This window comes from Trachypithecus francoisi, unplaced genomic scaffold, assembly GCF_009764315.1.
Source record: "Trachypithecus francoisi isolate TF-2019V2 unplaced genomic scaffold, Tfra_2.0 Lachesis_group20, whole genome shotgun sequence".
NCBI lineage: Eukaryota > Metazoa > Chordata > Mammalia > Primates > Cercopithecidae > Trachypithecus > Trachypithecus francoisi.
The window spans coordinates 20,536,740-20,594,921 of NW_022681466.1; the positions used below are offsets into that span (position 1 = coordinate 20,536,740).

At 53.7% G+C, this 58,182-nt stretch overlaps 3 protein-coding genes across 12 annotated transcripts; 1 reads left to right on the forward strand and 2 right to left on the reverse strand.

Moving 5' to 3' along the window:
- Nucleotides 1-336: 336 nt before the first annotated feature.
- On the reverse strand, nucleotides 337-10,434 carry GRB7 (growth factor receptor bound protein 7). Of its 7 annotated transcripts, none has more exons than XM_033183176.1 (16): nucleotides 9,754-10,434; nucleotides 7,726-8,796; nucleotides 5,115-5,274; nucleotides 4,855-5,005; nucleotides 4,517-4,673; nucleotides 4,270-4,391; nucleotides 4,102-4,179; nucleotides 3,382-3,519; nucleotides 2,926-3,036; nucleotides 2,609-2,707; nucleotides 2,271-2,351; nucleotides 2,056-2,172; nucleotides 1,809-1,869; nucleotides 1,597-1,684; nucleotides 1,397-1,490; nucleotides 337-855 (listed from the first exon to the last, which is right to left on the reverse strand). In XM_033183176.1, the coding sequence occupies exons 3-16, from the start codon at nucleotides 5,267-5,269 to the stop codon at nucleotides 709-711; spliced, it is 1,599 nt and encodes a 532-aa protein (XP_033039067.1). In that variant the 5' UTR covers nucleotides 5,270-5,274; nucleotides 7,726-8,796; nucleotides 9,754-10,434; the 3' UTR covers nucleotides 337-708. The 7 variants fall into 7 exon arrangements, with proteins under 7 accessions (XP_033039067.1, XP_033039064.1, XP_033039066.1 ...); XM_033183173.1 differs by lacking the exon at nucleotides 9,754-10,434 and adding an exon at nucleotides 9,495-9,546; XM_033183175.1 differs by lacking the exon at nucleotides 7,726-8,796.
- Nucleotides 10,435-18,694: 8,260 nt separating this feature from the next.
- On the forward strand, nucleotides 18,695-20,307 carry MIEN1 (migration and invasion enhancer 1). Of its 2 annotated transcripts, XM_033183196.1 has the most exons (4): nucleotides 18,695-19,060; nucleotides 19,174-19,271; nucleotides 19,692-19,768; nucleotides 19,855-20,307. In XM_033183196.1, the coding sequence occupies exons 1-4, from the start codon at nucleotides 18,972-18,974 to the stop codon at nucleotides 19,936-19,938; spliced, it is 348 nt and encodes a 115-aa protein (XP_033039087.1). In that variant the 5' UTR covers nucleotides 18,695-18,971; the 3' UTR covers nucleotides 19,939-20,307. The 2 variants fall into 2 exon arrangements, with proteins under 2 accessions (XP_033039087.1, XP_033039086.1); XM_033183195.1 differs by having other exon boundaries at nucleotides 18,903-19,060; nucleotides 19,692-20,307.
- A 492-nt stretch (nucleotides 20,308-20,799) lies between these two features.
- ERBB2 (erb-b2 receptor tyrosine kinase 2) lies at nucleotides 20,800-50,225 on the reverse strand. 3 transcript variants are annotated; one of them, XM_033183179.1, is made up of 27 exons: nucleotides 49,870-50,225; nucleotides 43,096-43,247; nucleotides 41,701-41,914; nucleotides 40,807-40,941; nucleotides 40,382-40,450; nucleotides 40,056-40,171; nucleotides 39,776-39,917; nucleotides 38,212-38,331; nucleotides 37,812-37,938; nucleotides 34,908-34,981; nucleotides 34,731-34,821; nucleotides 34,304-34,503; nucleotides 33,811-33,943; nucleotides 33,638-33,728; nucleotides 32,761-32,921; nucleotides 29,828-29,875; nucleotides 26,246-26,384; nucleotides 26,043-26,165; nucleotides 25,690-25,788; nucleotides 24,543-24,728; nucleotides 24,241-24,396; nucleotides 24,050-24,125; nucleotides 23,627-23,773; nucleotides 22,813-22,910; nucleotides 22,449-22,637; nucleotides 21,905-22,157; nucleotides 20,800-21,762 (listed from the first exon to the last, which is right to left on the reverse strand). In XM_033183179.1, exons 1-27 carry the CDS (start codon nucleotides 49,940-49,942, stop codon nucleotides 21,407-21,409), a joined length of 3,768 nt encoding a protein of 1,255 aa, XP_033039070.1. In that variant the 5' UTR covers nucleotides 49,943-50,225; the 3' UTR covers nucleotides 20,800-21,406. The 3 variants fall into 3 exon arrangements, with proteins under 3 accessions (XP_033039070.1, XP_033039069.1, XP_033039071.1); XM_033183178.1 differs by having other exon boundaries at nucleotides 40,807-41,016; XM_033183180.1 differs by lacking the exon at nucleotides 21,905-22,157 and having other exon boundaries at nucleotides 40,807-41,016.
- Between the last annotated feature and the right edge of the window lie 7,957 nt (nucleotides 50,226-58,182).

The following is a 58,182-nucleotide window of genomic DNA, read 5'->3' on the forward strand; positions in this document are numbered from 1 at the left end:
AGGGTCTCACTCTGTCACCCAGGCTGAGTGCAGTGGTGCAATCTCAGTTCACTGCAGCCTTGATATCCCAGGCTCAAGGGACAAGGGATCCTCCCACCTCAGCCTCCTGAGTAGCTGGGACGACAGGTGCACACCACCATGCCCGGCTCATTTTTTTATTTTTGTTGGGACAGGGTCTTGCCATGCTGCCCAGGCTGGTCTCAAACTCCTGGACTCAAGTGATCGTCCTACCTTGGCCTCCCAAAGTGCTGGGATTACAGGCATGAGCCACCACACCCAGCTCTGGTTCCCTTCTTGACTTCAGCCAGCCAGGCCTTGCTGGACAGAACTCATAGGTATATCAAAAAATAATCTTTATTGTCACTAGTATAAAACAGAGCAGATCAACTGGCCTCTCAGTCTGTACAGAGTGGGGGCATGAGACTGCCTGGGCTGCCCCCAATTCTCCCATAATGCCCTGCCCTAGAGCAGCAACTCCGGAGCTAGGAGAAGGGGAGGGGGCCACCCCAGGCCTTCCCTTGAGGAGAGGGGTCAGGAGGGAACTGGAGCTTTGAGGGAGGCAAAGAAGCAGAGGCGAAAACTGGAGTGGGGGAACCCTTCTGCTCCTCATCCCGTTCCCCGCTGCCACATCCCAGAGTCCACTGGATGGGTGGAGAGGCGGCAGGCAGCCTGAAGGCGGGCTGAGGCACGAGCCAGTCCATGGCCTGGTCAGAGGGCCACCCGCGTGCAGCAGTGGCGCAGCAAGCATGGCAGGATGCCGCGGTTCAGCTGGTGGAACTCCACGAGCTGCAGCAGGTCAGTGAAGCGGGTCTGGCCATCATCCATGCTGAAGTACAGGCGGCCCTCCTCCTCACTCTGGGGCACAGTAGAGGGGGTGGAAGGTCAGGGAGGGGCCCGAGGCTTAGGGAGCTCCCTCCTGGGCCAGGGCCCCACCCATTTCCTTTTATTCTTTTTTCTTTTCTTTTTTTTTTTTTTTTTTTTGACAGGGTTTTCTCACTCTGTCATCCAGGCTGGAGTGTGGTGGTGCCACCATGGCTCACTGCAGCCTTGACCCTCTGGGCTCAAGCAATGCTCCCACCTCAGCCTCCTGAGTAGCTGGGACTACAGGTGTGCACCACCATGCCTGGCTCATTTTTAAATTATTTGTAGAGATGGGGTCTCCCTGTGTTGCCCAGGCTGGTCTCGAACTCCTGGGCTCAAACCATTCTCCCACCTTGGCCTTCCCAAGTGCTAGGATTACAGGTGTGAGCCACCGCACTCAGCCTCCCACTTCTTGGGCAGGGAAAAGGGAGATGCACTAGGGGCCAGGGAGCCTCTGGAGGGGCCTGGTGAGGAGGACAGGTTGCTAGGAGTCCTGTGTCTCATTGCAGGACTCCAGGGACGCAGGGAAGCTCACCGGCAGGATGAGATAATGCTTCACTTTCTGCAGGTGGCACAAAGAGAGGACAAAGCCCTGGGGGTTCCGCTGACTCTCCCGGACCAGGAACAGGCTGCCAGAAGACAGGAGATAGGGCGGCATTACCCAAGGACCCACGGCTGCCACCTGGACCCCGGTCTCTCTTATCCCTGGGTCTGTTGCCCGGCCCTGCCCCTTACCCGTCTACCAAGCCCTGCTGTCCAATAAGCCGCTGGCTCTCCTCACGGGAAATGCGCCCGTGGAACCAGAGTTGGGTGCGGTGGATGGCTGCGGTGGGGAAGGACATGGGCGGTCACTTTGGGGAGGGGACCCCTATACCATCTGCTCCCCACTGAGAATGCAAAGAGAAGTCGAGGCAGCCCCCGCCCCAGGACTCAGGGCCGTCACACACCTGCACTGAGGCTCGTGCCGGAGGCCGGCGTGGGCAGGCTGAGGCGGTGGTTTGTCTTCTTCTGTGGAGCAGTGGGAGATATGGGAGAGTCGGGGTGTGCTTGCGGGCATTACCCAGCACCTCAGGAAGGTAGAGCACTTCTCCCCAGCCAGGGGGCCTCCCCCTGCCCCCTCTTCCTCCCTCCTATTTCAGGGATCCCACCCAGAGAGTGGGTCCCCAGCACAAACACACAGGCAGCAGGCCTCACCCTCCAGGCGTGGGCCTCCTCCAGAGCCACACTCAGAGCCTCCCGGGGGTTCTCAATGACGCGCCCAGCATGGCCAGAGAAGTCCATGGCCACCAGGGTATTATCTGAGACACTTCTCTGGAGATGGAAGGAGAGGGGAGAGGTCAGAACAGGGCCCAGGTACCCCTAAGACAGGGCCTGCGTGCCCACCCTTCCATCCCCTTGTGTGCACTCACCAAGGGTGGGGAACCCAAACAAGGCGGACGCAAATGGTGAGACTGTGCCTGCTGGTAATTCCTGTACAGCTGCACCCCGTACTGGGGGTGGGGAGAGAAAGAGCGCTTGAGGTTGAGAGGTCCTGGGGGCGTGGCTGTGACCCCCCTTCAAACCAGGACTTGCCCAGACTAGGGCTGTATTTCTGCCTTCAATGGGTGCTTCCTATAACTTCAGGCTTGGACTGAGGGTTATCAGAGAGCAAGGCTGTGATGCCCTCCTCATTCCTGAGACTTCCTGGGGGCAGAGCTGGGAATCCCTCTGGCCAGGTCAGCCCCCCATGCCACTGCCAGGGTCTCACCTTGAAGAGGCGGAAGGCAGCCAGCCAGCAGGTGCGGCTCTGCTCATCTTCACTGCAGAAGATCCGAAGCCCCTTGTGGCCATTTCGAAGCTTGTTGGGCTGTGGAGAGAGGAAACTGGCTGGTCCCGTATCTGCCTTTGGGACTACCTCTGTCCCTGCTCCACAGAGCAGAGCAGGATCCAGGGAGTTTCCAGCAGGCCAGGGTGCAGGGAGAGGAGTCTAGGCATCTGAATTGGGACTAAGCCCCAGGCAAGATCCAGGGGCCTGAGCAGTTCCTGCTTCCCCAGGCCAGGGGCCAGGCCTGGCCAGGTCTTCACCTTGACACAGAAGCCGAAGTCGGTGGGCATCCCGTAGAGCTTGCGGCCTTGCGTCACCACGTACACGTTGGACTCGTTCACATCTGCCACGTACTGCAGGTGCCTCGGATCCTGAGCAGCACAAGTGAGCAGGACTTGGTACAGGTGGACCCCGCCCGCTATGACCTCCCCCCACAAGCCAGGTGGGGAGATTTCAGGACCAGAGAGGGGCAAGGGAGTGCCCAGGGTCACATAGCAAATAGAAGTAGAGCCAGGACTTAAACTCAGGTCATCTTTTCTCCTGCTACCTCCCTGGGCAGGTGAGCTGGGCAAGGATGTAGGGAGAGATGGTAAACTGGAGGTGGTTGGCCTGGGGGGCACAGGGGGAGAAGGGCTCAGGGGTTCCAGCAGAGAAGGGGCAACTTCTAAAAGGACCAGGGACTGCAGAGGCTGGGGCTGGCACTCTCAAGACCTCACCTTAGAGGTGCCCTTGGTGGAGTAATAGAGGCCAGATCGGCGCAAGAAGCAGAAAAAGCGTTTCCAAAGCTTCCGTCCTGAACCCCGCAGCTGCAGAAAGCCCTGGATCTCAGGGAAGCTGCCAGCATTCAGGAAGTTCTGAACCAGAGAAGAGAAGAGAGTGGGAGGTCTGACCTCCTCCCTTCCCCTCTACCACCAGGATGTTTTCTTTTTCTTTTTGAGACGGGGTCTTATGCCAGTGCGGTGGCACGATCACAGCTCACTGCAACCTCCACCTCCCAAGCTCAAGTGATCCTCCCACCTCAGCCTCCCAAGCACCTGGGACCAGGCTCATGCCACCATTCTTGGCCTTTTTCTTTTTCTTTTTTTTTTTTTGGAGAGACAAGGTCTCACTATGTTGCCCAGGGTGGTCTCAAACTTCTGGGCTCAAGTAATCCTCCTGCCTCAACCTCCCAAAGTGCTGGGATTACAGGCATGAACCACCACACCCAGCCCACCCTCAGGTTTTTACAAGGAAATGCTCCACATGCATTTCTCGCCCCCATTTAACAGAAGAAACTGATGCTCAGGCAGGGAAAGTGACTTGTCCCCAGTCACACAGGACTGTGGTTTGGCTCTTTCTACCACATAGAGGGGAGGCACAGGACCTAAGGGCGGAGAAGCACTGGTCAGTTCTGGGGAATCGTGAATATGCAGTGAAATGGGGGGGGGTCTCCCTACCTGGATGAGGTCTTCATGGGATATACCAGTGTGTGCATCGAGACAGCTGGAGACCATTTTTTCTGGGAACAGGGAGTGCTGAGGGTAGAAAAGTGTCAGGGGTCAGGGCGCCAGTGTCCAGTTCAGGATCAGGGCATCCCAGTGCCCAGACAGCCCTCACACACTCACTGGGGAGCTCTTGAACAGTTCGTACTTGGCGAAGTTTTTCCGGAAGACGAAGCGGCTATCTCCGCCCACGGGCCAGGCAGCCTGTACTTCCACGACGGACTCGTGGTCCTCCAAACCCCGCTCTGGGGTCAAAGGCAAAAAGCAGGGGTTACTGGAGATCAACCAGATCTCCCAGATGAGTCACATGCCTAGCCCAAGATGCGAGGCATCACCTCCCGGCCTGGGTCGTTCCATGCACCCGACTTACCCAGTGCTAGGTGGGGGTGGCACTCCACCAGCCCCCAGGTCTCGTCGCTCAAAGCGTGAGCTCGCTGCACCAGCATTTCACACACATGGCGAGCTGTGGCACCTGCCGCCACCTCCACAGACCTGCAGGCCCCGTCCTCACTGTACACCTTTACCACCTGTGCCCCAGGAATTGCAGATGACTTGTGGGGAGGCAAAGGGTGATTCCTTCCCTTTCCACACCTGCTAGACCCTCAGGGACTCCTAACCAAGATCCCCCGCCTCCATGGAAGTGGCTGTGTATCTCCCACAGATCCAGAACTCCTGCATCCCTCCCTTCCCTTCTGAGGGACAACTCACATGGGGGCGGCTGGCATCGCGGGGGAGCAGCCCCCTTGCACTGGAGGGGCCCCCGAGAATAGGGCTCTGTGAGGGAGGACTGCAGAGCTCAGGGAAGGGGTTGGGGATGGAGGGGAGGGAGGTGGCACGCCGCTCCTCCTCTCGAAGTTTCCTGTGGCAAGAAGAAAAAGGGAGAGAGGTGTGGGGAAGGGAGCAGTGGCCTGCAAGCCTCTTTGTATTATCCAGCACTGACCTCCCCCAAGCCCCACATCCCATCGTACCTGCTGGTGGTTGGGATGAGGAGAGGCTGGGACCTCTTTACCTCCTCAGGCAGAGGGGTATCAGGGGGCCGGGGAGTCCCAGGAGGGGTCCCGGGGGCTGGGCAAAGGTCTTCCGGAGAGCTGCCAAGATGAGGTGGAGACAGATCCAGCTCCATGGTATCTGAGGGAGAGAGGGGCTGAATGGAACCAGTTGTGTCAGTTGTGTGCCCTTGTCCTGGGGAGAGGGGACTAGAGAAATCAGACCTCCTGACCTCACACGGTGGTTAGGGTGCCCCTCAGAGTTTACCTAGCACCTCACTGCTCTAACTGGAGTTTCCCTGAAGCCCTTGGGGAAGGATAGAATGAGCCTCATTTTATAAAAGGGGACACCGGCCGGGCGCGGTGGCTCAAGCCTGTAATCCCAGCACTTTGGGAGGCCGAGACGGGCGGATCACGAGGTCAGGAGATCGAGACCATCCTGGCTAACACGGTGAAACCCCGTCTCTACTAAAAAATACAAAAAACTAGCCGGGCAAGGTGGCGGGCGCCTGTGGTCCCAGCTACTTGGGAGGCTGAGGCAGGAGAATGGCGTGAACCCGGGAGGCAGAGCTTGCCGTGAGCTGAGATCCGGCCACTGCACTCCATCCTGGGTGACAGAGCGAGACTCCGTCTCAAAAAAAATAAAAAATAAAAAATAAAATAAAAGGGGACACTGAGTCTCTGAGAAGGAAGCATTCTTAGTCTCAGTCACAGGTGAGTTGGGAGTAGAACCTGGTGTTTAGACTCCAAGTCCAGTGCTCTTTCTGGGTTTTTTTTCTTTTTTCTTTTTTTTTTTTTTGCAGTGGCGCCATCTCAGCTCATTGCAACCTCTGCCTCCTGGGTTCAAGTGATTCTCTTGCCCAACCTCCCGAGTAACTGGGATTATAGGTGCATGCCACCATGGCCAGCTAATTTTTGTATTTTTAGTAGAGATAGGGTTTCACCATGTTGGCCAGGCTGGTCTTGAACTCCTGATCCATCCGCCTTGGCCTCCCAAAGTGCTGGGATTACAGGCGTGAGCCATTGCGCCCAGCTCCAGTGCTCTTTCTTTAGCACAAAGTTGCTCACAGGAAGAGCTGAGGGTCCACCCACCACAAGCCTGGTGGTCACAACAGATTTCACAACCCACACACTCTCAGGCTCAGCCCTCAGGGTCAGGGCAAAGGTCCACTCCTTTGCCTCTACGCGTGGGGCACTCACTGATCCGGGCTCTGCCCGGGCTTTTCCAGCACTGTGTTGCCAGACCCAGTTGCCAGAGCCTGTTCGTACTTGGTGAAGTTTGGCCTGCCCAAGTGATGAGTGATGCAGTGGGGAGAAGGAGGTGGGGAAGGATGGGAGCCAGAAAGGCAGGAGAGCCAGCTCCGCTTCAGTGCAAGGGGGAGAGCAGGCCAGGGGTAGGCGTCCTGGCCCCAGCAGCCCCTAAACCTTGCTTACCCTCCCCAGGCCATCCTCCTGCCCAACTCTTTCCTGAGGCTCCAATGCTAGAGCCACTTCCTCTGAGAAGCCTTCCTGGCTTTCCACATTCTGAGTGAAGGACTCCCTCTCAGCACTGTGCAGGGGCTACATCATCCATTACTGTGCACCTGTCCTATCCACTCATTTGTCCAAGGGCACCTGGTACCCCCAGGCAAGGCCAATCTCACCCACGTCTTATCACTTACAGGGGCTGCACAGACACTCAGGACAAGTAAAGACACGAGGGCGGGCGAAGACAAGCACTAGAGATGGAGGTGGGGCTGGCCCCTCCTCCTCAGGAACCAGGCAGACCCCTTTGGCTGGACTGAGACCTGGGAGAACCTGCAATCCCAGCCCCCAGCCTGTTCTCCGAACACTGGGCCAGTACTATGAGGCCACCTGGGGCACCTGGGATTGACCCCTCAGGAGGGCGCAGGCACCTGACCCTTCAGTGAGGGCATCAGGGGATTTGGGGGACAGGTGAGTCAGGGCAGGCGGGACAACACTGCCTAGGGCTCTCCATTCAACCTTGACTCATCCACACAACTTCCTGGCTTAGGAGAAACAAAAACAGCCCTGCCTCTACCCTCCCCCCAACTCCCCAACCCAAGGGTAGCCAGAGCCGAATGGGGGAGGCATGGGGCTGGGAACAGGATGGGGGAGGAAGATGTGGGGCCTGAGGCTCCTCTGACATCACCTCCTCCTCCCCACCCTCGGCCTAGCTCCAGGCCAGGTGGGACCTGTGATCTCTCGCCCCCAGTGCCAAACCACCGCCTTGCCAGGGAATCCCTCACCGGGGAAAGAGAGAGGCAATGTCCGGCCTGGATTCAGAGGCCCATTTGGAGAGAAGCCAGCGTCCCAGCGGTGCCCCTCCCTACCCAAAGCATCGCTCAGAGCCCCCGCCCCGTGTGGATGAGGTTCCTCCCCACACATTCTCCTGGGTGTCCCGGCCAGAGGGGTACCACAGGAGCAGGAGTGGAAAGGGAAAATACTCAAGAAGACAGACAGACAGGATGAAAGGCCAGGGAGGGGGCCCAGGATCCTGCCAGGAGGTGCAAGATATACCCGCCACCCGCTAGCAAGAGACGCCAGCACCTCAATACCAGAACACAATCCCCCACTCCCACCCCAGTCTAACCTCCAAACAGCCCCGGTCTCCAAACAGCCCCGGTGATTTCATTCCAGGTTGCAGGGGGCCAACACCTGCCTCCAAATCACAGACCAACAGTGGGGTGGGGAGAGGAGCAAAGAATTCAGGAGGGCAGCGCTTGGAAGGGGTTAGAAGTGGATTTGAATCACATCACAGCCTGGCCTCAGAGATCAGAGATGGCCAGCCCAAGGCTGGGGTTTGCCTTCAGATCCCCCCACCCGGGCCCTTCAGCCCCTTCTAAGGCTGGAGGCGGGTGGAATCCTTAAGACCAAAGGGGTGAGCAGGGAGGAGGAAGGGGTCCTGGCTGTAGGCCTGGCAGCTTAGAGATCTAGAGTTCTGAAACTGAGGCACCGGGAAAGCTTCGGTTGGAAAGACCGACCCCCAAAATCAGTTTGTCCCCTCAACGAGGCAACTCTGGCCGTGTCTTCCCAGCTGCCTGCTCCCCCAGTGGCTCCAGCCCCACCCGCGTTCCTGTCCTCCCAACCTCCTTGTTTACTTCCTGAATCACGCCCCACCTGGCTGGCCCTAAGGGCGGGTGGCGGGGCCCGGTGTTCAGGGCCAACAGAAAACAACTCTACTTCCCAGAGTAGGGGGAAGGGCTTGCGGGACTGAGGCCTGGGCCAGGGGCCTGGATGTGGCGGGAGCGCCCCTGTCCGCCCAGTACTCCACGCCCCGCCCCCACGGGACAGGCTTATAACCTTTTAGGGTGCAGGGCCCAGGTGAGAAGGTGAGAAACCCCTGGATGACTCCTAGTAGAAGGGAGGACCCAGGACTCTGAGGCCCCGCCCACTCTCGCTCAGGAAAAATACCCAATGGGAGAAGGCGGGGCAGCTCTTTTAAAGTTTAATTCGGGAAGAATGCTGGAGTGTCTGTGCGGTTAATCATTACAGGCTGCCTGCTTCCATGAGGTCCCCCCACCCCGCACACAGCAGGATATCAGGAGAGAGCAGAGTCCAAGACCGGCGGACCAAAAGGGAGCATTCCTGGTGGGCAGTGAGGCTGGAGCGGGGCGGCGAGGCGGGTTCCACCTTGCCGGCAGGTGCATTCTCTGTCCTCAATCTGCCAGGGAGACCCAGACCGGGTCTCCTTAGCCTCATCAAGCAGAGGAAAGCATCTGCCATCCCCCACCCCACTCTCCCCAGGCCCCACCGCACTGCAGAGCCCCTCACCCACCCCTCTAGCCTTTCTGCCCACTTCATGCTGAAGCCAGGAGGGACCCCGGCTCACCCGGCCTCCACTTTCCCACCCGAGGGCCGGAGGCGGTGTTGCTGAGCAGGGCATACAGTCTGGAGAGATGGAGCCTCAACAATTTAGAGGATCCCTCTCCTTCACTGGCCTCCAAAGTGGAGGGGGCCCTCCCCACATCTCCCCGCAGCCCGCGGAGACGTCTGTCTTAGAGACTTGGGGAAACCCAAACTGGGGTAAACTGGGCGAGCAAGGGAGTGAGGGCGGCTCTCCCAGGGTGTGCGGGGAGGGGCTAGTTTCAGCGGGAAAGCCAAGTCGGAGGAGAGAATCAGGTCTTCCTTCCCATTCTCGCTGCTGGCTTCGGGGAGGTGTACGGGGAGGGAACAAGGAGGGCTGGAAACTAGGATGGGGACTAAAGAGGGCGGGTGGGGAGGAGGGGGCGGGGTGGGAGATGGGCGGAAAAGAAAAAAGTGGGAGGCCGAGCAACCCAGCAGGAGACCCAGCCTTTCCCTACTGGCCCCCAGACCGGCCGTGCCTGCCCCCAAAGGATGAATGCCCGCTTGGGTTCTTACCTGAACCCCGAGCATCAGGACACCCAGCTGGGACCACGTCTTCAGGGAGTGAGACGCCAGGCCCTTAAGTACCTGTCCCCCTCCAGCCCCCGCCCCGGGCCTGACATCACCGAGCGGGGGAGGGGGAGGGCCAGGTGGCTCCAATCCGCCCACCTGGGCCGCCGGCCAGTTTGGCCGGAGACGGGCACAGCCTGGGGCCCTGGTGCGGCTGGGGGTTGCCTGGCAGGCTGTCATCTGAGACCGATCTCTGTCCCCTTACCTGGAGGAGCCCCAGCAGAAGTAGCAGGACACCCGTTCCGAAGTCTGGCTCCGTCTAGGAAGCCCCAGATTCCTAGATTTTATTTCAGATCCACTCCCGCTTCTCTACAGGTGGTAGGAGGGTGCCCCGACTTCGGACAGAGAAGTCAGGGCCGGGGGAGTCCTGTGTGTCCAGATTCCAGGCCCAAGGAAACTAAAATTATCTTGGGCAGATGGGGGCGTGTCCAGGGGAGGCGCCTGGGAGGAGGAAGCCTGGGAGGAGGGTGGAGACTCCCTGACACTCTACGCCAACTGGGATTGTTTTTGCCCTTCCTATCCTGGTAGCAGGTGCCAAGAGAGGGTGCAGGTGCCTAGGGAGAGGCGGGGAAGACAGCCGAACAGACAGCACCAACAGCGAAGATCAAGAGTCCCGACCACCTGGGAGGGCGGGGGGAGGGTCTGAGGGCTGCAAGGTAAAGGGAACCACCCCGTCCACTCCTCCCAAACATCCTCCCCGAACCTGGTCTGTTCATTGGCCAAGCCAGGGAGCCCTTCGGCAGCTCTGGATCCCACCCCATGGGGCAAAGAGCACCCTGCCAAGGAGGGACGCCAGCCAGGGGGTGTCCAGCAACATGGCCTGCCCATCCATCTGCAGGCACCCATACCATGGTGGCTGTGCCCTGGCCCCTCAGAAGCACCCAGGGTAAGCCCCTCCCCCGCCCCCCACCTTCTGAGCAAAGTCCAGAGTCTTGGCTTCCCCTTTAAAATCGAGGGGCTTAGGCAGGGTGGCACAGTGGGAGAAGCCATGGTGACCCGGAGAAAGCTCTGGCCTGGGCCCCTGGAGATTCCTCTTAGAGGGACCACTTTATTTTATTTTATTTTATTTATTTATTTATTTATTTATTTTTTTTTTTTTTTTTGAGACAGAGTCTTGCTCTGTGGCCCGAACTGGAGTGCAGTGGCCGGATCTCAGCTCACTGCAAGCTCCGCCTCCTGGGTTTTACGCCATTCTCCTGCCTCAACCTCCCGAGTAGCAGGGACTACAGGCGCCCGCCACCTCGCCCGGCTAGTTTTTTTTTTTGTATTTTTCAGTAGAGATGGGGTTTCACCGTGTTAGCCAGGATGGTCTCGATCTCCTGACCTCGTGATCCGCCCGTCTCGGCCTCCCAAAGTGCTGGGATTACAGGCTTGAGCCACCACGCCCGGCCCACTTTATTTATTTTTTTTTTGAGACAAAGTCCTGCTCTGTCACCCAAGCTGGAGTGTAGTGGCACCATCTCCGCTCACTGCAAACTCTGCCTCCTGGGTTTAAGCGATTCTCCTGCCTTGGCCTTCCGAGTAGCTGGGATTACAGGCCACACACCCAGCTAATTTTTGTATTTTTAGTAAATCGGGGTTTCTCCACATTGGCCAGGTTGGTCTCAAACTCCTGACCTCAGGTAATCTACCCACCTCGGCCTCCCAAAGTGTTAGGATTACAGGTGTGCGCCACCGCACCCGGCCTGAGGGATCGATTTAGTTCTCTCAGGGATCACTTCAGCTCTCTAGTTCAGCACTGGGCAAACAGGGTACTTGGGAGAAGGGTTGGGAGGCAGAAATCAAAGGCTGTGGCCACCACCCAGCTTGATGTGGGTGACAGGAAAACAAACAATCCTTAGGGTGATAAGAGGTCCACCATGGGGGGGCACAGAGGAGTGACTCCTGCCTCAATTTTCTCCGGAGTTTTCCTAGGGAACACTGGTATGAGTGTGCCTAGCAAAGAAGTGGGGGAGGAGGCAAGGTCTCTTGGGTGATGGAGCAGCTTGTGCAAAGGCAGAGTAGACAATTCACTCATTAATTTATTCAACTCTCTGTTCAGTACCTACCATATGCCAGCCCCATGTTTGGTGCTGGGGATACTGGGGTAAGCAACAAAAACAGACCCCGCCCCATCCTCACACAGCCAATCAGGAAGATTGATGTTAATCAAAGAATCACACAAATAAGAAATGACAGGAGACAACTATGCTGGGAGAATGACTCACATAGGGAGTCAGGAAAGACTTCTCTGTGGAGGTGACAGCTGAGCAGAGGAGAAGCTGGCTGACATGGGAAGGGGGTTGGAATCGGTGGATGGGAACTGGGGAAGGAGGCCACCTTCCCAAGTGAAGAAACCACTGCCAGAGCTCTGGACAGGAGGGGATGCAGCATGCAGAGACAGAGAGTGGGGTTGGAGGAGAAAGGAGGAAGCAGAGGCCACGTGGGTGAACCTGGACAGGTGTGGAAGGTGTGGAGAGAGGCAGCTATGCTTCTGCAAATGTGGCCTCCAGACCTCCCTAACCTTGTGTGAAAAACAGATCCTTGGGCTCCTCCCCAGCAATTGAATCTCAGTCTGTGGGGCTAAGACTCAGGAAGGTGTGGTATTGACAAGCCCTCAGGTGGCTGTTCCGCAAGCCAGGTTTGAGAGCCATCCATCCTGTTTGTCCAGATGGGCAGGAGTAGCGGTCAAAGACCAGACCCTTCAAGTTGTATTTAGACTTAAGTAGAAGCACAGAGGAGAGGGCACATTTACATTTTAGAAATATCATCCTGGATGTTGAAGGATGGGATGGAAATGAAGCCACAGTCAGAGGGCTGAGTGCTGTAGGAATCAACTTATATGGCTTTCTGGAGGGGGTGGAACTGTGTGAACAAAAAGCAGGTCTGGGGTTGGGGAGGAGGGAGAGGGGTCCACAGTAGGGGGCACAGGGACTTGTGGGAGCTGATGGGACCATTCTGTATCTTGGTTGTGGGGTTGGATACACAGCTGTGTGTGTTTCTTAGGACTCATAGAAAGGTACACTCAGGCCAGGCGCGGTGGCTCAAGCCTGTAATCCCAGCACTTTGGGAGGCCAAGATGGGCGGATCACGAGGTCAGGAGATTGAGACCATCCTGGCTAACACGGTGAAACTCCGTCTCTACTAAAAAATACAAAAAACTAGCCGGGCGAGGTGGCGGGCGCCTGTAGTCCCAGCTGCTCGGGAGGCTGAGGCAGGAGAATGGCGTGAACCCGGGAGGCAGAGCTTGCAGTGAGCTGAGATCCGGCCACTGCACTCCAGCCTGGGCGACAGAGCGAGACTCCATCTCAAAAAAAAAAGAAAGGTACACTCAAGACTGGGTGTGGTGGCTCACACCTGTAATCCCAGGACTTTGGGAGGATGAAGTGGGCGGATCATGAGGTCAGGAGTTCAAGACCAGCCTGCTCGACATAGCAAAACCCTGTCTCTACTAAAAATACAAAAATTAGCCAGGCATGGTGGCATGCACCTATAATCCCAGCTACTCAGGAGGCTGAGGCAGGAGAATCTCTTGAACTCAGGAGACAGAGGTTTCAGTGTGCTGAGTTTGAGCCATTGCACTCCAGGCTGGGCGACAAGAGTGAGACTCTATCTCAAAAAAAGAGAGAAAAAAAAGAAAGGTACACTCAAGAGGATGAATTTTACTGTGTATAAGTTGTATCTGAATTTTAAAACAACAACAACAAGGCCGGGCACAGTGGCTCACGCCTGTAATCCCAACACTTTGAGAGGCCGAGGCAGGTGGATCATGAGGTCAGGAGTTCGAGACTAGCCTGGCCAACATGGTGAAACCCTGTCTCTGCTAAAAATACAAAAATTAGCTGGGCGTGGTGGTGCACACCTATAATTCCAGCTACTCGGGAGGCTGAAGCAGGAGAATTGCTTGAACCCGGGAGGCGGACGTTGCAAGGAGCCAAGATCGTGCCACTGCACTCCAGCTGGGGCAACAGAGCAAGACTCCATCTCGGGGAAAAATAGTAATACTAATAAATAAGAATGAGTTTATAGGTCAATGGAACAGAATCTAGAGTCCAAGTAGAAACCCTTTTACATTTCTGGTCAATTGATTTTACAGGGTGCCAAGACAATTTGATGGAGGAAAGGATAGGCTTTTCAATAAATGGTACTGTGATCAATTGAATAGCCACATGCCAAAAGGTGAATTTAGATCTTTTGCTCACAGGATGCATAAAAAAAAAAAAAAAAAACTCGATATAGATCATATACCTGAATGTGAGAGCTAAAACCATAAAACTTCTAGAAGAAACCATGGGAGATAGTCTTCATGACCTTGGTTAGGCAGAGAACTTAAATATAACAGGAAAAAGAGAACTGACGAGAAAAAAATTTATGTTAGATTTTGTCAAAATTTAAAACGTTTGCACTTCAAAAGCCACCATTAAGAAGAGGCCAGGCCGGGCGCGGTAGCTCACATCTGTAATCCCAGCACTTTGGGAGGCCGAGGCGGATGGATCGCCTGAGGTCGGGAGTTCAAGACCAGCCTGGCCAACATGGAGAAACCCCATCTCTACTAAAAAAAAAAAAAAAAAAATTAGCCAGACATGGTGGCGCATGCCTGTAATCCCAGCTACTCAGGAGTCTGAGGCAGGGGAATCGCTTAAACCAAGGAGGCAGACGTTGTGGTGAGCCAAGATGGTGCCATTGCACTCCAGCCTGGGCAAGAAGAGCGAAATTCCATCTCAAAAAAAAAAAAGGAAGAGGCCAGGCATGGTGGCTCATACCTGTAATCCCAGCACTCTGGGAGGCCGAGGCAGGTGAATCGCTTGAGCCCAGGAGTTTGAGACCAGCCTAGACAACCTGGCAAGACCTCATCTCTACAAAAAATATAAAATTTATCCAGGCATGGTGGTGCGGGCCTATAGTCCTGGCTACTTGGTGGGGCTGAGGTGTGACAATCGCTTGAGCCTAAGAAGTTGAGGCTGCAGTGAGCTGTGATTGTGCTACTGTGCTCCAGTCTGGGTCACAGAGCAAGACACTGTCTCAAAAAAGAAAGAAAAAATGAAGCCAGGTGAAGTGGCTTATGCCTATGATCCCAGCACTTTGGGAGGCAGAGGCAGGCAGATCACGTGAGGCCAGAGATCCAGACCAGCCTGGCCAATACAGCAAAAACTGCCTGACCATTGCTACTAAAAATACAGAAAATTATCTGGGCCATGGTGGCACATGCCTGTAATCCCAGCTACTTGGGAGGCTGAGGCACAAGAATTGCTTGAACCTGGGAAGTGGAGGTTGCAGTGAGCCGAGATTGTGCCACTGCACTCCAGCCTGGGTGACACAGTGAGACCCTGTCTCAAAAAAAGAAAGAAAGAAAAAAAAGAAAAAAGAAAAAAAATTAGCCAAAGACTGGGAGAAAATAGTTGCAAACCATATACAACTATATATGGTTGTATATATTTTGGTTGGTATCCAAAATATATAAAGAATTTTTACAAATCAATAATAAAGAGACAAACAATCCTAATAAAAATAGGCAAAAGACTTGAATAGATGTTTCTTCAAATATGTATATGAATGACTAATAACTACCTGAAAGATACACAACAGTCATTAGATAAATGAAAATTAAAACCACAATTATATATCATGTCATGTTCACTAGGATGGTTATAATCAAAGAGACAGAAAACAAGTATTGGTGAGGATATGGAGTGACGAATCCTCATATATTGCTGGTGGGAAAACTTTGAAAAACAGTCTGGCCTTTTCTTTTTTTTTTTTTTGAGACGGAGTCTCGCTCTGTCGCCCAGGCTGGAGTGCTGTGGCCGGATCTCAGCTCACTGCAAGCTCTGCCTCCCGGGTTTATGCCATTCTCCTGCCTCAGCCTCCCAAGTAGCTGGGACTACAGGCACCTGCCACCTCGCCCGGCTAGTTTTTTGTATTTTTTAGTAGAGACGGGGTTTCACCATGTTAGCCAGGATGGTCTCGATCGCCTAACCTCGTGATCTGCCCGTCTCAGCCTCCGAAAGTGCTGGGATTACAGGCTTGAGCCACCGCGCCCGGCCTATAATTTAAATCTTTTTTTTTTTTGGAGACGGAGTCTCGCTCTGTCGCCCAGGTTCAAGTGCAGTGGCGCGATCTCCACTCACTGCAAGCTCCGCCTCCCGGGTTCATGCCATTCTCCTGCCTCAGCCTCCTGTGTATAGCTGGGACTACAGGCGCCCGCCACCGCGCCCGGCTAATTTTTGTATTTTTAGTAGAGATGGAGTTTCACCTTGTTAGCCAGGATGGTCTCGATCTCCCAAAGTGCTGTGATTACAGGTGTGAGCCAACGCGGCCAGCCAATTTAAGTCTATTTTTTTTTTTTTGAGACGGAGTCTCGCTCTGTCCCCCAGGCTGGAGTGCAGTGGCGCAATCTCGGCTCACTGCAAGCTCTGCTTCCCAGGTTCACGCCATTCTCCTGCCTCAGCCTCCCGAGTAGCTGGGACTACAGGCACCCGCCACCACGCCCGGCTAATTTTTTGTATTTTTTTTTAGTAGAGACGGAGTTTCACCGTGTTAGCCAGGATGGTCTCGATCTCCTGACCTTGTGATCCGCCCGCCTCGGCCTCCCAAAGTGCTGGGATTACAGGCGTGAGCCACCACGTCCGGCCTCCAGTCTGGCCGTTTCTTAAAAAGTTAAATGCTAGCCTGGGCAAAATGGCAAAACCTTGTCTCTACAAAAAATACAAAAAAATTATCTGGGCATGCTGGTGCGTGTCTGTAGTCCCAGCTATTCAGGAGGCTGAGGCAAGAGGATAGATTGAGTTCAGCAGGTCGAGGCTGCAGTGAGCAGTTTGCACTGCTGCATTCCAGCCTGGGCAACAGAGCGAGACCCTGTCTCAAAAGAAAAGTTGATCATAAACTTAACACATGACCCAGCAGTTCTACCCTTAGGAATCTACCCAAGAGAAATGAAAACATACACCTATGCAAAGACACCTAAACATCTGTAGCAGCATTCTTCAAAATAGACAAAAAACACTGGAACCCTAAATATCCATCAACTGGTGAATTAAGAAACAAAATGTGGCATAACCACACGTGGAATACAACTCAGCAATGAAAAGGAACAAACTACTCTAGACGCTACAGCATGAATGTATCTCAAAAAACATATTGGGTGAAAGAAGCCATAAGCAAAAGACCACATAGCATATTATTCTGTTTATATGAAACATCCAGAAAAGGCAAAGTTAGAGACAGAAAGCAGATCAGTGGTTGCATAGGACTGGAATTGGGAGCTGAATTGACCAGAAACAGGTGGGAAGGACTTACCAGGTTGACGGAAACATTCTGTAACTGGATTGTGGTGATAGTTAGGCAACTGTACAAATCACTGCATTTTCTTTATTTTCTCCTTCCTTCCTTCCTTCCTTCCTTCCTTCCTTCCTTCCTTCCTTCCTTCCTTCCTTCCTTTCCTTTCCTTTCCTTTCCTTTCCTTTCCTTTCCTTTTTTTTTTATACAGTCTCACTCTGTCGTCCAGTCGTCCAGGCTGGAGTGCAGTGGTGAGATCTCAGCTCACTGAAACCTCCACCTCCCAGGTTCAAGCGATTCTCCTGCCTCAACCTCTGGAGTAGCTGGGATTACAGGTATGCGCCACCACACCCAGCTAATTTCTGTATTTTTAGTAGAGACAGGGTTTTGCCGAGTTGGCCAGGCTGATTTTAAACTCCTGGCCTCAAGTGATCCGCCCACCTTGGCCTCCCAAAATGCTGGGATTACAGGTGTGAGCCACCATGCCCTGACTGTTTTTTTAAATATATATATAAAAAAAAATGAGCCCGGGTACAGTGGCTCACACCTGTAATCCCAGCACTTTCGGAGGCCGAAGTGGACAGATCACAAGGTCAGGAGTTCGAGATGAGCTTGGCCAACATGGTGAAACCCCATCTCCACTAAAAATAGAAAAATTAGCCCGCGGGGTGGCTGGCATCTGTAATCCCAGCTACTCAGGAGGCTGAGACAGGAGACTCACTTAGGCCGGGAGGCAGAGGTTGCAGTGAGCTGAGATCGCGCCATTGCACTCCAACCTGGGCAACAGAGTAAGACTCCGACTGAAAAAAAAACAAACAAAAAAACAAAACTTAGCTGGGCGTGGTGGCTGGCACCTGTAATCTCAGCTACTAGGGAGGCTGAGGCAGGAGAATCGCTTGAACCCAGGAGACGGAGGTTGCAGTGAGCCGAGATGGCACCACTGCACTCAAGTTTGGGCGACAGAGCGGGACTCCGTCTCAGAAAAAAAAAAAAGAAAGAGAAAAATAGCCTAAAGGGACACTAGAGTGGGTAGTGTGTTAGGATACCATAGTGGTACTGCAGGCAAGGAAAAGGCAGCGAGGACCTGAGCAGCCTCCATTTCCAGAGTTGCAAAATGGGAATAATGACACCAGTCCCCCAGTGAGAGGCTGGATGAGAAGGAGATGCGCAGGAACTGTTGGGGGCACACAGCCTGAAGAGTGTCTACGGTTTTCCAGTGCAGGCAAGAGGCAGTTACAAAAGACTGGAAAAAGGAGTTTAGAGCTTTGGGATCAGAAACACTTGTGTATGTAACTATAGGGAGGTTCCAAATGGCATCAGCGCCGGGAGTGGTGGCTCACACCTGTAATCCCAGCATTTTGGGAGGCCAAGGCGGGCGGATCATTTGAGGTCAGGAGTTCGAGACCAGCCTGGCCAACATGCTGAAACCCTGTCTCTCCTAAAACAAACAAACGAACAAAAAACTGGGCCGCGCGCAGTGACTCATGTCTGTAATTCCAGCACTTTAGCAGGCCGAGGAGGGTGGATCACCTGAGGTCAAGAGTTCGAGACCAGCCTGACTAACATGGTGAAACCCTGTCTCTATTAAGAACACAAAATTAGCCGGGTGCGGTGGCACGCGCCTCTAGTCCCAACTACTTGGGAGGCTGAGGCGGAAGAATCGTTTAAACCCCGGAGGCGGAGGTTGCAGTGAGCCGAGATCGCGCCATTGCACTCCAGCCTGGGCAACAAGAGTGAAAAAAAAAAAACAAATGCCATCAGCATGTGAGCGAGAAAATGTCAACTATTTCATACATCAGCCACACCCACTCCCATCCCCAGGATGGTTGCCCCACCGCTTTCTCTTTCTTTTGTAAACTGAAAAGCGCTCTGCAGTCTAAGATAGTCCATTAGAGTAAATGAAGCCGTGAAGTCCGGCGGACATTGGGAGTAGGGAAGCCCGGCACTCCAGGAGATGGGGAAGGAGGGTCTGGACCCGTTCCCCCAAACCCTGCCCGGGGCGCGAGCTCCGGAGCTGCTGTACGAGGTCAAAACGTAGCAGTGGCGGAGGCCTACAGGGGGCGCCCGGACGCCACGCTCGGCCCCGCCCCGCGCCCGAGGCCCCGCCCCGTCACGTGTCCGCTGAGCGCGTCACACCCGGAAGCAGGGGCCCGAGCGGAGCCGGCAGCTATGAGCGGGGATCCGGGGCAGACGTCCGTAGCGCCCCCTCCCGGGGAGGTCGAGCCGGGGAGTGGGGTCCGCATCATGGTGGAGTACTGGTGAGCGGTCCCGGCTGGAGGACCCCTACCCTGGTCCCGTGGGCCGGACGGAGGTGGGTCCACGGGAGGCCCCACCCCCGAGTCCCCAGCCCAGCCCCATCTCTTCTCCCCAGTGAACCCTGCGGCTTCGAGGCGACCTACCTGGAGCTGGCCAGTGCTGTGAAGGAGCAGTATCCGGGCATCGAGATCGAGTCGCGCCTGGGGGGCACAGGTGAGGCTCACGGAACACCTGCTGAGTCAGTCTGTACTCTAAATCCCAGCTCTCCCGCTTTCTAGTTCTGACATTGGCTGCTTTATGTAAAGTGCCTGCAGTGCCTGGCACATGGTAAAATGTCCAGCCAACATGAGTTCCCTTCCTTATGTCAGGGGGTTCACAGAGGCCTGCGGGGAAAAACCTATTAGACTGCAATCGTGTAGGGTTGGTGGGGAGGGAGTCCTTTATTGAGTGTTGCGAGGGGCACACAGGCAAGGCCTCCCTCAGGTTCCCTGGAGTTGACCCAGGGTTGGGGAATGGCTTAAGGAGCTACAAATGGGTCTTCAGTGGGAGTGGTGGGGGACCCCTTTGAAGGAACTCCTGACTTCTGCCTATGTTCTCAGTGTACCATTTATTTATCTGTTGATTTCTTACCAGGTGCCTTTGAGATAGAGATAAATGGACAGCTGGTGTTCTCCAAGCTGGAGAATGGGGGCTTTCCCTATGAGAAAGATGTGAGTATTTGCAGTGTTGGGAGGACCTCTGGGTCATCCTACCCCAACAGTGCATCATCCTGTCATTCCACATCTCTGTCCTCTAGCTCATTGAGGCCATCCGAAGAGCCAGTAAAGGAGAACCCCTAGAAAAGATCACCAACAGCCGTCCTCCCTGCGTCATCCTGTGACTGCACAGGAGTCTGGGTTCCTGCTCTGTTCTGGGGTCCAAGCCTTGGTCTCCCTTTGGTCCTGCTGGGAGCTCCCCCTGCCTCTTTCCCCTACTTAGCTCCTTAGCAAAGAGACCCTGGCCTCCACTTTGCCCTTTCGGGTACAAGGAAGGAATAAAAGATTCCATGGCCTTGGGGGCAGGAGAGAGGCACTCTCCATGGACACTTCCCCAGCCACCTTATACCCCCTTCCCAGGATAAGTGCCCACAAAAGCCTGGTCCACTCTTCACCTTGGTAATACCTGTCTGATGCCACGGTAGATTTTATTTATTTTCCCCAACCCAGGACAATGTCAGCTATTGGCAGTAAAGTGGCACTACAAACACTAATGCTAACTAGTGTGTGTTTTTATATGTCCAATCTGGGAATGTGGGGGGCACAGAAGTCCGGCCAGCCCAGCCTTTGTACCGCCAGGGTGGCTGTGCTGGCTTGGGTGGGCTTCCTGGACAGCTACTCCTTAGGTCAGTGAGCTCCTCTGGCATAGCCAAGGCAAGGAAAATGAGTCCCACAGTAGACCCTGCCTCGTTTTTCACCCACCCAACCGCCACTCTCCTCACTCACAAGGAGGAAATAACCCCATTCTGGTGAGTGGCCTTAGGAATTCGTTCTAAGAAAGAATGATCTGGTCATCAAAGGGCTTTCAGATCCGAATCCAGCTTCCCGATCCCCCCCAACCCTGAAGCTAGAGAACTGGGTATCAGACTCCTCATCCAAGCTTTCTGAAGATTCCCAGCCACTCCCTCCAGGAAAAGAGGAGTTGAGTGTAAGGTGAGCAGGAAGGGATGGTGCAGAGCTACCCCCAGACATAGGCTGGTGCCTAACTGTTTTCCAAAATATATTTGCAAATGGAGAAAGTGGGTGTGGAGAAGGACCCCCCACATCTGCCTCCCCATACAACACCCATTCTCCCCCTGCGTCTTTATTTCATCTTTAAAAAAACAAAACAAAGTAAAAACTAAACAGAAAAGCACTCTGTACAAGGCCTGGATACTGACACCATTGCTGCCCCTCCCTCATGGGGGGCAGTACTAGGTCTCAGGGACAATCTCTGAATGGGTTGCTCTTGTTCTTAGACACTCCCTTAGGGCCACTTCCCCTCTCAGGCCAGCTTCCCTAAGGCTTTCAGTACGCAGGATCTGGAAGGAAAGGGCCAGGCTGGGCTGTGGCATCCACTGGACCCTAGAGTCTCATTGGGCAGGGCCCCAGAATCCACCAAGACTCCCCAATGCTGTTCGTCTTCCGACTAGGCTGGACCCCTTCCAGCCATCTGGGAACTCAAGCAGGAAGTTTCCTTAGGACAGGTTCCTGGCATGGCAGATTCCTCTGGAAGTGGTCAGAGGGCCCTCCCGCCTCTTAATGCCAGTGGAAGTCAGGCCATCCCTGCTCCCTGAGGACACATCGGGGCTTCTGCGGACTTGGCCTTCTGGTTCACACTGGCACGTCCAGACCCAGGTACTCTGGGTTCTCTGCTGTAGGTGTCCCTTTGAAGGTGCTGGGTGGAGCCCCCCGCTCTGATGGGTCCTGGTCCCAGTAATAGAGGTTGTCGAAGGCTGGGCTGAAGGCAGGAGGAAGGTGGGGCTGAGGGGCAGCTCCTCCCCGGGGTGCCAAGTACTCGGGGTTCTCCACAGCACCCCCAAAGGCAAAAACGTCTTTGACAACCCCATTCTTCCCTGGGGAGAGAGTCTTGGGCCTTTCCAGAGTGGCACCAGTAGGTCGGGCAGGAGACAGAGGGCCCTCTTGGGGCGAAGGGGGCTGTGGCCGAACATCTGGCTGGTTCACATATTCTGAAAGGCCAAGAGAAGATGCCCAGTTAGGGGAAGGAACCTCGGTGTTGCTGCCACTCCCTCTGCCCCCACAGTGGACTCTGGGCTGAGGGTCCTCCCCTCCCCCGCCCATCCGTCTCTCCACTTAGACTGGACTCCATACCAGGCTGGGGGCTGCAGGTCAGGGGGGCAACATAGCCGTCAGTCTCAGAGGGTAGGGGTACCGTGGGGTCCTCACTGTACCGCTGTAGAGGGCTGGGGTCATGTGCAGGGAGGTTTTGCAGCCCCTTGGCTGCCCCCATTCCCAGGTCACCATCAAATACATCAGAGCCAGTCCCTTCGGAGGGTGCCCGTGGAGACCTGGGGGCCTCCTCTTCAGAGGGCTCCAGCCCTAGCGTCAGGTCCCCACCGCCACTCTGGGGACAAGAAACAAAGTCATGATGGGAGTCACTTATGGATCTGGGATGGGGACTCCATGGGAGGTGACAGGGTCACAGGAGAAAAACAGAGGTCACCTTTGGGGTATGACACAGTCACCGTGGAGAGAATGGGGTCACAGAGGTTGGAAGGCAGTAAGAATTTTTTGTAGGGATAATGGGGTCTCCTTGAGAGGTGACAGTTGAGGGAACATCAGAGAAAGGGACCCTAGTCCACCGGGGATGGGGGAGGTAAGCAGACAGCCACACAGTGTGACCGAAGGCACTGACCCTGGTAGATGAGCTGCGGTGCCTGTGGTGGACCATGCCCCCAGTGCCCGGGGCAGGGTCTGGACAGAAGAAGCCCTGCTGGGGTACCAGATACTCCTCAGCATCCACCAGGTCCCCCATGTCATCATCCTCCAGCAGTGAGCGGTAGAAGGTGCTGTCCAAGGGACTGGCTGGGCCCAAGTCCTCATTCTGCGGAGGAAGGAGAGGTGGGATGGTGGCCCCTCCCCAGCCCAGCATGCAGCCTTCCGTGAAGAAGGCTCATGGCAGGTGAGGGGCCTGGCACACAGGACTCATCTCTCCTTCCCACCCTCTGCAGGAGGGTGCTCTTAGCCACAGGCAGGGATAGGGCACAGAGGCCCAGTACCTGGATGACCACAAAGCGCTGGGGGTCCCTGGCCATGCGGGAGAATTCAGACACCAACTCCCGGAATCTCGGCCGACATTCAGAGTCAATCATCCAACCTGGGGCAGGAGGGAGGTCAGCATCTAGTCCCGGGCCCCGTGTGCTTGCTGCCTCTCCCCTCCCACTCCCGCTCCAGTCTGGTCTAGACAGTCCCAAGGGACAGCCCAAAGCCCTTGGTGGTAGAGAAGTAGTACCAGACTCTGGGGGCTTCAGCCAGAACCTTCGGGCATCTCTACTAGTTTCCCTTTGAATTATTTTTTCTTTTTGTTTGCTTTTTTATTTTTTTGAGATGAGGTTTCACTCTGTCGCCCAGGATGGATTTCAGTGGCGCAATCATAGCTTACTGCCACCTTAAACGGGGCTCAAGTGATCTTCCTGCCTCAGCCTTTCCCGAGTAGCTGGGACTACAGGCACACACCACCACACCCAGTGAATTCTTTTATTTTTTGTAGAGATAGGGTCTCACTGTGTTGCCCAGTCTGGTCTTGAACTCCTGGCTTCAAGGGATCTTCCCACCTCAGCCTCCCAAAGTACTGGGATTACAGGCATGAGCCACTGTGCCCAGCTTAATATTGTACATAAGGTTCTCTAGTTGTTCCTCAAGAGTGGCTTTGGACTTTGACTGTAAAAGGGATATGAGAAGGTTTTGAGGCTCCTAATATACCAGGGCTCCTGGGTCTACATACATCCTGGTCCCCTTTCATGCCTCTTGTGGGCTTCTCCACCCAGGACCTCCCACCCTTCTCCAGGCAGCCCGCACAGCTCAGCCACGCACATTTGACCATGATCATGTAGACATCAATGGTGCAGATGGGGGGCTGGGGCAGCCGCTCCCCCTTTTCCAGCAGGTCAGGGATCTCCCGGGCTGGGATCCCATCGTAAGGTTTGGCCCCAAAAGTCATCAGCTCCCACACAGTCACACCTAAGGGAGAGACAGGGTCAGGAGTGGGAGGGCCAGAGGTTCTGCCCAGGAGTCTGGCATCATGGCAGCAGGGGGGAGATGTGATGCCAGGAGACAGAATCTACCCAGTCTTTCCCTAATCCTGGGAAGTGCACAGACCCTGCAAGGTGGGGCACAGGCAGCCCCTTCCCTCCCTCCACATGCTGAGGTGGCCCCATAATTCTCCCCATCCCAGCTCTCATCCTCCCTCCAGCCATGACTCCTCACCCACCCCTTCCAACACTCCCCACCACACACCATAACTCCACACATCACTCTGGTGGGTGAACCGCCGTCGGAGAATGGACTCCAGCGCCATCCACTTGATGGGCACCTGGGAGGGCAGAAGAGGAAGTCCTCCAACTGTGTGTGGTGGGGAGGTGGCCACTCAGAGTTCTCCCAGGGACCAGACCCCACTCCACCCAGCTTCCTCTGCTCCTTCACCTAACCTTGCCCCCATCTGCATGGTACTCCGTCTCGTCAATGTCCAGCAGCCGAGCCAGCCCAAAGTCTGTAATTTTGACATGGTTGGGACTCTTGACCAGCACGTTCCGAGCAGCCAAGTCCCTGTGTACGAGCCGCACATCCTCCAGGTAGCTCATCCCCTGGAATGGGAAGCACCCATGTAGACCTTCTGGGAGGGCCTGGCCCTGGTCATATGCTCAGGAAGAGTCCCCATCCTAGCCCCTTGTGGACATAGGGGCTTGCTCCAAAGGGACCTGCAAAGAGCCCAGGTGCCCTAAGTGCATACCTTGGCAATCTGCATACACCAGTTCAGCAGGTCCTGGGAGCCCAGGCGTCCGCGGTTTTCCCGGACATGGTCTAAGAGGCAGCCATAGGGCATAAGCTGTGTCACCAGCTGCACTGTGGATGTCAGGCAGATGCCCAGGAGGCGGGAGACATATGGGGAGCCCACACCAGCCATCACGTATGCTTCCTGGGGACAAGGGTACACTGAGAGGGTATGGGAGACCTCACACCCCCAAACACCACACAGCCTCCCAACCATCACATAGCCTCCCGACCACCACACACCCCCAAACACCACACACCCCCAAACACCACACAGCCTCCCAACCACCACACAGCCTCGCAACCGCCACACAGCCTCCCAACCGCCACACAGCCTCCCGACCACCACACAGCCTCCCGACCACTATACAGCCTCCCAACCACCACACAGCCTCCTGACCACCACACAGCCTCCCGACCATCACACAGTCTCCCGACCACTATACAGCCTCCTGACCACCACAAACCACAGCCGGGGCGCACAGCCTGTGAATGCCCAAAGTACCAGCCTGGCCAACATGGTGAAACCCCGTCTCTACTAAAAATACAAAAATTAGGCCGGGCACCGTGGCTCACGCCTGTAATCCCAGCACTTTGGGAGGCCGAGGTGGGCGGATCACGAGGTCAGGAGTTTGAGACCAGCCTGGCCAACATGGCAAAACCCCATCTCTACTAAAAATACAAAAATTATCTGGGCGTGATGGCTCACACCTATAATCCCAGTTACTCAGGAGACTGAGGGAGGGGAATCACTTTAACCTGGGAGGCTGAGCCAAGACCGCGCCATTTCACTCCAGCCTGGGTGACAGAGTGAGACTCTGTCTCAAAAAAAAAAAAAAAAAAAACCGGCAGGTGCTTGTAATTCCAGCTATTCAGGAGCCTAAGGCATGAAAATCGCTTGAGCCCAGGAGGTGGAGGTTTGCAGTGAGCTGAGATCACGCCACTGCACTCCAGCCTGGGTGACAGAGCAAGGCTCCGTCTCCAAAAAATAGTCTAGGTTTGCGGGAGTCATATCTCCCCAAACCCCAATGAAGAGAGACCAGAGCCCAGACCTGCAGCCAGGGGTCCTTCCTGTCCTCCCAGCAGAAGAGGGTAGAGGGGCTTACGTCTAAGATTTCTTTGTTGGCTTTGGGGGATGTGTTTTCCCTCAACACTTTGATGGCCACTGGAATTTTCACATTCTCCCCATCAGGGATCCAGATGCCCTGGGCAGAAAGAAGAGAATATGAGTGAGAAGAGCGTGGGCTGGATCCTACCTGCCTTCCAGGAGATCATTACTTGTGCTCCAAACATCCTTCCCCACCCTGGGGCTTGGTCCCGTTCCCTTCTTCTCCGCTGTAACTGCCCTCCCGCAAATACTGCCTCCGGCTCTTGCCCCTCCCATCGGAACTGCCGACCACACCCCTCCAGGCACCGCCCCCACCCTCTGGGGCCGCCCACCCCAGGACCTGGCGCTGACCTTGTAGACTGTGCCAAAAGCTCCAGATCCAAGCACCTTCACCTTCCTCAGCTCCGTCTCTTTCAGGATCCGCATCTGCGCCTGGTTGGGCATCGCTCCACTCGGTGTCAGTGGCTCCACCAGCTGGGGTGAGGGGGTGGTGGGTCAGTGCTGGGAGCCAGTGCAGACCCCACGCGGGCTGGCAGGCCTTCACCCCGCCTCACCTCCGTTTCCTGCAGTAGCCTCCGCATCGTGTACTTCCGGATCTTCTGCTGCCGTCGCTTGATGAGGATTCCAAAGACCACCCCCAAGACCACGACCAGCAGAATGCCCACCACAGCAGAGATGATGGACGTCAGAGGGCTGGGGGCGGAGCCAGGGTCAGGGATTGAGGGCTAATTTGGGGTGGGAGGGACAAAGTGGGCCCACGGGGGACGTGAAGAAGGTGTTTGGCATTCGGAAAGGGAAGTCGGAAGGGTGACCCACAGGCTTGGACCCTCTCCTACTCTAAACCTGCCTTGGCTCCCCACTGCCTCCACAATAAAGTCCAAACTCCTTGTAGGCAATCAGAGCCCTCTCTGCATCTCCAGATTCTCTATACTTTTGGCCTTGGCTCTGCCTTAGGGCTCCAACACTTTATGGTGTAAAAATCACTAAGGACGCTGGGCGCGGTGGCTCATGCCTGGAATCCCAGCACTTTGGGAGGCTGAGGCGGGTGGATCACAAGGTCAGGAGTTCGAGACCGGCCTGGCCAACATAGTGAAATCCCGTCTCTACTAAAAATACACACACACAAAAATTAGCTGGGCGTGGTGGGAGTGCTTGTAATCCCAGCTGCTTGGGAGACTGAGGCAGGAGAATCACTTGAACCCAGGAGACGGAGGTTGCAGTGAGCCAAGATTGCGCCACTGCACTACAGCCTGGGCAACAGTAAGAGACACCATCTCAAAAAAAAAAAAAAAAATCACTAAGGATCACTGTTAATACACATATCCCTCAACACCATGGGGCCACATCCTGATAAACCAATTGTAAGTTGAAACTGAAAATGCATTTAAGACACCTAGCCTCGCTCACACGTGCTCAGAACATTTACACTGCCAACAGCTTACAGTTGGGCAGAATCATCTGACACAAAGCCTATTTTATAATAAACTTAAATAGTTTGTGTTATTTATTTATTTATTTAGTTTTGAGACAGGGCCTTCCTGTGTTGCCCAGGCTGAGTGCAGTGGTGAGATCATGGCCCACTGCAGCCTTGACCTCCGGGCTCAAGCAATCCTTCCACCTCAGCTGCCCAAGTAGTTGGGACTACAGACATACGCCACCACATTCGGCTAGTTTTTTTATTTTTTTGTAGAAATGGGGTCTCACCGTGTTGCCCAGGCTGGTCTCGAGCTTCTGACCTCAAAGGATCCTCCCACCTTGGCCTCCCAAAGTGCTGGGATTACAGGTGTGAGCTACTGTGCCTGGCTATGTAATTAATTGAATACTGAAAGTAGGGCTGGGCACAGTGGCTTGAGGTTGAGGTGGGCAGATCACCTGAGGTCGAGAGTTCAAGACCAGTCTGACTAACATGGAGAAACCCCATCTCTACTAAAAATACAAAATTAGCCAGGCATGGTGGTGCATGCCTGTAATCCCAGCTACTCTGGAGGCTGAGGAGGAGAATCACTTGAACCTGGGAGGTGGAGGTTGCGGTGAGCCAAGATTGTGCCATTGCACTCCAGTCTGGGCAACAACAGCGAAACGTCTCAAAAAAAAAAAAAAGTGAAAAACAGAATGGCTGTATGGGTATTCAAGGTACGGTTTTTACTGAATGTATATTATTGCTTTCCCACCATTGTAAAGTCAAAAAATCCTAAGTAATATCATCACAAATCAGGGACCATCTGTATGCATACAATTTTGGGGCCCCACCCCCAGAGATTCTGACTGCTGCATGGGTACAGGAATGTACACCCGATGATTTTGATGTTCTAGCCAAAATTTCCACCCACAGGTCATGATTTTCCACACCTCCCAGTGTCTGCATAGCCTGTCCCTTCAGCCTGGACCACCATTTCTCCACAGGGTCATCTTTTAAGACTTGGCTTGGCCAAGCGTGGCTCACGCCTGTAATCCCAGCACTCCCAAAGTGGACTCAAGGCAGGTGGATCACCTGAGGTCAGCAGTTCAAGACCAGCCTGGCCAACATGGCGAAACCCTGTCTCTACTAAAAATACAAAAATTAGCCGGGCATGATGGTGCATGCCTGTAATCCCAGCTACTACAGGGGCTTAGACAGGAGGATTGCTTGAACCTGGGAGGTAGAGGTTGCAGTGAGCCAAGATCGTGCCATTGCACTGGGGCCTGGGCAACAGAGCAAGACTCCATCTAAAAAAAAAAAAAAAGACTCAGCTCATTGCCAGGCGTGGGGGCTCATGCCTGTAATCCCAACACTTTGGGAGGCCAAAACAGGATCACTTAAGCCCACGAGTTTGAGACCAGCTTGGGCAACATCGTGAGATCCTGTCTATAAAAAAAAATTTTTTTAATTAGCCAGGTGTGGTGGCACGCTCCCATAGTCCCAGCTGCCGCAGCAGGGTCACTTGAGCCCAGGAGGCCAAGGCTGCAGTGCCCCTGTGATTGCACTACCACATTCAAGACTGGACAACAGAGCAAGACCCTGTCTCAATCACTCAATAAAAAGATAGCGTATCTGGCTGGGCACGGTGGCTAACATCTATAATCCCAGCACTTTGGCAGGCTGAGGTGGGTGGATCTCAAGGTCAAGAGATTGAGACAATCCTGGCCAACAAGGTGAAACCCCGTCTCTACTAAAAATACAAAAATTAGCTGGGTGTGGTGGCACGTGCCTGTAATTCCAGCTACTCAGGAGCCTCAGGCCAGGAGGCAGAGGTTGCAGTGAAATGAGATGGCACCACTGTACTCCAGCCTGCCGACAGAGTGAGACTCCATCTCAAAAAAAAAAAAAAGACAGAAAGATAGTGCATCCTGGGATAGATGGAGCTCCTGGATGTTGATCCAATATTCTTGTCATCCTGTCCTCTCTGCACCCCCTTGCTTAGCACAAGGTCTGGCACATACCAAGCCTGTAACACATACTCATTTCACGGACAGATGATTGCCTAAGACAAAGACTCCAGTCTGTTTTTCTACCCAAAGTCCTTCCCAAAGGTCCCCACTGCCCAGACAGTCAAGTCCCACCCTATGGCTTGGGTTCAGGGCCTCTGGCCTCCAGGTTGGACCCCACCCTGACTCTAATGACCCCCTTACTCCTGTGCTTACTCAACAGCCCCCGACAGCAGAACTTTGAAGACATCCTGGATTTCCTGATGCCTCCCCCTCCAGTGTCACCTGGCACCCCAATGCTTTCTACCTAAATGCAAGTGCAATTCCTGCTCCTCTCTCAAAGCCTGGCTCAAATACCACCTCCTCCTTGAAGCCTCCCGCCATCCCCAGTTAAGAGTTCATCGCTCCTTCAGCGGTGCGGCTGCACTCTTCTCTGCCTCCCTTGACTTCCAAGGCATTGAACTTTGCCCGTGTCCCTCACAGGGCATCAAGTTACTCCAGGGTGGGGAGGGACTGGGTTTTCTAGCCATCTTCCCCTGCGGTCCCCTCCCCTCAGTTTCGGAGCAGGTCCTCTGTCACTTGTTGAAGTGGAAAATGACAGGAGGTTCCACAGTGGAAGAGTGAGTGGGAAGGGACATATGTCAGGGGTCCCCTCCCTACAGCAGTGACCACCCAGCATCCAGTGGGGGAGTGAAGGGCAGCGAGGGGCACATCCTGGGGTCCAGGCCAACCTGGCTCTCTGCTCGGCGGGGCAGCCCTTGTCATCCAGGTCCACACAGCTGCAGGAGAAAGAGTCTCATCAACAATTCTGGGAACCACCCTCTTGGAAACCGCCGTTCCAGTCTCACAACAAACCCGGGAGGGGTGTGGCTGGGTCATTATCCCCATTTGACAAAGGTAGAAACTGGGCTCAAGGCCATCAGTGCTCCTTCTACCACCCCACAAGGAGACTCCTTCTCCAGCCAAGGAACCCGCATGCCCCTCTCCCCTGCAGCGCCTTGTGGTGGGTAGGAAGCAGGGAGGGGCACCCAGAAAAGCAAGTCCGGGAGCTCAACTATTCCCTCCATAGAAGAATCCCAGGGTAAACTGATACGACTTCTCCAGAGAACGGTTTGGCAACACCTATGAAATATTATCTATGATGCAGCAGATCCTCCTCTGAATATAGACCGTACATATTGCTTGCAAATGCTTTTTTCACTTAACAGAATCTTGCAATGTTTTTCCATGTTCTAATACCGTGATCTGGATCTTGGATCCCTATGGATCTGGACCCATATTCTCTCTTTTTTTTTTTTTTTTTTTCTCGAGACGGAGTTTCGCTCTGTTGCCCAGGTTGGAGTGCACTGGTGCAATCTTGGCTCACCGCAACCTCCGCCGCCCAGGTTCAAGCAATTCTTCCATCTCAACTTCTCAAATAGCTGGGATTACAGGTGCCCACCACCACGCCCGGCTAATTTTTGTATTTTTAGTAGAGATGGGGTTTTGCCATGTCGGCCAGGCTGGTCTTGAACTCCTGACCTCAGGTGATCTGCCTGCCTCGGCCTCCCAAAGTGCTGGGATTATAGGCGTAAGCCACTGCGCCCAGCCCGGACCCATATTCTTTTAATTTTTCTCATTTAGTTGTCTTTAAATTGAAACGCATGAATACATCCTTGTGATAAACATTGCCAGCACTACATACCCTAAAAATGCCAATGCGTGGACACTAGGGGGCATACAGAAGAAGGCTCACTTGTGTATGGAGCTCAATTGCAATAAACTGCGAAAACAGGGAAACAAGCTCAATATCCCTCAAAAACAAAGTAAAATTACATCCATGTTACAGGTTGAGTAATTAAAAAAAAAATAAAGATGGTAGATCTGTCTGTACTCATAAGAAAGGATACCTCAAGTCGGAGGGAAAGTAAAGTGCAGAACAGTATGAAGAGAATGATCCCATTTACATTACAAAATGTACACGCACACAATCTGATGACAAGCAGAACTATATGAAATTGCTGTTTCTTGACCTTTTTTTTTTTTTTTTTTTTTTTTGAGACAAGAGTCTTGTTCTGTCGCCCAGGCTGGAGAGCAGTGGCACAATCTAGGCTCATTGCAACCTCCACCTCACGGGTTTTCTCCTACCTCAGCCTCCCAAGTAGCTGGGATTTCAGGTGTGCATCACCACACCCGGCTAATTTTTGTATTTTTAGTAGAGACAGGGTGTCGCTATGCTGGCCAGATTGATCTCGAACTCCTGATCTCAAGTGATCCGCCTGCCTCAGCCTCCCAAAGTGCTGGGATTACAGGTGTGAGTCACCGCGCGCCCAGGTTCTTGACCATTTGTGGTTTACACAAACAGCAATCTTATTTGACTCAACCTAATATAAATGTAGTATGTCTATATAAGTGTGCAGAAAAGAGCCCAGAAGGATGAACACACAAGTCAATGCAGTGGTTCTCCCAGCCGACAGGAGAGACTGGGTGGACAGGGAGTTGAGTGAAAGGGCACGTTGGTTTTGTACCACTTATACTTTTATGTTACTGAAAATGTTTATCACAAGGATGTATTCATGTGTTTCATGTGTAAAGACAATTAAATAAGAAAAATTAAAAGAATAAAGGTAGATCGCCATGTTAGAACACAGAAAAACATTTCAAGGTCCTGGAAAGTGAGAAAAAGCAATTTGCAAACAATATGTATGATCTATGATTCTATTTGGTAAAAAGAAATGTATGACTGGGCATGGTGGCTCACCCCTGTAATCCCAACACTTTGGGAGGCCGAGGCTGGCAGATCACCTGAGGTCAGGGGTTCAAGACCAGACTGGCCAACATGGTGAAACCCCATCTACTGAAAATACAAAAATTAGCTAGGCAAGGTAGCATGTTCCTGTAATCCCAGCTACTCAGGAGGCCAAGGCAGGAGAATTGCTTGAACCCAGGAGGTGGAGGCTGCAGTGAGCCAAGACTGCACCACTGCACTCCAGCCTAGGTGACAGAGTGAGACTCCATCTAAAAAATATATGTGTGTGTGTGTGTGTGTGTGTGTGTTAGAATGTGCACAGATAAAAATAACTGGAGAATAATATTAATATATGTTAACTTATATATACATATTAGAATGTGCACAGACAAAAATAACTAGAGGCAAAATATTTCAAATTATTAACAGTGGGGATAGAACTGCTAGGGCATTAATTTATATTTCATGTTTTTAATTTTACCATTTTAACAATGTGTTATTTTTATTTTTATTTTTTTGAGATGGAGTCTTGTTCTGTCGCCTAGGCTGGAGTGCAGTGGCGCAGTCTCAGTTCCCTACAAGCTCCGCCTCCTGAGTTCACGCCATTCTCCTGCCTCAGCCTGCCGAGTAGCTGGGATTACAGGCGCCCGCCACCACACCCGGCTAATTTTTTATATTATTTAGTAGAGACGGGGTTTCACCGTGTTAGCCAGGCTGGTCTCAAACTCCTGACCTCAGGTCATCTGTCCGCCTCGGCCTCCCAAAGTGCTGGGATTACAGGCGTGAGCCACCGCGCCCGGCCCCAAAAATGTGTTATTTTTGCCATCAGAAACAAGATATGATAAAGGGAGAGTTGGTCCCCTTTTATAGTAAGAGCCCCAGAGAGACCCCTGAAAGGAAAGTTCTCCTTTCTGCAGAAAAGACCCTCGGACTCACGAGTGGGTGCAGTTGATGGGGCAAGGCTGGCACGTGCCCTCCTCATCTGGAAACTTCCAGATGGGCATGTAGGAGAGGTCAGGTTTCACACCGCTGGGGCAGCGGGCCACGCAGAAGGGAGGGTCCTTATAGTGTGCACAGGCCACACACTGGTCAGCCTCCTGGGAGGGGCAGAAAAGGTTTGTGGGGGGCTGACACTGACACCCCCAGGGCAGTAGGATCAGGCCCTTAGTTGGGTCCCCTTTGTGCTTCCCAAGGCCACCCAGCAGCAATTTTCACCACGCTCCTGGGACAAACGCCCCTGCTCTTCACCCAGTCTCTGTGGACCCTCCCTCGGGGCCCTCCTCCAAGCTTGATCCTGGGCGGGGACTTGAGCCAGAGAATGGGAGGCACCCAGAGAAGAAAACGCATTACCTAAGGTGTAACAGCGAGTAACAACAGTCACTGCTGCATAGAAAGCCTTTCCCGGGCTTCACTGTGGCAAGCCCTGTTTAATTTCATTCTTGCCACACCCCAGCAAGGTAGGTACTATTACAATACCCATTTTAGGAATAAAACACCAAGGTTGGAAGCAGGACCTGGGTCTGAATCCAGGTAGTCTGACGCCTGAGCCCGCAGGGCTAACCACCCTAGCACAGCCACAGCCACAGCCACAAATGCAGACCTCCTTAGAACCTTTTCATAGTCTGAAGGGCCCCAGGGTCCCCCGGGGCCCTCTTTCCTGCCACTCTGCTGCTGTTCGGGTCTGAGTGCTGAGCCCTCTCCAGGGATATTTTACCAGACAGCACACCCTGCCGCGTCTCGCCATCCTGCCAAGTCCCTGGCAATCCCCCTCGCTGCCCTCCTCCACCCAGCTCTGAGCCCGCCAGCAGCTCACCGGTCCAAAACAGGTCACTGAGCCATTCTGGGGCTGACACTCAGGGTGGCATGGCAAACAGTGTCTGGCATTCACATACTCCCTGGGGAGCCTGAGAGAAAGGACAGTGGTGAGGGGGTCTGAGAGGAGCCCCATGCACCCCTCCAGCCACCCCTCTCCTCCGCCCCTCATACCCCTGCAGTACTCGGCATTCCTCCACGCACTCCTGGCCCCGAAGGAACTGGCTGCAGTTGACACACTGGGTGGGCCCTGGACCCCAGCAGTGCCCTCGGGCGCACAGCTGGTGGCAGGCCAGGCCCTCGCCCACTGCAGTGAGGAGGAAGGGACCGCAGGGGACTTTTAGGGGAGGCCCCAGGTCCAAGTGAACCAGGGAACTGGCTTTGGGCATGGCTCTGGGCTGGAGGGGTGGGGACAGGTGGGGCCTATGTAGGGAGAGGAAGAGTTCTGAGATTTCAGAAACAGAGGGGGAGGGAAGGATGCCAAGGCAGGTAGGACCCAGCTAGAGAAGCCATGCCAAGAGGCCAAGCCAGCCAGAGCTGCGCTGAGTCAAGAAGGGTGCACAGGGACAGGCAGTCTGCACAAGTCCAAGAACACTGGGCCAGGACCCCGTGGGCACTCCTGTGTGCTGGCAGATGGGGAGCACACACACTGGGCTCCCTGTCTTACCACACTCGTCCTCTGGCCGGTTGGCAGTGTGGAGCAGGGCTTGGTGCGGGTTCCGGAAGAGCTGGTCCCAGGGTACCGTGTGCACGAAGCAGAGGCGGGTGTTATGGTGGATGAGGGCCAGTCCACTGCCCAGTTCCCTCAGCGAGCGCAGCCCCAGCCAGCTGATGCCCAGCCCTTGCAGGGTCAGTGAGTAGGCGCCACTATGGGAGAAAGGTGGGCACCTTACCATGGACCCCTTCCCGGACAGCAAAGGCTACTCTCATCTTCCTCCACCCCCAGCACACTCTGCAGACTTCATGGAAACCTTCGTGGAAAGGTTACTGCTATGTCCCAGGGGAACAGGAATACTCCCTCAGGCCCAAAGCTTCCCACAGGGACTCCACCCTGGGACTCCTCTCCATCAGGCCACCTCTTTCCCAGTACTCACTTGTGCAGAATTCGTCCCCGGATTACTTGCAGGTTCTGGAGGATGCTAAGGTCAGGCAGGCTGTCTGGCCATGCTGAGATGTATAGGTAACCTGCAGGCAGAGGGTGAGATTAGGTGAGTGGGGACAGGACAAGGACTCCCAACCCCAGCAGAGCAGGATGCAGAGACAGAGCCCACCTGTGATCTCTTCCAGAGTCTCAAACACTCGGAGCTGCTCCGGCTGGAGCGGGGCGGTGTTAGAGGCTGGGTCGCTGGAGGGATCAGGAGAGGAGTCAGCAGGGCCAGGAACAGGGTGGACATCACTCCCAACACTGGCCGTGCCAGCCACTCCCCACCGTGAATGCCTTCACTCAAATCCTTTGCCCATCGAGCCCAGCTGTTCCCATCCTGGGCTTCAAAGCCCAGGCCTTAGTTTGGCAACATCTATCAAAACAGTATTTATATCCTTTGATCTAGAAATCTTATTTCTGCCCGGGCACAGTGGCTCACACCTATAATCCCAGCACTTTGGGAGGCTGAGGCAGGCAGATCACAGGTCAAGAGATGGAGACTATACTGGCCAACATGGTGAAACCCCATCTCTACTATAAATACAAAAATTAGCTGGGTGTGTTGCTGTGCGCCTATAGTCCCAGTTACTCGAGAAGCTGAGACAGGAGAATCGCTTGAACCTGAGAGGCAGAGGTTGCAGTGAGCCGAGATCACACCACTGCACACCAGCCTGGAGATGGAGCAAGACTCCGTCTCAAAAAAGAAAAAAAAAAAAGAAATCTTATTTCTAGGAATGTGGCCTAGGGAGACACTGGCCCAGAGCCACATACAAGGTGGAATTGTTTGTAAGAATGAAAATGGAACATGATCTAAATGTCTATTAGTAAATAGGGGAGCCGTTAAATAAAACCCTGAGCCACCCAGCCACATAATAAAAACCAACATTTAGGAGCACTTAGTATCTGCCAGGCACTGTTCTAAGAGCTTTACAAATACTAACTCATTCAAACTTTATAATCATCTGGCCAGGCGTGGTGGTATAACCATCTTACGAGGTTGGGACTATTTTTGCCTCACTTTACAGATGAAGAAACTGAGGCACAGCACAAGAGTCACATGCCTAGTAAGTGGTAGAGCTGGGTTTCAAACCCAGGCAGTCTGGCTCCCAAGTCTGGGTTCTTAGTTGCCTCTCCTTGCTGCCGTCTGCTCTGCAGCTGTTGAAAGAACGAGGCGGTTTGGCAGGAACTGTCATGACCGGCTCTCAAAGCAAGGTTCAGATAGTGCTCCTCATATGCTCCCATTTACAGAAACAAACCTCCCCACCAAAACGATGAAAACCACACTTCACTGTGTGTGTGTCTACAGATGCATAAATAGTCTAGGTGAACACATGCACTGCTAACCATGGTCACCTCTGGAAAGGAGAGAAGGGGAGTGGAGGCAAAGGAAGTGTGAAAGATATTTTTTTTTTTTTTGAGACCGGATCTTTCTGTCACCCAGGCTGGAGTATGGTGGCATGATCTCAACCCACTGCAGCCTCCACCTCCCAGGCTCAGGTGATTCTCCCACCTCAGTCTCCCTGGTAGCTGAGACTACAGGTGCGTACCACCATGCCTGGCAAATTTTTTGTGTTTTCTGTAGAGATGGGATCTCACTATGTTGTACACGCTGGTCTTGAACTCCTGGACTCAGGCAATCTTCCTGCTTCAGGCTCCCAAAGTGCTGGGATTACAGGTGTGCACCACCGCGCCTGACCCCCCCCCCTTTTTTTTTTTTTGAGACAGGGTCTCACTCTGTCGCCCAGACTGGTGGCAAAATTATCTCAGCTCACTGCAACCTCCACCTCCCGAGTTCATGCGATTCTCCTGCCTCAGCCTCCCAAGTAGCTGGGACTACAGGCACATGCCACCAAGCCTGGCTAATTTTTTGTATTTTTAGTAGAGATGGGGTTTCACCATGTTGGCCAGGCTGGTCTTGAACTTCTGACCTCAGGTGATCTGCCTGCCTCAGCCTCCCAAAGTGCTGGGATTACAGGCATGAGCCACCATGCCTGGCCCCAATTCATTTTTTATTGAAGTATAACTTATATACAATAAAATGTGCCAGGCGTGGTGGCTCATGCCTGTAATCCCAGCAGTTTGGGAGGCTAAGGCAGGCGGATCACGAGGTCAAGAGATTGAGACCATCCTGACCAATGTGGTGAAACCCCGTCTCTACTAAAAATACAAAAATTATCTGGGCATGGTGGCACACACCAGTAGCACCAGCTACTCGGGAGGCTGAGGCAGGAGAATCGCTTGAACCCAGGAGGCGGAGGTTGCAGTGAGTTGAGATTGCACAACTGCACTCCAGCCTGCCGACAGAGCAAGACTCCATCTCAAAAAATTAAATTAAATTAAATTAAATTAAAATAAATAAAATGCAGACTCTTAGCATACAGTTTGATGAGTTTTGACAAATGGATTCACTCATGTATCCAATACCCCAGTCAATATACAGAACATTTCTATTACCCCAGAAATGTCCTTGTGTCCCTCCCTTTTGAGGCCCCCCACCCTAGGGCAACCACCATTCTGATCTCTCCCACCACAGAGTGGTTTCGCCTGTTCAGAGCCTCACATAAAGGAAATCAGACAGTATGGAATCTTGTCTCTGGCTTCTTTTGCTCAATGTAGTTTCTGAGATTCATTCATGTTGTATCAGTAGTTCATTTCCTTTAGTTGCTAAGTGGAACTTCACCAAATGGACATACTGCCACTTGTTTATTCCTTCACCGAGTGATGCACATTTGAGTTATTTCCAATTTGGGGATATTTTGAATAAAGGTGCTATGAACTCAAAGGGAATTTTACTTTATCTAGATGGTCTGACCTCCATACAAGTCCTTGTTCACGGATAGCATGTCATTTACAAAAATAACCACTCCCACTCCAAAGATCCTGCTCTCTCTGGTCTCCCATCTGCTTTCTTTGCATTCTTGCCCCCCCATCAACTTCTGTCTCCTGCCATCCCCGAGAGATGCTGCCACATCTGGATCCTCAGGACTCTGTCTGCCCTGACACTGTCTCAGGCCATTGTGCCCACTCTTACCCATCAAAGCTCTCCGGCAGAAATGCCAAGCTCCCAAAGATCTTCTTGCAGCCAGCAAACTCCTGGATATTGGCACTGGTGACCGCCCTCACCTCTCGCAAGTGCTCCATGCCCAGACCATAGCACACTGAGGGCGTGGGGTGGGTGGGGAAGGGGCTGTCTCAGCCTTCACACTGGGACAGGTTAACAGCTACATGGGCATCAGGGTCCAGGCCCCTCCCCACACTGACAGAGGACACAGGGACGCTTGTAGGGCTGAGGAGGGCCAGGGGTAGACAGTAGAAGGCAAGGACTGGGTCTCAAGAGGGTCTGAGGAAGGACAGGACAGGGAGGGCTGGGCCAGGGTTCATGCACAGAGGGACAGGAACTGCAGCTGGCCTTGGGGGCAGTGAGTGGGTACCTCGGGCACAGGGCTTGCTGCACTTCTCACACCGCTGTGTTCCGTCCTCCGCTGTCACCTCTTGGTTGTGCAGGGGGCAGACGAGGGTGCAGGATCCCACGTCCGTAGAAAGGTAGTTGTCTAAGGAGAGCAGGAACATGTAGCCACATTCCCTGGCCCTTCGTGCACCACCATGAACAGCGTCACCATGCCCAGGCACAAGAAGAACAATATCAACCAATACTTAAATGCCCTACCATGTGTCAGCACCTGAAGTCCACTTACTCCTCACAAGAACTGGATGGGATCAGCACTGTGAGATTCCCATTTTGCAAAAAGGGAGACCAAAGCAGAGAGTTCTGTAAATTATTCAAGGTCATTGTGCTACTGAGTGGAGGAGCGAGGATTTGAACCCAAATGGTCTGGCTCTACATTTTGTCCTCTCCCTAACACAGCCAGGATCTGAAGGCCCACTCCTATTCCTGTGAAAGGAGGAGAGAGGTTCCCCAGGTCGGAGCCCAGTCCATAAATGCCCATCAGTAAATAGGTGATCTGTTAAATAAAACTGATCTAGGCCAGGCACAATGGCTCACACCTGTAATCCCAGCACTGTGGGAGACCAAGGCGGGCAGATCACTTGAGGTCAGGAGTTTGAGACCAACTTGGACAACATGGTGAAACTCCGTTTCTACTAAAAATACAAAAAGTACCCAGCCATCGTAGTGCATGCCTGTAGTCCCAGTTACTCAAGAGTCTTGAGGCACAAGAATCGCTTGAATGCGGAAGGCAGAGGTTGCAGTGAGCCGAGATTGCCCCACTGCACTCCAGCCTAGGCAACAGAGTGAGATTCTGCCAAAAACAAAAAAGTCCGGGGGCGGTGGCTCATGCCTGTAATCCCAGCACTTTTGGAGGCCGAGGCAGGTGGATCGCCTGAAGTCAGGAGTTCGAGACCAGCCTGGCCAATGTGGTGAAACCCTGTCTCTACTAAAACTACAAAAATTAGCCAGGCATGGTGGTGGGCACCTGTAATCCCAGCTACTCAGGAGGCTGAGACACAAGAATAGCATGAACCTGGGAGGCGGAGGTTGTAGTGAGCCGAGATTGCACCACTATGATAGAGCTAAACTCAGTCTCAAAAACAAGACAAAACAAAAGGTAAAACTGATCTAGCCAGACTACAGAACAAAAGCTAACGTTTAGGAGCACTTAGTACATACCAGACACTGTTCTAAGAGCTTTACAAATATAACTCTTTCAAATGTTATAACCACCTTATGAAGTTGGGACTATTCTTTCCCCCATTTTACTGATGAGGAAACTGAGGCACAGAAAGAGGGTCAGGTGCCTACTAACTGATAGAGCTGGGTTTCAAACCCCGGCAGGCTGGCTCCCACGTCTGGGCTCTTAGCTGCCTCTCCTTACTGCCACCTGCTCCACAGCTGTTGAAAGAACGAGGCAGTTCGGCAGGAACTGTCATGACTGGTTCTCAAAGCAAGGTGCAGACAGTGCTCCCCATATGCTCCCGTTTACAGAAACAAACCTCCCCACCAAAACGATGAAAACTGTGTTTCTCCCTGGCACTCACAGGGACAGGCAGTCACACAGCTGGCGCCGAATGTATACCGGCCCTCAGGGTTGGGCATGGACTCAAAGGTGTCTGTGTTGTAGGTGACCAGGGCTGGGCAGTGCAGTTCACAGATGCCACTGTGGTTGAAGTGGAGGCAGGCCTGGGGGGACAGGTGGCTGGTTGTCACTGTTCTGTTTTGCCCTGCTGTGCCAGGGGCAATAGGGCAGTACCAGGCAGGGTGCCCACCCCTTGCATCCTAGGGGATAGGGCACATTGGGCACACAGCAGAGGCACATACCAGGCAGTCAGAGTGCTTGGGGCCCGTGCAGCCGGCAGCACACTGCTCATGGCAGCAGTCAGTGGGCAGTGGCCCCTTGCAGCGGGCACAGCCACCGGCACAGACAGTGCGTGTCACTGTTGGGCAAAGGGCAGGATGAGGGCTGAGTGGCATCCTGAGCACCAGACCCTCATCAGCATCACCTTCTAGGGAGACTACCTGCCCCAGGGAAGACATCCCAAGCCTGTTATCCCACCCCTCCCATGTCACCTGTATGACACCTGCATTCCACCTGGTCCTGGCCCTGGCCCTCCCCTTCCCTGACTCCAGGCCTCCCTGAGACTCACGGCTCTGACAATCCTCAGAACTCTCTCCCCAGCAGCGGGAGCCCTTACACACCGGAGAACAGGGGTGGCCTGAGGACAGAACCAGAGAGACGAAGTGAGAGAGATGTCTAACAGTGAGAGGACGGGTTAATAATGGAGAGAGACACAAACAGCAGCAGAGGCCACGAGGCCAACTGCACAGTGAGGGAGGGACTCAGACAGGCTGAGAGGCCCCCAAACCAGAGGCACAACCTAGAAGCAGAGGAAGACAGGCAGAGAACCCCAGAGATGAAGAGGCACAGAGAGATGGCAGGAGGGACAGAGAGGAAAGAAATGGGTGTAGGCGGCTGGGGCAGTGGCAGGCAGGCACTGGGTTGTAAGTCGGGAGTTTGGGGCTGGGGTCAGGCTGTCTGAGAGAAGAGGCAGCAGGGAGGGGCATGGCTTACAGGCCCGAGAGCGGTTGGTGTCGATCAGTGTGAAAGCCAGCTGGTTGTTCTTATGGAAGATGTCCTTCCATAAAATCGTGTCCTGGTAGCAGAGCTGGGGGTTCCGCTGGATCAAGACCCCTCCTTTCAAGATCTCTGTGGGGTGAGCAATGATCAGGGGAACCTTTCCCCTTCTGTCACCTTCTGCTTCCCTTGGGGCCCTCCTGCCTTCTAAAAGAGGAGCAGGCCTTTTAAACAACCCCAGATTCCCCAGGGAGGAGAGAAAGATATCGTCACCGTCTTTGAGCCCCACCACCGCCACCCCCGCAACATGAACAAAGCGAGAGCCAGGGAGGAGTGAGTTGTCCATGCTAGGTCCAGATGCTCACGTGGACCGCAGCTTTCTCCTGCCCTCTCATCTCTACTCCCGACATGTTGCTTGGTGGTTAAGAGACCGTGGAGTCTGAAACCCAGCCCCATCACTCATATCTCTGCAAGCCTCAGTTTTCTCATATGTAGAATGAGAATAACACCGACTCTTTCCTGACAGGACTGTAGTGTGACTGAAATGGGCCATGCGGGCAAAGCACCTGGCACCCAGACTCTGGGGCAGAGTCGGCTCCAGGGCCAGCAAATAGTTACATAGGCTGTTCACTGTACACTTCACTCAGCCAAGTGGGGGCAAAAACCCAGCCTGCATTCTCATGACTGAATTCTGTGCGCCGATGCAAGCTGCAGCTTCCTAGGAAGAAGGGGAATCTTTTTCCAGTCTTCTCAGGGTGTCTTCCCAGGCTCTGCCTGCGTCTGCCCAGAAGGGACACCATGTCTAATGCACACAAAGCCTCCCCATGGTTAGCAGTGGCCCTGGTCAGCTCTGAATAACCAAGAGAAGGTTTCAATGACGGTGAAAGCCACCTGTGAGGCTTCGAAGCTGCAGCTCCCGCAGGCCTCCTGGGGAGGCCCCTGTGACAGGGGTGGTATTGTTCAGCGGGTCTCCATTGTCTAGCACGGCCAGGGCATAGTTGTCCTCAAAGAGCTGGGTGCCTCGCACAATCCGCAGCCTCTGCAGTGGGACCTGCCTCACTTGGTTGTGAGCGATGAGCACGTAGCCCTGCACCTCCTGGATATCCTGGAAGGGGGAAGCAGGGTGGGGCTGAAACAGGGACACTGCCACCCCCCAGGGCCTCCCTGAGGTTCCCCAGTACTTGGAGATCTTGGGCAAGGCCCCCAGCCACTGAGCAGTCCTGTTCCCTCTTATATAAAACGATAAAATGGAGATAAAGATCACGCCCCACCTTGCCTCACCAGATTCTTACACGATCAAGAAAGACAATGGTGGGGGGGCACTTTGTAAACTCTGAACAGGTACCCCGCCCTCTCTGCATCTCAGTTTCTTCATCAGTGAAATCAAAGGCCTGGATGGGATGGCGTCTGCAATTTTTTTTTTTTTTTGAGATGGAGTTTCGCTCTTGTTGCCCAGGCTGGAGTACAATGGCATGATCTCGGCTCACCGCAACCTCCGCCTCCCAGGTTCAAGCGATTCTCCTGCCTCAGCCTTCCCAAGTAGCTGGAATTACAGGCATGTGCCACCACTCCCAGCTAATTTTGTATTTTTATTAGAAATGGGGTTTCTCCATGTTGGTCAGGCTGGTCTCGAACTCCTGACCTCAGGTGATCTGTCTGCCTCAGCCTCCCAAAGTGCTGGGATTACAGGCGTGAGCCACCGTGCTCAGACAATGTCTGCAATTTGACAAACCAAGCACAAGGCCCCACTCCAGGGTCCGTGGACACGAGCCAGCAGGTTGGTTTCCACTCTCTCTCCTGCTCATAACCTTTTCATAGACATTTCTCTTTTGAGCTTCCCAATTGCTCCCAATACACAAATAGAGAAACTGAGACCCAGTGAAGCTAAGTGGGTGTAGGCCACATTCATAGGGCTCATCAGTGGCAGAACTGGGCCTGCAATCCACCTTTCTCACCAGCCCTTTCTGCTGCTGTACATGGGAGAGGGATAGTGGCTGGGGCAGGTGGACGGGGGACATGATCATGCTGGCAAGACAGCACAAGATTTAGCGGAAACACAGACGCATCCTATCCAGAGATGACCTCGGCCAGCCACATTAGAGAGAGAGTCAACTGATTCTGCAGTAAAATGAATGGGGGTTAGACGTTAGAAAGGACTTCCTGGTTGAGAAACCACAACAAAAGAGGAAACAGAAGGGCAGGGCACCTTCTTCTGCCACCCACCTGTAAACAGAGGGCTCAGCCCAGCTGGAGGCAGGGCCTGGCTGGGTTGCCCACGGGCCTCACCTGCAGGAAGGAGAGGCTGGCATTGGTGGGCAGGTAGGTGAGCTCCAGGTTACCCTGCACCACCTGGCAGCCCTGGTAGAGGTGGCGGAGCATGTCCAGGTGGGTCTCGGGACTGGCAGGGAGCCGCAGCTTCATGTCTGTGCCGGTGCACACTGGCAGGAGGGAGCAGATGGGTCAGAGGACACTGGTGTGGGACCTTCTCGGACCTGGCCTCCCCACCCAAACTCACTCCCAGAGTCATTTCATCTCAGACAGGGAGAAGGCTGACTGAAGGACCCCCCCACCTACATCCCTTGCACACTGCAGGTTTAACAGCAGGAGAAAGCTTGTGTGCTTGGGAAGTAGAGGGATTTCAGGGGAAAGGCTTCTTCTGACTAGGCCCACCCTGCACATCCAGAGGCTGCCCCAGCGTGCCAGCCCTGTGGAGCTCACCCGCCAGTACAGGGTGTTGGCTGGCAAAGAAAGGCTTCCTTTGTCCCAAAGGCACAACTCAGGGCCAAGGGGTAAAAATCCCCCAAGAGAGGCGATGACGAATCCTGTATCTTCTGGATGCCCCCTGCCCCTCTCCCAAGCAAACAAACTCGGTGCATTCTCCCTATGCCATTCCAGCACACCCACGTGCCAACCTCTTGGCAAGGGATCCACACCCCCGTAATGCCACCCAGAGAGTGGGGAAGGAGGGTCAGCTGGAGTTGTAGCTGAGGCATGGGGCAACCGGGGCCCTGGTCATTGCAGAGACCTCTAGGAGTGTCCCATGAAGAGAAAAGGAGCATCAGACTCCAGTTGTGGGCATCTGGACCCAGGCTGCAGATCCCAGGCCAGGGTGAAGCATGCGCCACAGGTTCCTGTGCTGGCACCCTCACCCTGGCCACCTCCTCAGGGCAAGACTCCAGAACGAGCTGGCAGAATCTGTGCCACGAAACTGCTGCCACAAAGGCACTACGTCAGCCCTGCATACCTGCCCAGCACCAGCCATCAGCCATGGGGCATGGAGCTGAACTACCATACCTGGCCCACCTGGACCCCAGCCTGGTATCCCTGAAACCAGAAATGCCCACTAAGGCCAGGAATACTAGAGGGGGCAAAGCAACCCTGGTGACGGGGCGCCGGGATAGCAGCTCACCCCGGGCCTGCCAGCGGGGGGAGATGAAAGTGCCCAGATGAACTTGTTTTTCTGCTCTGGTGAGATGAATCACCTGGTGTGTCTTGCCCAGGAGATCGGGAGGGTGGGGGCAGAGGACACCCTCAGGCCCACAGGTGCCTGAGCTGCCCAGAATTCCTGCCGGTCACTGCTCCACCTCCTGCAGGCTACATGCAGATTCAGGGACAACCCAGGGGCCGGGCTGGGGTCTGACACCAGGGGCACTGCTCTCCCAGCAAGTTGGAGTCGAAGGTCAAATCCTAGGGGGTAATAGGAGGTACCCCTTGCCTTCAGAGAGCGGGGAGAGGCTGGCAGGGTGAGTCCCCAGGTTCCCTGCCCAGGCCAGTGGCCACAAACTGGTGGTCTCCTAGTGATACCCAGAGTGGCCTCTATTCCCACCTCTCTAGGCGTATATGCACAAAGAGGGAGGAACAGGAGGGCCCAGAAATAGAACTCAAGGGTCCATGTCCCTGAGGGAGGCCTCCCCACTCCATGCCTCACCCACTTGCACCCCCTCCTCTTCCCCACGCTTCCTCCTCTCCCCACAGACTCCCAAGAGAAACAGGAGCTGGGGGTGGCAGGCCAGGCCCAAAATAACGCCCTGCTGCCAGGACCTCCCCCGGCCTCAGCCCTTCAGCTGCTTTATAGACACAGCTGTCTGCAGGCCCAGACCCCAGGCCCTGGCCCAAGCCCAGGGTCCCCACAGGGCTGGGACAGGGGCCGACTCCACCCCCTGCAGCCCTTTTCAAGGGACACCAGCTGTGGCTGCCAGGCAATAGGAAAACAACAACAAGTGGGAGTGGGGGCTGCCACAGTAACTGATCTGAGCACCTACTGTGTGCCTGGCAGGCACTCTGGGTGGATCCACGTAACATGCTCCAGAAACTGGGGCTGCAACCTCCATCTTGCAAAGAAGACAACTGCAGCTGGCAGGGGTTAGCTCTCGCATCATAAAGCTTGTGAGCAACAGGGAGGACTGGAACTCAAGCCGGCCTGCCTTCAGATCCCGCATTCCTTCCACTAGGCCTAACTGCACACGCACAAATCCACCCCATACCCCACGCCAACGTAAACACATGCTAATTCTCCCGATGCCACCTACAAACACCACAGGCTCTAGGGAGGGCAGGGCGGCCGGGCTGGGTTGGGCTGGAGGGTCAGAACGGGTGGTAGCCCCACCCCACTAGCAAGTTTGTTTACCTGATTTGTGGCCAATTTGAGTCTGATTAAGAATCTTAAAGTGTTTTCAGACAGGTGGTAAAATTGGTACCCTGAGAACGGCTCCCAGGAAACTGCAGGCTTGCTGGCTAACACCCTCACCAGCCTACATGAAGTCAAGAAGGCCTTCCTGACACTTCCCCCCAACTCTCCCATCTCCTTACCACTGTCCCCATATCTGCCCTGTCCCATTGATTTTCTTTTTTTGAGACAGAGTCTCGCCCTGTCGCCCAGGCTGGAGTGCAGTGGCGCAATCTCTCGGCTCACTGCAACCTGTGCCTCCCAGGTTCAAGCAATTCTCCTACCTCAGCCTCCTGAGTAGCTGGGATTACAGGCGCCCACCACCACACCTGGCTAATTTTTGTATTTTTAGTTGAGACGGGATTTCACCATGTTAGCCAGGCTGGTCTCGAACTGCTGACCCTGTGATCCACCCATCTCAGCCTCCCAAAGTGCTGCGATTACAGGCGTGAGCCACGGCGCCCAGCCCCCACTGATTTCCTGGGAGGTAGGTCCTAATTCTACCCAGGAGCATCCTTGTCTCCAGGACCCTGCACCTCAGGAACCCCAACTTCCAATTCCCCAGAGCAAAGACAGTATGAGGCAGGATCAGCCACAGGCACCACTGGATGAGTGTCTGCTGAGTGAATGATGAAGTCCAGTCAAGAGTCTCCAAACAAAAGGGACCGGTTGAGGTCATGGTATCCATCTCTCTGCTCAGAGCTGGTCACAGTCCTTCATGTCTCTCTGGACTCTGGTGGTCAGGACTCGACCCAGCCCTGGGGTTTCTCTCAGGTGGGTTCTCTCCTCCCCACCAGCTTGCAGCCCCTGCTGCTCCTCTTGCTCACAGCAGAAAAGCCAACACTTCCCTTGGTTTCCATGAACACTACAGTAAAATGACCTGTGTCCCCAGAGCTCAGCTCTCCCAGACCCACAATGTCACAGACCATTCAAGTGACACTGGGATTCCCCAATCACAAACACCTGGTGTATAAGGCCTGACATCAGACCAGGGTCTGGGCCCAGAGTCTTTAGATGAGAACCCTAGCTCGGCTACTCACTGAGTGATCTTGAGCAAGTCCCCAGACCTCCAGGGCAGAAGCTAAATTGGATTCATCTCTATGCCCTGCAGTACCTGCAACTCAGTGAATATTTACTGACCTAAACTTGGCTGTAACAGCTCTTACTCCCTCAGAGGAGGTATATGAGAGTTAAATGAGGTAACGAATTGCGCAGCCATCTGTAAACATGACGAGGCTTTGTAAACAGAACTGGGACAACACAAACATTCGCTAGAAAATTCTCCCACTCCTTGAAAGAGTACACATCCCTTACCCCACCTCGGCTCTCTTCCCAGTGGGAGGATGGGTGGCCAAACAAAAGATGGAAGTGCCGCTCTAGAGGGGGTTCTCACAGGTGGAGGGTAGGGAAGGGAATCTCTTTCCAGATCATTCCATCACCCAAGGACAGGCACAACTCTCCCGGGCCCCACCCCAGCCCTCCCAGCCGCAGCCCCACACTGGCCCCTCACACTGACACTTCAGCTGTCTCTCTCGCCCACAGCCCTGTGTGTCAACGTGGCCTCTGTCCCCTCCTGCCCGCAGCCCCGTCATGCTGGCAGGGCCCATAAGGAAGACAGGCATTGGCTGGACAGGAAGGCAGAGGACTCTGAAGTCAGGAGGGGACCTCAGGGCCCCCCAGCTCAGCCCCACTTTCTACAGCCTAGAGAAGTGGATGGAAAGGTCATTCACCTGAACAAGAGGAGCGCTTCTCCTCCCAACTGGCCACCTGCCTACCCCTAAGGTTTTGTTCAACCCATTACTGTTGGCTGAAATAAGACTCTAACCACCTCTTAATGCCTCCTCATCAGAGTCCAAAAATGCCCTGGACATTACTGGGTAGCTGGGAGCCTTGGATAAGGTGTTTCATTTCTCTGAACTTCCATTTTCTCATCTGTGCACCTATTTCACAGGACTGTTGCAGAGATGAAATGAAACCATGGATAAAAACCTAGCATATAGGAAGTACACTGTACATTTCTTAAAAGTTAAGACAAGACAGGTTCATACAGCAGGAATATGGGTAATCCCAAACCACGAGAAAATTAAACATGCTTTGTGTTTGACTTTGGAAAGCCCTTTTTTTCTTTTTACATTTGATCCCTATCTTTTCAATTGTTTTTTCTTGAGAAATAAAAGGAGCACTTTCCCCAAGTATAGTAAAGACGGGAGGCTGTTGGAAGAATCATCCTGGAATTAAAATATGAAGGAGTTCTGCAAGATTAAAAGAATGTATTTGCTGCAATTTGTAAAACCCATACCTCTAAGAAAGGATCTCAGCAAAATCCTGACCCCGCTGGGGCTCCCCCTAGGCTTCCCCTTCCCCCACATTCCTGCCCCAGCCCTCAGCTCTTGGGTAAAATCTGGGTGCTGGAGGCTGCTGGGAGGTGCACTATTTTTCTGAAATGGGGTCTCATTCTGTCACCCAGGCTGGAGAGCATTTGTGATCACGGCTCACTGCAGCCTCAACTTCCTGGGCTCAGGTGATCCTCATGCCTCAGCCTCCGGAGTAGCTGGGACTACAGGCACATGTCACCACATGCAACTAATTTTTGTATTTTTTGTACAGACAGAGTTTTGCCTTGTTGCCCAGGCTGTGCAATGACTTTTTAACCAACTCCTGCACAACACAATAAATAGTGCAGGTTGAGGGGTGAGGACATAAGGAGGCCCCATCCAGAGAACCCAGCCCTCAAATCCAGCTCTGCAGCAACTGCCATTCCCTGATCAACTCTCAGCCAAGGTAAGGAAGGGCAGCAGCTCAGCCTGACAGCTCAGTATGGCCTCACCCTTCTCATCAGAAGGTGAGAGGTGAAGATGCCTGCCTGGGAAACAGGGAGGGCAACGATGTACTCCCTGGAAGAGAGGGACCTTCTTCCTCAGCAAGAAGGCGTGGCCACAGAAGGCTACCTCCCTCTGTTTACGGCAGATCTGGCCCAGCACCTTGAGGGAGTTCCTGGAGGGGACAGAGTTCAGCCTGTGTCCCCGAGTCAGCAGAGAGACTGCTGTTTGGCAACACAAAGCCCAGACACACAAACACAAAGACCACACAACTGAGGAACACCCTGGCATAGACATGCAGAGATAACATGGCCATGCACTCACTCACAGAGGGCCCCTCGGGCAACACACCGACACGATGACACCCACCCCCTCCCAGACCCCCTGACCTATGGAGACCACCCACAACTCCCAGAACACTTTCATTTTGTCTCCCCTACAGCCCAGTGACTCAGAGAGCAGCATCCCTCATTGCTCCCCCTCATTACTCATTCATATAGCAATTTCGAATGCATGGTAAGAGGTCGCACTGCCTGGGGTCCCAACTTGACCCTACCACTTACTAGCTGCTACTCAATCTCTTTAAGTCCAGAATGCTGGCAGAACTTCCACTATAGGGGTGTTCTAGGATTAAAGGATGCAAAACACCACAAACAGTTCCTGGCAGAGTATACCTGGCCCAGGCTATATGTTAGCTTTTATGATTAATGCACACAGGTGGACAGATGGGTCAGGATACACAGTGCCCCCACTCACCCTTCCCCACGCACAGCACCAAGGAAAAGGCAGCAGAACAGCGCAGCCTTCCCTAGGCCTCCATCTGGCCTTATTTCTTAACTTCCTTCCCTGGGAACTCTCCCACTTTACACCCCAAGAAACCCACCACCACCCCTCCATGGTCCACGCGCTCTAAAAGTCACAGAGCACAGTCCCTAAGCTGGCCCCAAGAATCTGTTCAAAGCAAACATCTCCCCCGCCCCCAACCCAGACCCCAGCAAGAGGCCACCCTCTGGGCCACCCTTTCCTCCCCGGCTCTGGTTGGGACAGGTTGCCATGCCACCCTCCACCTCACCACACACACACACCCGACCCCGCCAGAAGCAGGAGCAACCAAACCAAAATCGTCTCAAGGGGAGCAGGGAGGGGCTGGAGGACGGGCAGGGCAGAGGACCCCCCCCCAAGGAATCCAGCCCAGGCCAGTCCGGAGGCGGAGGCTGCCAACTGGAAAGCCTTTGAGAAAGCTTGAGGGGGCTCAAGAAGGGGGGAAACGCGCGCGCGCGCTCTACGCAATATACTCTTTGCGGGAAAACTTTCTGAACAGTTTCAGAGAACTTCTTTGACAAGTTCCCGGAGCCCCTCCGAGCCTGGAAAGCGCCAGTCTCTTGGATGGGCCATCTCGAGCCGCTTCTGTGTAACTGCCGGCGGCCCGGCTGCCCTGAGCGTCTGGACTCTCCGCAACTTCGGGATGGGAGAGTTCGTCCAGGCCCTTCTGGCCCCGCCGGCCGGGGGACCTCGGCGGGGGTCCAGGGGGCAGGGTCCCGCCGCTGCTCCGTCCCCTCCCAACACCAGACCCACCTTGGGTGCCTGCGGCTCCGGGGGGCAAGAGGGCGAGGAGGAGCCCCCAGCGGCACCAGGCCGCCAGCTCCATGGTGCTCACTGCGGCTCCGGCCCCATGGCTCCGGCTGGACCCGGCTGGGAGGACGCGGGGCGCGGGGTGCGGCGAGGGGTGGGGGCCGGGGGCGCGGCGCCGGAAAGGGCCCCGTGGGAAGGGGCGCGCAGCTGCCCGGGGGGCTCCCCTGGTTTCTCCGGTCCCAATGGAGGGGAATCTCAGTTTCACAACTTCATTCTTATACTTCCTCAAGCAGCCCTCCTCCTCCACCTCCTCCTCCTCCTGTGATTGGGAGCAAGCGCGCTCCCAGCTCGCCCCCTCCAACTGCATTCCAACAAGTCTGGGAGTGGCAACTCCCAGCTTCACTTTCTCCCTCGCTTCGCGCAGGCCTGGGTGCGTCCCTCCCAGCTCCGGGACGCCTGGGTTGCCTGCAGCCGTTCTCACACTTTTCCTCGGAAAATCCCTAAATGCAGAGGCTGGTGATTCTGCCACCTCCCCTCGGAGTCCGGGACAAATTCCCTAGGCTGCCACTCTTAACACTTTTTTAAGTCTCAGGTTTTATCTTAAACTTCCCTGGGGAGCTTGCATCCTACTCCATCCCAAGTCTATTTGTTTTAATATCAAATAATGGTTTTCCCACCACATCCCCTAGTAAAATTGATAGTCAAGGAGGGGGATGTTTTGTGTTTGCCTTGTGGCTTCCAGGACCCCCGGGCATATCTTCTGGAATCTTTTAAGTATCTGAAAGCATGATCTTAAGGGTCTCCAAATTTGGGAGGAGACGGTCACATCGAAAGGATTTTTTTTTTTTTTGAGACGAAGTTTTGCTCTTGTTGCCCAGGCTGGAGTGCAATGGCACAATCTCTGCTCACCGCAACCTCTGCCTTCCTGGTTCAAGCGATTCTCCTGCCTCAGCCTCCCGAGCAGCTGGGATTACAGGCATGTGCCACTACGACCAGCTAATTTTTGGTATTTTTAGTGGAGACAGGGTTTCTCCACATTGGTCAGGCTGGTCTCGAACTCCTGACCTCAGGTAATCCTCCCACCTCAGCCTCCCAAAGTGCTGGGATTACAGGCTTACAGGCATGAGCCACTGCACCCAGCCTGAAAGGACTTCTATCTCAATCCTTCAAAGTGCATCCTTCTTGCTTAAAGAGGCACCCAGCACCCAATGCATTCAATGTTTCTTCTTTGCCCCTTGCCTTCTATTAGCCTGCTTAATTCCACTTCCCAACCACATTCTACTTGGAGTCCCTGGCCCTATTCCTTAGGCCTAGTGGTAGGGGTGGGGATGGAAGGAAGACTTTTTTTTTAATTTCAACGAAGATATTGCATGGGACATATTTATACTAACAAATTATTCATTGTTTATCTGAAATTCAAACTTAACTGGGCCTCCTTATTTTTATGTGCTAAATCTGGCAGTTCTAGTTGGAATGCCCCAGCCAAGAACACAGCTATACTGGTCAAGAAGGGATCAGGCCAGGCGCGGTGGCTCAAGCCTGTAATCCCAGCACTTTGGGAGGCCGAGATGGGCGGATCACGAGGTCAGGAGTTCGAGACCAGCCTGGCCAACGTGGCAAAATCCCTTCTCTACTAAAAATACAAAAATTAGCCAGGTGTGGTGGCGGGCACCTGTAATCCCAGCTACTCGGGAGGCTGAGGCAAGAGAATCACTTGAAGTCAGAGGGTGGAGGTTGAAGTGAGCCGAGATCACGCCACTGCACTCCAGCCTGGGCTACAGAGTGAGACTCCATCGAAAGAAAGGAAAGAAAGACAGAAAGAGAGAGAGAGAGAAAGAGAGAGAGAGAGAGAAAGAGAGAGAGAGAAAGAAAGAAAGAAAGAAAGAAAGAAAGAAAAGAAAAGAAAAAAGAAGAAAGAAAGACGGAAAGAGAGAGAGAGGGAGTGAGGGAGGGAGGGAAAGGAATGAAACAGAAAAAGAGCCTAGCACAGCCAGGTGCAGTGGCTCATGACTGTAATCCCAGCACTTTGGGAGGCCAAGGTGGGTAGATCACCTGAGGTCGGGAGTTCGAGACCAGCCTGACCAACATGGAGAAACCCCGTCTCTACTAAAAACACAAAATTAGCCGGGCGTGGTGGTGCATGCCTGTAATCCCAGCTACTTGGGGAGGCTGAGGCAGGCAAATCGCTTGATCCTGGGAAGCGGAGGTTGCAGTGAGCCAAGATCGCGCCATTGTACTCCAGCCTGGACAACAAGAGCGAAACTCTGTCTAAAATAATAATAATAATAAATAAATAAATAATAAAAATAAATAAAAATAAAAATAAAATCCTAGCACATGCGTGTAGTAAGGATAAAGTGGAGTTTTGTATGGGTGTCCAGAGTGATGATGTAAAATTGACTTATTCCTTGGACCGTTGTCACAAACATTCGAGAAATATTGCTGTATGTGGAACACAGCAGCCCTTCTGGATGGCCATCAATATCCCTGTTTTCTCTTGGGCTGGTATTACGGTTAGGGTGAGGATCAGGGGAACTGAGGTAAGCAATTTGCCCAGGATGTCTTAGGGCTAGTGAGAAAAGTTGAGCATGTATCAAAACTGACCCGTTAGTCTCACCCCATCATCCAGCCCAGGACTGGTCAACGTGCCTCTCAGTCCTGCAGCTTACAGCCCTGCAGGAAGAGGACAGGCTGACCTGGCTCCGGGAGTCACTGGTTCGTCATACCTCGAAGGGCTTGTACCTGGACGAGTGCACAGGCGGCCTTAGAGGCCATCGGGATGTTAGAGTCAGGATTAGAGGTGTCCTTTCTCCCCAGGCCCTACCCCTGCCCTGCTGGTATGTCCCAAAAGGTTAGTCCAGTCAGAAAAGCTACTGTGGATGCCATGCTTCATTGGACCCTACTCTGTGCCACTCTGACCTAGAGCCACGTTCCTCAGAACACTGAGTTCCCAAGACTCCAGAGGAGGCAAGTGTTATCATTCTCCATTTTGCAGAAAAGGAACCCTGAGATTCCACGAGCTAAAGGAGCTTTCCCAAGGTCACAGAGCAGAGCTGGGAACTGAGCCATGGTGGCTTTGGCTTCACCCATTACCCTCAAGAGCCCCAGTCAAGGGTACCAGGAGGGGAGCCAGAGGAAAGAAGTTTGGGTAGCTACAGGTCCCTCCCTCTACAAAGATCCTGCCTTCCCCTCTTCACTCTTCACCCTGGCCCAGAAAACCCATCCTCTCTGCATCCCAGATCCCAGGAAGAAACCTGGACTGGCAGACAATGCCCAGTCTCAGTGGGCGGTAGAAAGGGTGGAGCCAGCTGGAGTGGGGACCAGAGTGGGGATGGGGGGAGGAGCTGGGGTCAGAACTCACGCCCTAGGGAGGAGGCTCCGAGAGGGGCCGAGCCTCTGAAAGAGAATGAGCCCATTCAGAGCCGGGAAGCCAGAGGAAAAAACCTAGTCTGGTGTCTGACAAGAGGAGAGGAAGGGGGGCAGGGGTGGGCGCAGCTGATTCGATTTCCTTCTTAACTCTCCCTCCAGCAGGGCCTGGCAGGAGAGCCCAGGAAAGAGGATGTCTGAGGGACAAAGACAGTGAGGGGGACCCTCAGGGAAGGGAAGGGGGTGCTGGTGAGAGGGGTCTAGCTAGGGGGCTGGGGAGAGGGAGCTGGAACAGAGCGGGGCTGACTGCGGGACAGAGGGCAGTAAACCCAGATCAAGGCAGATGCGTGTGTTTTGCCCAAGACCCCGGCCTGTGGGCAGTGGAGTGACCACTGACACTAAAGAGGCAGGACAGGGCTCTAGCTTCCGAGGGTGACCTCTAAGTCAACAGACTGGGGCTGGAACCAGCGGCCTGTGAAATGCCAGTCAATCATTGACCAGCCGTGGAGACTGAGGGACACAAGAGACTCGTGTGTGTGTGTGTGTGTGTGTGCACGCATGTGCGTGTTTGTGTGTGTGCATGTGTGTGTGTGTACACGTGCACCAAAGTCTCCTCCCTCTACCTACTTCACCAGCCAGCCTGGGGTCAGAGGACTGAAAGCAAACAGAAATCGGGAGGAGCCGTCTGCTCCATAGTCCGAGGTCCAGGCCACAAACTGAGGCCTACCCCACAGCGCCTTGAGGCTGGGGCACAGGTTGCTGAGGAAGTGACTGCAGGAATTAGTTCATTGGAAAGAGTCCCTCAGAGTAGGCTTGAGGCGTTCCTTTGGGCCAAAGGAGGATAACTTAGAAGCTTCTGATGGGAAAATTGGTCCCTCCTAGGGGTGGCCTTTGATGAGCACTTGTATCCTAACCCAGACTGGGAAGCCACCCCTGGAGCCCCGGGTTAGCCCTAGTCTCCAGGACGGCAAAGGGGCAGAGCCAAGCTTGCCAGACACACTGACCCTGGGCCCCTCTTACCCGCATCTCAGGAATGCAGGCCCCAGCCCCAGAAGTCGCTTTTATCTCTCCCCAGGCTGCTCTGCTGAAACAAAAAGCACTCTTCTGTCCTGGGACTCACCTTACTTTTGTGCATGTCCACAAAAGTACATGTCACTCTCATCACTGCCTGCACAGGCATGGCTGTCAGGGTCTGAGTCTCTGTGCTGTGCTGCGTTTGTCCTGGCCATTCTACTCATGCCCCCATTTTATCTGTGACTCTTTCCTCAGGGAGTAGCTTTGCATGTGGCCTTGAATATAGTTTTGCTCTGCCATCTGAAATAGAAGAGTTGGACAGAATGGGTCCTGGTCACAATATTTTCAGATTTGGTATAGGGACAGTGGCCCCTTCAACCCCCACACTTGTCCCTTGAAAGCCCCACCGAGCCATCCTTCTCCCAGATTCTGGATTCCTTGTTTCAGGAGCACTAAGTCTTCCTGCCCGCTCCATTCCACTGATCCACGGGGCCTTTCAGGACATCACTTGCTCACTCGACTTGCTGCTGGAGGTATAGACCGCTGGGGTGTGAATGAGGGCATTCTTGCCTCTGGCTTTTGGTCTGAGGAAGAGGAGACTAGGAACCTTTGAGAAGCATACAACTACGGCAATCACAAATCTTGATTTCAGGGAACAATTCATTTCTGATGGTTTCATTCACTGAACCCACCTGGTTGATTCTTCTATTCCTTTGCCCTTCACATCCAATCATTCTTTAAGATCTATCAACTCCTCTTTTTAATACATTTATGCTTATTCTACCTCCATCTCCAGCTAGCCTGAGTCTCTATCATTTCTCCTTTGGGCTAAAGCACCAGACTTTGATCACTACCCACTCCACCAGTGCTACTTTTGACACCCTGCAATGCTCCCCCCAGCAACAGCAGCCAAAGTAAATGTTTTTTTATATAATATATATATATATATATTTTTTTTTTTTCTTTTTTCTTTTTGAGACAGAGTCTCACTATCACCCAGGCTGGAGTACAGTGGTGTGATCTCGGCTCACTGCAACCTCTGTGTCCTGGATTCGAGCGATTCTCCTGCCTCAGTCTCCCAAGTAGCTGGGATTGTAGGCATGTGCCACCACATCCAGCTAATTTTTGTATTTTTAATAGAGGTAGAGTTTCTCCATGTTGGCCAGGCTGGTCTCGAACTCCTGACCTCAGGTGATCTGCCCACCTCAGCCTCCCAAAGTGCTGGGATTACAGGCATGAGCCACTGCGCCCGGCCTATTTATTTTTTAATTGAGACTCCTGACCTCAGGTGATCCACCCACCTCAGCCTCCCAAAGGGCTAGGCGTGAGCCACTGCACCCAGCCCTAGTATTATTATTCTTTTTTTTTTTCTTTTTTTTTTTCCGAGACGGAGTCTCACTCGGTTGCCCAGGCTAGAATGCAACAGTGCGATCTTGGCTCACTGCAACCTCTGCCTCCCAGGTTCAAGCAATTCTCCTGCCTCAGCCTCCTGAGTAGCTGGGATTACAGGCACGCACCACCATGCCTGGTTAGTTTTTGTATTTTTAGTAGAGATGGGGTTTCACCATGTTGGTCAGGCTGGTCTCGAACTCCTGACCTCGTGATTCACCCGCCTCGGCTTCCCAAAGGGCTGGGATTACAGGTGTGAGCCATCGTGCTTGGCCGCTATTATTATTATTTTAGAGACGGGGTCTCATTCTGTCACCCAGGCTGCAGATCAGTGGCCTGATCATAGCTCAACTTTAAACTTCGAACTCTGGTCTCCCAAAGTGTTGGGATTACAGGTGTGAGTCACTGTGCTTAGACCAAAGTAAATGTTTTGCTTGTTTGTTTGTTTGTTTTCTGAGATAGTCTTGCTCTGTCGCCCAGGCTGGAGTGCAGTGGCGCAATCTCAGCTCACTGCAAGCTCCACCTCCCAGGTTCACACCATTCTCCTACCTCAACCTCCTGAGTAGCTGGGACTACAGGCACCTGCCACCACACCCGGCTAATTTTTTTTTTTTTTAGTAGAGACGGGGTTTCACTGTGTTAGCCATGATGGTCTTGAACTCCTGACCTTGTGATCCACCCGCCTCGGCCTCCCAAAGTGCTGGGATTATAGGCATGAGCCACCGCGCCCGGCCCAGTAAATGTGTGGTTTTTTTTGATACAGAGTCTTGCTGTGTCGCCCAGGCTGGAGTTCAGTGGCTGGATCTCAGCTCACTGCAAGCTCCGCCTCCCAGGTTCACGCCATTCTCCTGCCTCAGCCTCCCGAGTACCTGGGACTACAGACGCCTGCCACCTTGCCCGGCTAGTTTTTTGTATTTTTTTAGTAGAGACGGGGTTTCACCGTGTTAGCCAGGATGGTCTCGATCTCCTGACCTCGTGATCCACCCATCTCGGCCTCCCAAAGTGCTGGGATTACAGGCTTGAGCCACCGCGCCCTGCCGTAAATGTTTTAAACATAAATGCCATTTGCTCCAGGACCAAAATACTCCTCATTGGCTTCCCATTGTCTCAACTCTTCACCATGACCTGAGACCTGTCTCTGGCTGCTGCTTCAGTCTCACAGCAGTCCAGCCAGTAGCTTCTTTTCTGCTTTTCAATGATGCCAAGCATGTTCCTACCTTAGGGGCTTTGCGTTGGCGGTTCCCTCAGCCTAGAACAATCTGTCCCCAGGTGTTTTTTGTGTGTGTGGTTTTTTGTTTTGTTTTGCTTTTTGAGACAGGGTCTCACTCTGTTGCCCAAGCTGGAATACAATGGCATGATCTCGGCTCACTGCAACCTCCACCTCCCAGGTTCAAGTGATTCTCCTGCCTCAGCCTCCTGAGTAGCTGGGATTACAGGCGCCCACCACCAAGCCTGGCTAATTTTTTTTTTTTTTTTTTTTAAATGAAGTGTCTACCTCCCAGGCTGGAGTACAGTAGCATGATCTTGGCTCACTGCAACCTCCACCTCTCAGGTTGAAGCAATTCTCCTGCCTCAGCCTCCTGAGTAGCTGGGACTACAGGCGTGCACCACCGTGCTCAGCTAATATATATATATATATATATTTTTTTTTTTTTTTCTGTATTTTTAGTAGAGACAGGGTTTCACCCTGTTGGCCAGGCTGGTCTCGAACACCTGACCTCAAGTGATCCACCCACCTCGGCCTCCCAAAGAGCCAGGATTACAGGCAGGAGCTGCTGTGCCCAGCCCCAGGTGTTAATGTGGCTGTTTCCTTCTGGTCATGCTGGTTTCAGCTCAAAAAAGCCTTTCCTAGCCACCCAATCCAAAGTAGGCTTCCCCTCCCTCCCCATTCCCCTCCTCCTGCTGTCACTGTCACATTATCCAGTTATACAGTTCACTTGAATACAACATGGAGGATGGGGTGCTGTCCCTTATGCAGTCAAACATCTGTGCATAACTTTTTTTTTTTTTCCCCGAGACAATGTCTTGCTCTGTCGCCCAGGCTGGAGTGCAGTGGCACAATCATAGCTCACTGCTACCTTGAACTCTTGGGCTCAAGCAATCCTCCCACCTCAGTCTCCCAAGTATGTGGGAATACAGGTGCATGCCACCATGCCTGGCTAATTTTTAGAAAAATGTTTATTTTGTAAAGACAGGGTTTTGCTGTGTTGCCAGAGTCACCTGGAACTCCTGGCCTCAAGCAATCTTCCCTCCTGCCTCCCAAAGTACTGGGTGCTGGGACTAGAGGCATGAGCCACCAGCATGCCCAGCCTTTTTTTTTTTTTTTTAAGAGACAGGGTCTTGCTCTGTACCCAGGCTAGAGTGCAGTGGTGTGATCATAGTTCACTGTAACCACAAATTCCTGTGCTCAAGCGATCTGTGTATGAATAACTTTTGACTCCCCCAAAACTTAACTACTGGCCAATACCATGGCTCATGCCTGTAATCCCAGCACTTAGGTAGGTTTGAGGTAGCAGGACTGCTTGAGCTCAGGATTCAAGACCAGTC

Bases quoted from the DNA above. Each gene is read 5' to 3' on its own strand.
- MIEN1 (XM_033183195.1), top strand. From the start codon at position 18,972: ATGAGCGGGGATCCGGGGCAGACGTCCGTAGCGCCCCCTCCCGGGGAG. The intron at 19,061-19,173 runs GTGAGCGGTCCC...TCTTCTCCCCAG, and splicing joins CGCATCATGGTGGAGTACTG to TGAACCCTGCGGCTTCGAGG. The intron at 19,272-19,691 runs GTGAGGCTCACG...ATTTCTTACCAG, and splicing joins GTCGCGCCTGGGGGGCACAG to GTGCCTTTGAGATAGAGATA.
- GRB7 (XM_033183171.1), bottom strand. The intron at 4,392-4,516 runs GTAAGTCGGGTG...CTTTGACCCCAG, and splicing joins CCACCCCCACCTAGCACTGG to AGCGGGGTTTGGAGGACCAC. The intron at 856-1,396 runs GTGAGCTTCCCT...ACTGTGCCCCAG, and splicing joins AGCATTATCTCATCCTGCCG to AGTGAGGAGGAGGGCCGCCT.
- ERBB2 (XM_033183178.1), bottom strand. From the start codon at position 49,942: ATGGAGCTGGCGGCCTGGTGCCGCTGGGGGCTCCTCCTCGCCCTCTTG. The intron at 43,248-49,869 runs GTGGGTCTGGTG...CCCTCCTGCCAG, and splicing joins CGGAGCCGCAGGCACCCAAG to TGTGCACCGGCACAGACATG. The intron at 40,451-40,806 runs GTAAGCCATGCC...TTCTGTCCTCAG, and splicing joins CACCAACCGCTCTCGGGCCT to GCCACCCCTGTTCTCCGGTG.